The sequence below is a fragment of the Carya illinoinensis genome, chromosome 12 (genome assembly GCF_018687715.1).
Source record: "Carya illinoinensis cultivar Pawnee chromosome 12, C.illinoinensisPawnee_v1, whole genome shotgun sequence".
Lineage (NCBI taxonomy): Eukaryota > Viridiplantae > Streptophyta > Magnoliopsida > Fagales > Juglandaceae > Carya > Carya illinoinensis.
The window spans coordinates 14331992-14404080 of NC_056763.1; the positions used below are offsets into that span (position 1 = coordinate 14331992).

The window sequence follows — 72089 nt, forward strand, 5'->3', positions numbered from 1 at the left end:
GAGGATATCATTCATGAGCACGAGTTTATTCATGTTCGATGTTGTGCAAATATCATCAACCTCATAGTTGCTTAGGAGTTTGAGGAGGTTGGTGATTCCATTACCAAAGTCCACAACTTGGTGAGATATGTGAGGGCTTTCAGTCAAAGGCTTGGCAAGTTTAAGGCGATAGTTGAATAACTTCATATCTCATGTTCTAATATGTTGTGCTTGGACATTCTAACTCGATGGAACTTGGATGTGGCACAAAAGTTCTGAAGAGCGGTCAAGCAGATGGAGGCTTTTTAAGGCCCATAAAGTTGTAAGTACCTAGCTCCACGCCACAAAACTTCACGATTGCTAGATCTCTTGCTCGATCTACCTGCAAGATGTTCTTTGGCCTCCATTCATTCTTCCAACACAATCATAGCATATTTGGTATGTGATTATATTATTCTCTAGCTGTAACTTCTTCTACATGTAATTCTTTTCAGAAACAATTTATTTGATCTCAGTAATTTTATCTAAATTCTTTTTCTATTCCTTTTGTGAAGACTATTAGAGTTCTATTTAGAGTGACCCTCTTGCCTATCAAGTTTTGATAAGATTTTATCTATTAAGAATATAAGATTTTATCTGTTAAGTAGTTTAAATTTAAATTTAAACTAGGGGATTAAGCGTTTCATTTTGAATAACTAGTAATAGATAAGCCCTATCCTATTCCTTGATGGGAGCAATAGTTCAAGTCTAACTCTGTTAGAAGGTTCCTAACCTAGCCTATAAATAGAGGGCATGTGTACACCATCAGTACGGCAATCAAAAGGCATAGGCCAGAATATTCTCTTCCTACTCAAATAGTTTTTTTTTTTTTTTGGTATCAGAGTCAGGTTCATTCCTATTGATTTAGATTTTGGACATATATGTATTTTCTCATTTCAGCATGAAAATCTAATATTATTGTGTTTTCTTTGTAAAATCAAATTTGGTTTGATATGAGAAATTTTATGGCATTTTGCTGTGGAACTGTGGATATGTACAATCTAAGGCAGTTCTGTCTAGGAGATTGGGACCTAAGTGGGACCATTGTGACCTTCCAATTTTTCTTGGAAACGTTGAAGTTCTGTCTAGGAAAGAAGAATCTTTTATGGAAATTTACTAAGTAGTACTATTCATTTCTATGGCAAAATTCATCAAGGCATTGATCAGCACTATTTATTAAAAAAAATAAAAAATCTGAACCTCAGCTATGGAATTACTTTTGGTTTGTTTTGGTCTTCTATCAATTTTAGCCTTATTGGGCCTTTAACGACTCATTAGGCCTTTCGGCTTTTTAAACTTTCTTCACCTTATTAGGCCTTTGGCTTTTAAGAAAGATTTGTCCTTATTAGAAGGTACCCTATAAAGGCCAGCTTTTGGAATTGGCTATATGTTCAGTAAGTATTGATCCATACAAAACAATTTTGACCAGCCCAATTTAAAAGAATAAAATATTATTTTTTAATTAAATATTTTATTATTTTTTTTAAACAAAGGGTTTTATTCCTGGCTTGTTTTTGGGTTGTTTTTTCTTTGTATTAACTTTTGGTGGATCAATAGATATTGTTTTTCCTATGGTAAGATGCTAGAGGTTATGATTATTTGAAATATTTTGGGTGTAGCCAAAGCGTCCTTTTCTATTGAAAAATAATCATATAAGGCCGATTATCGAAGTATTTTGGGAGTAGCCAAAGCATCCTAATTTATAACGATAATCATATAAAGTTTTAACTTCATAAAGATATATTAGCATTTGTGTTGTGATTTAATCATTATTTTAGTAGCCCAGACTCAAATGTAGGTTATTATTGGTGGTAGATTGATGGTTTAATTATAGTAAGATAGATGGTTTTGTATTGGTGGTAGATTTTCCTATGCCCAAAGGTATGGAGAATTTATTCATTAACATTGAATTATTCTAGTCTTATTATTTGGATATTTAGTAAATTTTTATGTGATGCAACGATTATTTATAGTTGGTTAAAATTTACTATTGGCTAAATTGACATTGGTTGATTTAAATAAAGTTAAAATTCATAGCATTAAAGTATTTCTTAATTATTGCAGCTTTAACATTTCCCACTTCACCTTTTGATGATATTATTCGTATTCTGATGCTAAATGGTGATAATTTCTATGACTGGAAAGAAAATATTCTTCTAAAATTGGGGTGCTTAAAGCTTGATATGGTGCTCCGTGTGGACAAACCACTCGCCCTCACAGAATCAAGTATGCCAGCACAGATTTTAAAAAATGAACAGTGGGAGCAATCTAATCGTTTTTGTTTGTTGTTTATGAAATCTCACATCAACAAGAGCATTCAGGGTTCCATCCCTGAAACTGATAAGGTTAAAGCATTCCTGAAGGTAGTTGCGAAACAATTTGTTTGCTCTGATAAGGCTTTAGCTAGCACTCTAATTAAGAAACTATCAAGTAAGACTTTTGATAGTACTAAAGGTGTGCGTGAGCACATTATGCAAATGAGGGACATGGCAGCTCAACTTAAGTCCCTAAAGTTGGAGATCTTCGAGTCATTCTTGATACATTTCATTCTGAATTCTCTCCCTTTTGAATATAGTCCTTTCAAAATCTCTTACAATACACATAAGGATGAGTGGTCAGTTAATGAATTATTGACCATGTGTGTTCAAGAAGAGAAGAGATTAAAAAATGAGAGGCCTAAAAGTGTTCATATAGCCAATCATACTAATGGAAAGACCAAGAAAGGCAAGGATACCCAACTGCATAAGCACAAGGTGTCATTTTTCTAAATGACTAAGGTCTTGTTTCTCTTGCAGACAGAAAGGGCGTATGAAGAAAGATTGCCAAAAGTTTAAGAGATGGCTCGAAAATAAATATAATCTCCTATTTCTAGTGTGTCATGAATCATTTTTTGTAGAAGCTCCCCGAAACACATGGTGGATTGATTCTGGTTCTACAATGCATATTGTTAATACCATACAGAGATTTCTCAAAACAAGGAAGCCGCAACCAAGTGAACAATATGTCTATTCAGGAAACAAGATGCGTTCACAAGTGGTGGCTGTTGGGATCTTTAGATAATTTTTAAAAACTATTCTTGTTTTAGACCTTGAAAATGTATTTTTTATTCCTAATTTTTCTAGAAATTTGGTTTTAGTTTCAAAGTTGACTGAGGTTAACTTTGAGTTTAGATTTGTTAATTCTACTTTTAGCATTTTTAAGAATAATGTTTACCTTGGTGGTGGAATAAAAGTTAATGGTTTATTTAAATTTGAGTTAGATCCCAATTTTGAGAATAATTATTTATCCTTGGATATTGATGTTGGTATTAAATGGAGCATCATAAATGAGGACTCATCCATGTTGTGGCATAGGAGATTGAGACATATCTCCATAAAGAGAATTAAAAGGTTGGTGAATGATGGAGTCTTATAAACTCTTGATTTTAGTGACTTTAGGACTTGTGTGGACTATATGAAAGGAAAGCAGAGCAACAACACAACTAAAAGTTGCAACAAGACCACTTCGAGTATTTTAGAAATCATACACACTGATATCTGTGGACCTTTTCTTACTCCTTGCCTAAATGGTCAGAGATATTTTATCTCATTCATAGATAACCATACAAGGTATATGTATCTCTACCTTCTAAATGAAAAGGCAGAAGCACTAGATGCTTTCAAAATCTATAACGTTGAAGTAGAGAAACAAAAGGAAAATATAATCAAGATTGTAAGATCTGATAGGTAAGTTGAGTATTATCGTAGGTACACAGAAAGTGGACAAATGATAGGTCAATTTGCAAAATTCCTAGAAGAAAATGACATTATTGCACAATACACAATGCCCGGCACATCACAACAAAATGGTGTGTCTGAAAGGAGGAATTGCACGCTTATGGACGTGGTAAGAAGCATAATTAGTAATTCTGAACTGCCAATATTCTTACGGAGTGAAGCCCTGAAAACCATTGTGTATATCTTGGACAGAGTTCCATTAAAGGCTGCCTCTAAGACACCTTTTAAGTTATGGACTGGATGAAAACCAAGTTTTAGTCATTTACACGTATGGGATTGTCCTATTGAAGTGAGGATTTATAATCCTCACATAAAGAAGTTGGACCCAAGAACAATAAGTGATTTTTTCATTGGCTATCCAGTAAACTCCAAAGGTTTCAACTTTTATTGTCCTTCAAATAGTCCTAGAATAGTTAAGAGAAGAAAGGCCAAATTCCTTGAGGATGCTAAACCTAGTGGGAGTGTTTATCCTCGTAAGTTACAATTTGAGAAAGCACAAGAGCAGACTAAAACTCCTTCATATGAAGGACGCATGATTATGCTAAGAGAAGATCAAATTGATTACTCTGAACAACAATCATTTCAAGAACAGTCTACTCATGAAGAACAGGTTCAAGTAGAACCTCCTCCTAGTTTACAAACTACAGAGGAAGTAGTATTAAGGAGATTCTTAAGAGTAGGAAGACCAGCAATTTCTAATGACTATATGATTACCTTTAAGAATCTGACTTTGATGTTGGACCTAAGGAAGATCCAAGCTCGTTTTCAGAGGCCATGAGTGGAGATAATTCCACATCTTGGTATGATGCCATGAAAGATGAGATGGAATCCATGGCTAAAAATCAGTCTGGGATCTCGTTGACTTACCTAATAGAGCAGCAGCCATTGACTAAAATAGGTTTATAAAACCAAAATGGATACTTTTGGTAATGTTGAACAACGTTAAGCCAGACTTGTAGCTAAAGGATTTACTCTAAAAGAAGGCATTGACTACCATGAAACTTTCTCTCCAGTTTCTAAGAAGGATTCATTCAAAATAGTTTTGGCATTAGTAGCTCATTTTGATCTAGAGTTACATTAGATGGATGTTAACACAACATTCTTAAATGGGGATCGTGAAGAGGAGGTATATATGTTATAACCTAAGGGTTTTAAAGAAAACAGTCAGAGAGTTTGCAAATTAAAGAAATCCATATATAGACTTAAACAGGCCTCCCGCCAGTGGTATTTAAAGTTTCACAAGGTTATTAACTCATTTGGATTTATTGAGAACCTTGTTGATCAATGCATATACCTTAAGGTCAGTGGGAGTAAATTCATTTTCCTAGTCCTATATATAGATAATATTTTGCTTGCAAACAGTGATTTAGGCTTGCTTTATGACACAAAGTAGTTTCTTTCTCAAAACTTTGAAATGAAGTATTTAGGTGAAGCCTCTTATGTCATTGGCATAGAGAGACATAGAGACAAAGAACAAAGAATTCTGAGACTGTCTCGAAGGGCCTGCATTAAAAGAGTTTTGGAGAGATTCAACATGAAGAGCTGTAATGCTTCGGTGGCACCTATTGTCAAAAGGGATGAATTTAGTAAAATTGAATACCCTCATTTTGAACAACTAGTAATGGATAGACCTATCCTATTCCTTAATGGGAGAAATGGTTTAAGTTTGACTTTGTTAGAGGGTCCCTAACCTAGTGATGAGTGTGCGAAAGTGCACTCTATATACCCTATTATTGGACTAAAATGCTAAAATGTGATTAGAAATCATAGGAATTAATGTGTATTCTTAAATTGAATTTCTATTTACGTTGCGATAGTCCTAAGCAGTTTTTTTTATGTCTAATTTCAAAGTTTATAAAAGAGCAAGTAAAGCCCAGTAAAATTCAAAGGAGGACATTCATGGGGTTTGAGAGCAATTTGGAAGAAAAGAAAAAGAAAAAAATCACAAAATGAAACCACAAGAAGTCCAAGTCTGAAATTCGCTAGGAGACAGTCTGGACATACTTTAGTCTTTTGATAATATCTTTTTACTCATATATTGGATCGATGCAATTCTTGATGCACTGGAAAGCTATCTTAAAGGGCTATAACTTTGTCTCTAATAAGGATTTCCAAATTCGAACTCCTGAAGGCTGTACGTGGCTGTCAAGATAAGTCCTAAAATTTAGGCGATTTTTTTATGCGGAAATCAAGAGGACATTAGGGTTTCTTTCTTACCCTATATAAGCATATCATTAGCACGAAATGGAGGGAAGGAAGAGGCACAAGAGGCAGATCTAAAGAGAGGAGAAAATCACTTCCATGGCCACCGTTCGCTTCAGTTTTCTCTGGAGATTTTTGTTGTCCATTATATTTATGGGTAACTAAATTCTCAAGTAGGGTTAGGGATGAACTTGCACATTAGATGGTATTTCTAATTTATTGTTAATTCATGTATTTGATTTTCAATTGCTAAAACTCTTTTGTTTTATCATTCTCAATTCATCGTTGATGTTTTCTTCTCCGAATAATCATAAAATTTATTGTATTTATGGATTCAGTCATGTTTTTTCTATTGAATGGATTAGTTTTTTTGATTATGTTTGGATCAATTATTTATCTATATTGATTTAATTTTTTTGCTGCAATATCACTTCCTGAGTATATTATCATCATTGGATTTTATCAATAGGGATAGTAATTCAAGTTTTTTAAAAGTGGTGAATGTTTTTTCAAAGGGTTACATTTGATTTAAGTCTGGTTTATAAATCTATACCTTCCGATTGGGAATTGCGAGAATTGAGTTCCTAATTGAGTTATCCAATGAATTAAGAATAATTAAAATACCAGATTTGTGCAAGGGATTCCCGACGCTCTACTGTTTATCAAATTTGAGTATTTTTTCTGTTAATCACTTTGCTTCATTTGAATTTACATTTAAAATTAATCTTTATTCTCTATTACTTATTTAATATTTTTTCTTTAGTTTCTTTATTCCTCTTGCTATTCTTTTAATTTGTCTCCCTGTGGAATCGACACCCCAAAGCTGTGCTACAACTACCGCGTTATTCTTTGGGCGTAATCACCTAGCCTATAAATATAGGGCTTGCGTACACCATCAATACGAGAATCAAAAGGAACAGGCCAGAAGATTCACTTCCTACTGAATTTTTTTTTTTTTTTATTTAAGTTGGGTTTTTTTGGCTCTTGCTCGTTCTTGAATCACCATGTTAGGAACTATGCAATTTATTATTTTCGCTGCTGTTTATTCTGAATTTTATTATTCTTAGAAAGACTTCTTTGGTATGAAGCAAACCTAAATACTGTTTTTCATTGCTATTAATATTTGTGTTGTCTAGTCTTATGAACCCACTATGAATTTAGTCTCCCTTTTGTTAAGAGCAAATCAGTGCTATATTTTGAATAACAGTGCCAACCACTCTGGATGTGATCTACTCATAAGTGCACTAGTTTTTGTCGAGTGATGAGTTTGTATGTAGTTAAGGCATTAAAAAATACAGATTCTCCTCTCGATCTGCTCTGGTTGTGCAAATACAGTACTGGTATAGATAAACCCATCTCGGTCATGTTCTCTTTCAATTATGCTGCTGGGAATTAGGTGAAACACGATTTGTACAGTTGTACTGTCGCAAATAACTGTTATATTATAGAGCTGTGCTTCATGTGGTTTGAAAGTTAGCTTTATCAATTCGCCAATTATTGTACGTAGAGTTGTACTGTAGAAAATAATTGTCATATTATAGACTTGTGTTTCACATGGTTTGGAAGTAATTACTATTAGCTTTATCAATACGCCAATTATTGTACGTATAGTTGTACTGTAGCAAATAATTGTCATATTTTAGAGTTGTGTTTCACCTGGTTTGTGCTATTATAAAAAGGATTCTGTGGTCAGAGTGCATTATTTGCTAATTAGAAGGTACACCCACTGAAAGTTCGCGAAATATTGGTCATCATCTTTTAGCAGAGACGCCTGCTGCTACATCAATCGTATAATCTTCTCGATATATTACAATGGCGGAATCCACGTTGTATAAGAAGAAATTAGAAGGCAAAGTGGCCATAGTCACAGGCGGTGCTAGTGGCATCGGGGAGGCGACCGCACATGTTTTTGCCAAGCATGGTGCACGCATGGTGGTGATTGCTGATGTCCAAAAAGAAGTAGGCCAGCAGGTGGCCAAATCCATTGGCTTGAACCATTCGGCATACATCCATTGTGATGTTACTGATGAAGAGCAGGTCAAAGCCATGGTAGAATGGACGGTCAAGAACTATGGGCAGCTTGACATCATGTTTAGTAACGCGGGGATTTTTAGTAGGTCGGATCAGACCGTACTTGACCTGGACTTATCGGCCCTTGACCATCTATTTGCGATCAATGTGCGCGGCACGGCCGCATGTGTAAAGCATTCAGCACGTGCTATGGTTGAAAGGGGTGTGAGGGGGACCATCGTGTGCACCGCAAGTATAGCAGCAAGCCGAGGTGCATTCCAAAAAACCGATTACTTTATGTCAAAGCACGCAGTGCTTGGGCTTGTTCGATCCGCAAGCAGGCAGCTAGGGGAGCATGGCGTTCGGGTGAACTGTGTATCACCCGCTGTAGTTGCAACTCCAATGTCATACAGTGCATTTGGAATGGATGCAGAGAAGTTGCATGAGGCATTTGAGCCGCATTCAAGCTTAAAAGGTGTTGCACTGAAAGCGGAACATGTGGCGGATGCTGTACTCTTTCTTGCGTCTGATGATTCTGGATTTGTCAATGGGCATGACCTATTGGTTGATGGGGGCTGGCTTGACACTAATACTACCGTCTGGAGATGAAAACAAATGCTTTAAAAATACTTGTACGAGAAAAATAATGCTAATTAAAAGGGTGTGTATCTAATATATATCAAACTTGGTTTTCTGCAATAAAAGCTTCTTGTGTTTGTTGAGCAAATAAAGTTACCATGTGATAAGTTGCAAACGAGAATATCATGTATCGATCGTCCAATAAAATATAATGTCTCATGGTTTGATTTCAGACTTGCAAATAGAATCTCACTACAACATATTTGAGTTTTTGTGTAGGTTTAGAATTTGTGAAGGTCACTAAACTTGTTATAACTTATGTACGTGTTTTACCGCCACTGACGTACAATCACCGGCCTGCAATCCAAAAAGGAGATGGCTAGGGAGTTCGTGGGAATGCCTCCGATGCCTAAGTCAATAATCACCGTGAATAAAATTTCAATTAACAGCGTTTATTTATCAACGCAACCAAACGCTGGTAGTGGGTGGTCGGTATTTACATGTTCCGGCATCATTACCGGCTTTTGCCCAAACGCTAGGACTTGAAAAACTCATTATCGAAGTTTTTGTACAAATTAACAGCGTTTATCTAAACGCTACCACTTTGCCTAAATTAACGGCATTTATCTAAATGCCACCACTAGTACGTTACCATCACATTACATAAAATAGCGACATTAAATCAAATTCCGTCACTAGTATGTTCCCGGCGCATTATATAAATTGCTGGCATTTATCTAGACGCCGCCATTAGTACATTGCATATTGTATAAATTAACGGCATTTATGTAAACCCCGTCACTAGTATACGTTGCCACTACATTGCATAAATTAATAGTATTTATCTAAATGCCACCACAAGTATGTTGCCGGTGCATTATATAAATTAATGGCATTTATTTAAATGCCACCACAATACATTGCCGATGTATTGCATAAATTAACGGCATTTATCCAAACGCTGGCACTAGTATGTTGCTGATGCATTATATAAATGCCACTTGCTATATTTTCTTGACGTTTCATAAGTGCCACCAAACAATAGTAATTGACATTTGCAAGCATATTCTGAATTTTAAATAAACCTTGAAATATTTAAGTTATCGGCATTTTTGAAACACAAACGAATTTAGATAGAAACACATAGCAGTTTACTTATGTCTACATTTACCAATAATATGATATCCCACAATAAAAAAAATATATAATACACAAGTTAATAATAAATATAATATAATGAGTTATTGATGTAATAGAGAAAAAAATTACAAATCAAATCACAAGAAAGTGATTTAACAACTACTATATATAATATTAGTACATGTGAAGAGAGACTATTTCTATTGATTTCTAGAATCCCTTGATTTTTCACTGGCAACTTCAATATCTTCAAATCGTAATCTTAAAAAGTGGCTGAACATTGATATAACCTACATACATAAAGTCAAATCATTAAATAGTTAACTCAATGGATTATTCCGGTAGTGAAAGAAGTTTCTTACCTTGAATTTTTCATCTCGAATAAATGACTTTTTTTTTTTTGAAACTGAGGTTGTCATTAGATTAAACCAAAGATTGAATACAAGAGGGGATAACATCCACAGTCATGATGCTATTACTAATGCTTAGAGTATCTTTACATAACATGTGAGCTAAGTTATTACAAGTTCTTCTAGTGTGCTTGGCAGACCAGTTGGTGAAGGAATTCAGAGTGATCTTGGTGTCTCTGATTAGAATTCCTATGTATGAGTCTGTTTTAGATGGGGACATCAGGCCATTAACCACTTGTAGAGAGTCTCCTTCTATTATCACTTCTTGCCACCCAAGTGTTTTGATGAACATGGAAGCTTGATATGCTGCAAAGGCTTCAGCTAGAAGAGGTTATGGGAAAAGACTATGATTCATTCTTAATGTAGCACGCACCTTCCCTTCCCAATCACGTATTACTGCCCCTACTCCCACCTTGTAGTTGAGTTTGTCAATTCCAGCATCCCAATTAAGCTTCATTTTTCCTTGTGGAGAGGCTTCCCATTGCGCCTTAGCATTTGAATGAGTGGAATCTGCCTGAGCTGGCTGTTGAGATTGGTGAAGTTCTGCAATGAGTAACTTGACAGCTTGGATGATAGAGTTGGGATTTGAGAACTGATTATTGAAGACCAAGTCATTCCATCTTTTCCAAATAAGCCATGCAATAAGAGCAAATTCTAGCATCTCTTCTTCTTCAAGGGACTCGAGTAGAGATTCCAATAGGGCTTTGAAAGACTGGAATAAGTTGGTTTTTTGTATCTTTTTCCCACATTGACTCCAAACATCTTGGGTAGTGGGGCATTCCCATAAAGCGTGCTCAATTGTTTCAGGTTGGAGCTTGCATATGGGGCAGACATCTTCCTTAGTGGCCTTCCTTTGGTAGAGTTTGGCTTTGGTAGGGATGGCATTTAAGCATGCTCTCCACAGGAAGGTCTTATTTGTAGGTGGAGTCTTAAGATGCCAAATCTTTGTCCAGGGCGACTATTCACTTGATTCTTTTAAGGATTGTCCCTTCCTTTGGTTCTCAATCTCTATTTTTAGGTGGTATGCTGACTTGACTGTAAAGGAACATGTGGTGGTGCATCTCCAGATCATCCTATCTGGTGTAGGGTAAGGGCTGAGAGGAATTCTTTTACGGATGTCAGCTTCTACCCTGTTGAAAATGGCTTATACTAATGGGAGATTCCATTGGTGGGAGGTCTTGTCGATGAGCATGGCAACCTTTGAGTCAGTTGGGAGGAACCTAATGGTGCTCTGAGGTTGGTAGGATGTCTTATGTGGAAACCATTTATCATTCCATATTTCCACTGACTGTCCATCTCCTACACGCCAGAATAATCCTTCCTTCAGTAAGGGTCTTGCTGAGGTGAAGCTTTGCCATAGAAATGAGGAGTTGTGTCCAGTTTTTGCAGAGAGAAAAGAGTTATGTGTGAAGTACTTCTCTTTTAGAACCTTGGCAGCGAGGGAATTGGGGGTAGTTATGACTCTCCAACCTTGTTTTGCTAGGAGGGCATAATTGAAGTTCTCAAAGTCCCTAAGGCCCAGCCCTCCTAAGGTCTTTGATTTTAACATTTGGCTCCATGGTACCCAGTGTATCTTGTGTTCTTGTGCTTTTTGTCCCCACCAGAAGGACCTTACTAGCTTGTTTAATTCCTTAAGAAGCTATTTGGGCAACTTGAAGATCCCCATGCTGTATGTTGGGATTGCTTGGATGACTGCCTCGATGAGTGTTTCCTTGCCTGCCTGAGAAAGCAACTTTGTTTTCCAGCTAACCAGTTTTGCTTGAACTCTATCCAGTATGCCCTTGAAAGACTGAGATCTGGATCTTCCTACAAGGGCTGGCAAGCCCAAGTATTTCTCATATGAGTCCTGCAATGCTTGTTACTATTTCTCGGGTGTGTTCTCTGGTGTTAAAGCTGAAGAAAATTGAGATCTTGTCCTTGTTCAGTCTCTGTCCTAATGCTTTTTCATAGGAGTCGAGTAGAGAGTAGAGTTGACTCCATTCAATGGAGTTTGCTTTACAAAATAGAAGGGAGTCATCTGCAAAGAAAAGATGGTTAATGTGTAGGTGATGTTTCCTGATGGGTAGACCTGTGATCAGCTTGTTGTGTTCAGCTTGGTTCAGGAGACGACTGAGAGCTTCAGTGCATAAAATGAAAAGGTAGGGGGAGAGGGGGTCCCCTTGCCTTATGCCTCGAAAGGGGTAGAAGAAAGGTTGTGACTCTCCATTGATGATGAGGGAGTAGGACACTGATGATACACATTTCATGATGAGTCCAATCCAAGTTGTAGAAAACCCCATCTTCTCCATGACAGCTTCCATGAAGACCCATTCTATCCTATCATAGGCCTTGCTCATGTCCAGTTTTAAAGTCATGAAGCCCTCCCTACCTTTCAATCTTGCTTTCATGGTGTGTAGAGATTCATAAGCCATAATGATGTTATCCGTGATGAGTCTTCTAGGCACAAAGGCAGTCTGAGTAGGGGAAATGATGCTTGGTAAAACTGTCAAAGTCTTTGCAATTATCTTGTAAAAGACATTGCATAGGCTAATTGGTCTAAAATCTATGACTGTAGATGGGTTCGGCTTCTTTGGGATGAGAGCTATGAAGGTTTCATTGATTTTTTTGTCCCAAACTCCTCCATTTAAGACCTCTAGAGTTGCCTTACAGACACTAGTGCTCACTGTCTCCCAGTATTTTTTGAAAAATAAGGTAGGGAACCCATCAGGCCCAGGGGATCCGAGAGGATTCATGCTAAAGATGGTTTCTTTGATTTCCATTTCAGTGAATTCAGTGGAGAGTTTTAAGTTCATGTCTTCTGTAACTAAGTGCTTCATGTGGGAAATGCAGTTCTCAATGCCTACAGGATGTGAGGTTGAGAAGTGGTTTGTGAAGAAGCTCTGAAGTACATTACATATTTCTTGAGGGTCCTGGGTAATAAGTCCTGATTCTGATTGGATCCTACTGATTGTGTTGGTTTTTTTCCTCTAGCTTGAACACTTGTGGAAGAAATTAGTATTTCGATCACCATCTTTTAACCATGTCTGTTTAGCTCTTTGCTTCCATTTTAGATTTTCTTCATCCATGATAACATTTATCTCTTGTTGAACCTTCTTGATTTCCTCATACAAATGTTTGTTGAACCTTCTTGATTTCCTCATACAAATGATAACATTTAAGCACAACCATGGGATGTTTGCTGCAGGTTTTAACCCCATAAGAAGGTCCCAGCTTCCTTGCCTTTTGGATGTGTTAGGATGGCCATAGAATCCTGTGACTTTTCATTTGAAAGAGTCGGATGGGTGATTTACCAGTGTTGAGATGTGCCAGTTGGTGTAATTAAGCACCTCTACCATTCCACTATCATTCCACAATAAAGCTATACCCCCACTTCTACCTCTATTGTCTACACTGAAGCAACTATCAAAACCCAGACTTATCTTAATTCTGTCCATTTTGCCTCGTGAGCATTTGGTTTCTGTGAGAAAAACCAAATGGGGCTGCTTTGTTTTCACCAAAAGGTGTAGTTCCTGGATTGTACAAGGGTTCCCAAGCCCTTTACAGTTCCAGCTTAGGCAGTTCATTTGGGAAGATGGGGCTGCATTGCAGCCTCCACCAATGTAGCTTGAGTTGAACTCATGTCTAGTTGGAGCTGAGTTTTCTGTTTCTTATGAGCCATGTTTGCACGGGTGTTAACCCTTCCATTAAAAGTCCTCTTTGTTTTGGTGACCAGAGAGGGATCATTGGTTGTGTTTGTAACTTTAGAGAGGGGGGATGAGATGGATCGAGCTTTCCTCTTCCATGATTTGCCTGTGACAGGCTAGCAGGAGGAGTTTTCTTTATTCTCAGGGGTATTCTTGGGAGTGTTGGCCCCTTTGTTTGACTTTTGTAGACCATTTAAAGGAGTAGTCTCAGAGTTAAACATTACTACATCATCAACAGGAGGGGCTATAGGGTGTAAGGGTATGGACTGATCACGAAGTGTGGGTGGATCCTTTGAAATTCTAACCTGAGCTAGAGTATGGGATTCATGTAAGGAGTATATCACGTGATCTCTAAGACCAGGAGGGTTACCTGTTGCTGACATCTTCAGGCCTTCCTTGGTATGGGTCGCACCTTCATGGTCCTAGTTGACTACCTTAATTCCTGCTGCCACTGTCAAGGTAGGTGCCTCAGCTGCTGACTTTGACATAGCCTCACCATGATGGGGCTGCAGTCTCCTTCCTCCTCTGTGCTTCTTCTCCAATATGAGCTACTATGCTCTTGGTCCATTGATCCACCGTACTTCTTAAGGAATGCTCCTTTAGCTGAAAACAGACTGGCTCGAAGCCATTGCCCATATTGCTCCTTTGCTTGATGCTCTGATGGCCTTTCTGTGCAACTCCCTTTTGCATGTAGTAGGCACCCACATTTGAAGTAGAACATGGGAAGCCTTTCATATTTGAAAGAGAGCCAATACTGTTTGCTGACAATCTTCAAGAAACGGCCTCTTGGAAGAGGCTTAGTGATGTTGATTTCAGACTTAATCCTTAAGAAACAACCCCATCCATAACCCTCTGTATCGACTTCCACTTCAAGGACTTTGCCTAGACTAGTCCCCACTATTATGATGACTTCTTTGTTCATACCAACGAAAGGGAGGTTATGAACTTGAACCTAGAAAGGTTCAGAGTGGAACTGTAGTTCAACAAGGGATAGAGTTCCCTCAAATTCTTTCATGCAGACGAGATGTCGGTCAAAAGACCATGGCCTTCCCAGCAGAACCTTTTGCTTGTCTGAGTATAGTTGGAACTCAATGAGGAACTGGTTTGCTCCCAGTTCTTTGAAGGTGATCTATCCCTCAGTGTTCCAAAGCTTGGACATAGTTGTTTTGAAAGATTCTCTATTTGCAATTCTGTCGTTGCAGATCATACCAAGGAGACAAAGTTCTCCCTTAATGTTTGAGGATAAAACTGCTTCTTCTGGAAGAATAATTTCTTCTTGTTCTTCTTATGTAAGCTTTAGAGATTCCCAACGTCTTGTAAGATCTTCTGCCATTGTCCCAAATTCTCTATAGACTCACGCCTTAGAGACTAAAACTAGCACTTCCCAAAACGGAAAGAGTTGAAGCAAACCTCAACCTATCGAGAGGAGAGGACTCAAATTAATGACTTAAGCTCTAGAAAAAAGAGAAAAACATAGGCATATCAAGTTAAAGAAATAAGAAATATGAAAAATATAACAGAAATATATTAGAGATTGATGAGTGCATGAAAGTGCACTCCAAATTCCCTATATTGGACTAAAATGCTAAAAGGTGAATAGAAATTATAGAAATTAATGTGTATTCTTGAATTAAGTTTCTAACTATTTTGGGATACTCCTAACCAGACTTTTATATTTAATTTTAGAGTCTCCAAAAGAGCAAGTCAAAGTCCAGTAAAATTCAAAAGAGGACTTTCATGTGAGTTTGAGAGCAATTTGGATCAAGAAAAAAAAGAAAACAAATTATAAAAAGAAACTGCAAGAAGTCCAAATCTAAAATTCACTAGGAGAAAGCATGGGCATACTTTAGTATTTTGATCACAACCTTCTACTCATATATCATATTGATGTGATTCTTAATGCGTTCGAAAGCTATCATTAAGGGCTATGACTTTATGTATAATAAAGATTTTTAAATTCGGAATCCTGAAGCATGTACAAGGCTGCCAAGCTGAGTCCTAAAAGTTAAATGCTTTTTCAGTTGAGGATCAGAAAAACATTAGGGAGTCTTTTCAATCCTATATAAGCCTAGCATTGACACGAAATTGAGGGGAGGAGATGTACAAGAGGCAGATCTAAATAGAAAAATATTTTATTTTTGTACTTTTTAAGTTCTCCCATGGAGAACTAAATCTTGGGTAAATCATAGGGCAGAAATTGATTGGTGAAAATACTTTTACCAATCTCTATTTGTTTTGGATATTATAAGTTTGAGACAATTATATTAAATCTTTCTATGGTTTAATTTGGTTGAGCTATAGGATTATGAATATATATTTGTGACTTAAACATGTTTTTTATGCCTTCGATGTGATCTTCTGCTGCACTATTGTTTGTGAGCATAGGATGGTCTTTATATATGATATTTCTTTTTATACATGAAAACTATGGTTTGTCAAGGGAGTATAGATTCTAGAATTAAATTTGATAAAGTACATGAACATAGCGTCATATCTTCTGATTAGGAATTTGGTACTATAATTCTTAATTCTGTATTTAATTAGTTTGGATTGAAAAAGTTAGAGTATTGGATCTGATTGATAGAAACCTGAAGCTTTACTTACCTTTTTATCCATGCCTTAATCTCATTTTAATTGCGTGCTTTAGGTAGAATTTTTATATTCTTGTCATAATGTCATTTAATCTTTTCCATCAAGTTTGCATCTTTGTAGCGTTTCTTTCGACTCTCTGTGGATCGACACCTTTAACTATACCATACCGACCGTGTAATAGTTTGGGCATAATCAAATTTTGGTGCCGTTATCGAGGAGAACGATGCAAGAATCTCTATGGTTTAATTTCAGCTGCCGCTCACTCTTATGGATGTAGACACACTATTGAACCACGTTAAATCTCTATATTGTTTTTGATTTCTCTCTTTCTTTGTTTTTCTGTACTATTCATCATAATTGTTGCATGTTTCACAACAAGTCTCCTATGCAGTCTCAGTTATTGCCAATCCGATATTAAATGAACAAGTAGATCACGTTTTTAAATTCGAACTCTATTTTTGAATAACCTCGACCGAGTCCAACTCTAACTCGTTGGCACCTCTCCTAAATCTCTCTATAAATATCTTCATTTCTATGTATTATTTCGAAAAAGTATAAACCTCAGTAAGTGCAATGGCCAAACCCAAGATACCCAGTCCAACACCGTGCGTGTTCAACGTTCACCACACCAATAGCTGTCTACCTCATTCCTATCACAACATCCATCACATTTTCTCTCTCATGTTTCTTTTCTCTCAAGCTATCGATTAATCTATTTCTCTCTCTAGCCAATGCCGAGCCCATGAAAGGAAATCAGTTGTGTCTCGAAAACATCGAATTAATGCTCTAAGGTAATTAATTTGATCATAAATTAGGATTCACATACATGAGCTAGTTATATATATATTATTTTTAAAGCCAATTCTTTAGAAGCTAATATTTATGTATCGCGCATGTCATGATATCTGCAAGTAGGGCTATGCAAACCCTCTGCCAACTCCAACTCCATTCGACCTCAGCTCCAATTCTGACTCTGATGAAGTTGGAGTATTCGGAATTCAGAGTTGGAATTGGAGTCCCTCCGAGAATGAATGTCGGAGTTGGAGTCGAAGTTCGGAGGCATGTAGAGCTCCGAACTCTAACTTTTTTTCAAAAAAAAAAAAATTAGATGTAAAATGACATTGTTTTGCATATGATTTCTTTGTTAAAAAAAGAAAAAAAAAAACTAAACAATGTTGTTCCATTTCATGTAGAATGACGCTTCACACGGGGGTCCAAAATGTAGGACCCCCTTCTTCCCCTCACTCTCTTTCCCTTCTTCTTTGTTCTCTCTCTATTGCCCTCTTCTTGTATGCCACCTAGTGCCATTTGTCATTGTCACGAGCCCAAGCCTATCGTAGAATACTTCCCTTAAGCGGAGTTGAGCTTTTGTGATGCTGTAAGTGTATTTTACCTAGCCTTAATTAATTTTCGCAATTGTTGACCAATTTTATGTTTTCGAATTTTAGGGTTGGGAATTTTGGGGATTTTTTTTGCCATGATTTCATTGTAAAGTTTGGAAGCATTAATATATTTGATGCTTTACATTAAACCACAAAATTTGCAATTCTAGTGGTATATATATTCATATAGCTTGAAAACTTGTTTTGAAAATTCCATGGAAGCATAGAAATGGCTCAACTTATTTTGATTCGCAATTGGTTTCCAAATTTCTTTACTATCTATTTTTTTACTATTTAATCTTCACTGGTTGCATATTGCCTTAGCCTGCTAATATTCCCTCTTAATTCTAAATCATCTCTCTCCGGTTATAGCTTTACCAAATTACCATTCATTATCACTGTACGTAGACTGATGAACTAGTGCCACATTGCCAACAAACAGATTCACTTTGGGACCTTCTAATTTCTGTAACATGCTTAATTAACTCCGTTGTAATATATATCAAATGGAAAGGTATATATGGCATATCTTTCTGATATGGTATATATTACCTTTTTTCTATTAAGTTTAGTTCATCAAATTCAAACACTAGGCTTTATTTATTTATTTTTTCTTTCTGAACTATAAGAACCAGCCACAGTAATATTTTCAAGAAAAACTTGTGGCTTTTTCTTCTCTTCAATGGTTCTATTGGGTGCAAGACAAAACACTTCTCTAAAGTTGTAAACAAATAGACGTGCCTAACATTGTAAAATGTAAATGCACATCCGACATATGTATGTCCATGCATGGGTGATGACTAGAATTTTAGTTGCTATGTAGATTGCCCTAACTATGTTAGACGTTAAATATTTTATCAACTATTTTTTCAAGCCTCCATGACTAGCAATGTAAAATATTATGCTGAGCTCGAGAGGTGAGAAAACTCATTTCACAAAAGAATCATCATGTGAAAATCATTGTTTATTTTATCTCAGAGCCGTGCTACTTCCACGAGACAGGTCCAGCTGACAACAGCAAAAATGTTTTTTTTTTATTTTTCTTCATTTATTTTTTTTATATTGTTTAACATTTTTTTAAAAAATAAATTCACAACATTACTAAAAAATACTTTTTTCATCACTAAGTCAAAAAAAGAAAAAGAAAAAAAAAAATTGTCGGAACCAACTCTCGGTGACAATAGTATTTCTCTTTATCTTAACGTAAATGAAACAATAAATCTATTGAATACGAACGCATATATACATTTTTCCTTCAGTAGAAGATCAGAAGCATTATTTATAACTAGTTGTTTGAGGACCGGTGGTTTTAAGGTTAGAGCTAGCTAGGCAAAAGAAGTAGCGATTAAGAAAGTGGCATGACAGATATAGTATACTTATAGCAAGGATAAGGTTAAAGGTCACTTGGTCAAAGACGGAACAATATTGAAAGGATAGTAATCCATGTGTGAAAGGGTTTTCATTCAATCAAAATACAGGAAAGAGAAAAGCGACAATAAACATTAAAAAAATGTGAAATACATGAAATATCTGAGAAAAAAGCATGAAAATTAAGAATGTCTCCATTTTCATGGGAGAGAGAGAAAGAGGAAGATCAGGTATTTACGCAAAGTAGGATACATTGAACTTGACTGAATGTAAATCTATTAAAAGATAAAAAAATGAAGAGATTTTTCTTCTTTACAATCTTTTTGTCCCATATGTATGATCTGGTTGGGCTGTCATATACTGAACAGAAATAATAATTGGCGTTATTCTTAAGGTTGAGTCAGAGAAATTATAGTTCAATAGTACATGTTTTTCTACTGGAACCTTGGCTGGCTTTATACAGTAATCTCATTACATCGACATTACATTCATCATTTCAAACATAATTTTCAGTATTTCTACTAGAACCTTGGCTAGCTTTATAATTGTGTTGGTTATATATATGCCGTACATGTTATTTTGGCTGGCTTTCTTGATGATATGTGGTATTGCCACACTTTGTTTCCAATCCTTTACATATATATATATATATATATATATGTATCACTACAACAAAAATAAGTTTTAGTGACAGATGAAACTGTCACAAGAAATGGAAAAAACGTCACGAAATATATTTGGTGACGGTTTCTGACCGTCACCACCACTGTCACGTAATGTGCGTCACGGATTACATTTGGTGACAGTTTACTGTACAAGCGTCACTAAAAATATTTTTAGTGACGGTTGGGCAAGTGCAGTTTGAAATAACGTCCGAACGTATCATTTTCTGTGACGGTTAGAATCTATCACAGAAAATTACGTTCGAACGTAAAATATTACGTTCGAACGTAAAAAAGACGAGCATCCAAACGAGAAAAGGTAACGTTTGTTGATTATAGTTCGGACGTATAATGTAAACATTCGAACGTTTGTACGTGCGAACATAACGTTCGAATCTCGAATCCAATGAAAACGAAATAATGTCCGAACGTTTGTATCATAACGTTCGGACGTTAATTCGAATGTTAAGAGAGTAGAGTTCGAACGTAAAGTGTACGTTCGGATGTTTGGAACGTTATACTTTTTTGACATTCGAACGTATTTTTAACTTGGGTTTAAACGTTCGAACGTTTTGTTACTATTTCGGGTTACGTTCGAACGTATTTTTGAACGTGTAATATTGTTGAACCGTATTTTATTTACATTCGAACGTACATATCAGAAATGCTAAACTCATCCACTTAATAAACAAACCAATTGTTTCATATTACAGTACATATTTCACAACCAACATTGCTTGAAACTGTTTTCAAATTAGATGTTAAAAATGTAATACACAAATAAAATTCATTTCTTTTTCTTTCCTCGCCCAGCACGATTCTGTTGCAATGACATAACACGCTTCATTTGCAGCATCATCTCCCGCTACACTTGCTCTTGGACCTTGTCTCAAATTCTTTCCTCCTGGTCTCTTTGTTGGTCCTGCAAACACGTCTCTAAATGAGACTGTCGCTCTAAGAGGGACTCCAACTCTTGCTGTCTCAAATTTCTTGAAATGGTCGTGACATCGTTCCTTGTGACGTCGGAATAGTGTAGCCATTAACTCATTCATAGTTCTCAAATCCTCGCTACGACCAAAGTCGAGGTCAAATTCATCCTAATTATAAATTAATTACGTTAAAAATATGATAAACTAATGTAGGTGAAAAAAATGATATAATAAGTAAACTCACCAGCACACGACTTCGAATGTGTTCCTTAATCTCATTCGGCACATCTCTCCAGGAGCGCACATAAAATGGAGCGTAAGCTCGAACTACTGTGCCAATATAGGAGGAAAGCGCTGCTGCACTATCATTCACTCCTCCAGTGGAATTATCAGGAATTGTGATTTTCAGTTTACCATGCCTTCGATTTTTCTCAAGTGAGATGCCGCGTGTATAGCCACGACCGCGACGAGCAGATGCATCAACTAATAGATGATAGTATAATTTTGAAGGTTATATATATTATTTATTGAAACAAACCTCTTGATTATATATAGTATTAATGTAAACATTCCTTACCGATAGAGGTCGACTGTGCATCGTTTTCTGTAATGTTAACTTCATCTTCGGGAATGGACTCCTCAGGTGGGGAGTCCTCAATGGGTTCAGGACTTGGACTCGATGGAGGAGACACATTTCTCCTTTGTCTTTTTGGCGGCATACTTGGAAATGATTATATATAACAAAAAAATATTATTAGAATAAATTTATATTTATAATAAAATTCTATAATGGCTGTATATGAATAAACTTTTTAGTACTTTTAGTCTTCATCTTCAGATGTATTTTCCATGTTTGTTTCAGAATCTCTCTGTATAACATCTTCGTCATCATCATCAAGCTCTTCTTCGTCATCCTTATCCACTTCCCCCTCGGATTCTTGTTCGTCTTCTTCTTCTGACTCTTCTTCTGTACTTTTCTCACTTTCTTCAATTGAATGATAATTTAATGAAGACGGGTCGAGATGGATGAGTGAGACGTCATCTTTACATAAGGGGAGCAACTCGAGTGCACCGAGGTCAACAAATAAGTTAATACCCCCTCCTCCATCTTCCTGGTAGGCCTCTACATTTGGAGTGTCATCTTCATCTCCACTATTATCGTAATCTGCACTCGTTCCTACTTCATATATATTTCGAGGGACAAATTTTTGTACAACTCGCCAAGTTTTCTCTCCACTATCTTCATCAGCACTTTTCATTGGATCAATCAAGTAATAGATTTGAGTAGCTTGACAAGCCAGTACGAATGGATCATCTTCGTACCATTTAGATGCAGTATTGACACTCGTAAAATGATTATCCCTATATATCGAATCCCGACCACCGCCTAGATCCCACCAATCACATTTAAAGACATATGTTATAGACCCACCCAGATATTTCAATCCATCTGGTACTCATGTTTCCAAACGGATTAAATCCATCTGTTGCCAACCCAAGTCGCATATTACGCGGTTCTTCAGCAAACCATGGGTGTTCCTTATCAAATTCCTTCCACACTTGGGAGTCAGCAGGATGTGATAAAATATCATTGTTCCTAACTCTAGCTGATGAGTGCCATATCATGTCTACAGCTGTTGCACATGACAAATATAATCGTTGTAATCTAGGTTTCAATGGAAAGTTGCGTACTACCTTTTGTGGCACATTTTGTTTGTCAGTTGTCCATCTTGATTCGTGGCATATGGGACATTGGTTCAACTGCTCATTCTCTTGCCAAAATAATATGCAGTCATTCTTACATGCATGTATTATGTTATAATCAAATCCAAGTCCTCGTTTCAATTTATTTGCTTCATAGAAGTTACGTGGTAAAGTATTATCTGATGGCAGTGCCTCCTTAAACAGCTCGAGTAATATATTCACAGCCTGAATTGATAATCAACACATTGATTTTATGTGAAGCAGCCTTACGATAAATGACAAATTATTGTGTCTTCTGCATCCTGGATATAGCTCACGTTGTGAATCATTCCACAATCGTGCAAAAGTGTTATGACCCCCATCATTTGAACTTGATGTGTCCGTTCCACCTTCATTCATAAACATTCCCGCACTGATGTCACCTAACATTTCCTTCATATCCTCATCATATTCATCTCCAACAACATCTAGTTGTACATCTTCATAGATCTCTTCTTCTTCATGTAGAACCTCGAATGAAGTTGGATATGGTTCGCTGTGTAAGACCCAATCAGTATAAACCTTGTTAATACCTTTCACAAACAGATGCTCTCTCACCAAGCCTATCTTATGAGAGCGCAAATTCATGCATTCTTTACATGGGCATCTAATACGCCCATCACTATCACATGTACCCAATGCAAACTCTAAGAACTTTTTAACACCTTCAGCATATACGTTGTAATTCTGACCCAATCGATCGCTAACTCACATCCAACTCTTATCTGTGACGCCCCCAAATCCCCATGCACGGACACGGGAAAATCGAGACGTCCGGATGATGACATCACGGGTCACCACCCTAACGACGTGCCGAGTGTGTGTAAAAGCAACGAATGTGCACGAGAAACACGCAGCGGATAAGCAAAGTCAAATAACTAAGTACCAGAATTTTTTTCTTGTTTAATACAAAACTGTTTAAAACATATAGAATAGAATATTACAAACATAAATATAATTTTAAATCAAATACAAAACATAAACTTCAGCACCTCGGCGAAGCCGCATCCTCGGGCTCAGCCTTCTCCTCCTCTTCCTCGATCTCTGCACAAAAATCTACGGTACCAAAAATGGTGCCGCAGGTAAATAAAATCCAAATACCACCAGATAAAAACATATAAAACTCACACAATATGCATGAAATGATGCCAATGCACAAAACCCATAAAATCATATTTTTTCCACACATGCCAAAAATACCATTTGGCCCAAATACATAACCTTACCAAAGATCACGCCAAAAGTCACATTTGGTCCATATCAAACTCAAACCATTAACCCATTAATCTGTATGCACCATGACCTCCCCTAGGGGTCATCCGTACACCCTAGCTCCAGTGCCACACCGCAGGTAACGACCACGCATGTGACACCTAAATGAGCGATGCCCAGTTCTGCGCCCCGCGCATTCGTAGCCAAGCATCCTCTAGCCCTCGCCAGCAAAAGGCCACGGAGTCGGTGCGTAGAGCGATGCTCGGTTCCGCGCCCGGCGCATTTGTAGCCAAGCCTCCTCTAGCCCCTGCTCCCGTTGTCGCCCCGCGACAACCCAGGGGACGTCACTCAGTATATTATGCTCCCAAGTGACCAGAGGAGCTCCACCGAGATAATAACCCATCCCGACTTGGGCTCGTGAGACACATGCACCCGAAAATCCACTTACGCCAATAAAACATGATTTTCTCAATTTAAATAAAGCGCACGCGCATGCACCATGTAAATGCGATTTCAATGCACAAAACAATCAACCAACCATAAATCAATAAAATAAGCAACTCCGTCCTCCATCCATCCGACCCCCAATCTCCTCGGACTCAGTTTGGAATCAGCCAACCAAAAACAAATAATTATTGAATGAGCAAAATATATTTAAATCTAAAAGTAGGGTTTGGAAAATACTTACAGTGCTATATGGTATTTTTAGAAAGCTCGCGGCGTTGCAAACGACGGAAGGAAAGCAACGTAACAATGAAATTTCACTGTGGTCGTGGGTTGTAAAATACCCACTTTTGAACGGGGACAAACCAAGGCTCAGGATTGATAGGGAATAGCCTAAGGATGTTTATGAAGCTAGTGGAAGTGGAGTTTGGCCGTGGGTGGCGGTGGAAACGGCGGAGGAAGGGCCGGAATGCCCAAAACGGAAACTAGCTCATGGGAGCTGTTCCGGTGACTGTTAGAGGCCGGAAATGGGTGGGTTAGGATGGCAAGGAGTCGGTGATGAGGTGGTGAAGAGGTGGTGGCCAGAGGTGGAGCGACGGCGGTAGATCGGAGCAAAAACTGTGTAGCTTGATGGGTTTTTTCTGGATAAACGGCAGCTCTGTTGGTGGTGGAATTTTGTGGGGTGATTCACCAGAGGGAGGGGAAGATTTTGGTGGGGGTGGTGTGCCGCACGGTGGCCGGCGGCGGCGGGTCTGGGCAAATGAAGCTTTCAGCGTGAAGGAGAGGAAGGAGAGAGAGAGAGAGAGAGAGAGAGAGAGAGAGAGAGAGAGAGAGAGAGAGAGAGAGACGGACGGGTGAAAATAAATATATAAATAAAATTAAAAACAACCCTGCAGTGAAAATACACGTAAAAGCGGGTCGTCACATCCTCCCCCCCTTAAAAACAAATTTCGTCCTCGAAATTTGCAAGATCAACCACCAACTTAAAACAAGCCACAAAAACTCACATAAACCATCTGTGACCAAGATTAAGAAACGTACCGTCTTTACTCAAACAAGTATGGGTATTGTTCCCTCATGTCCGCTACTCGCTCCCAAGAGAAGTCTTGAGCTAACGGATCTCCCCATGCCACCTTAACCAAAGGTATCGTCTTGGACCTCAACTGTTGCTCCTTCCAATCCATGATCTGCGACGGAACAACCTCATAAGTGAAATTTAGTTGCAACTAAATACTCTTTGGGTTGACAAAGCGTGGCTCTTGTTGTCCAAAGCTCTTCTTTAAGGACGATACGTGGAAGACATCATGAATATCCCCAAAATACTCTGGCAAAGCAACTCTATAGGCGACGGACCCTACCTTCTCTAGAATCTGAAAAGGGCCGACATACCTTGGATCCAGTTTCCTCTTCTTACCAAAATGCTTAACTCCTCTCACGGGAGAGACTTTGAGATAAACCCAATCACCTTTTTCAAAAGATAACTCTCTCCTCCTGGTATCAGCGTAGCTTTTCTGGTGACTCTGAGCTGTCGCCATTTTATCGTTGATGATCTGAACTTGGCTTTGCATCTCTTGAATTATTTCGGGTCCAATTATCCTACTCTCCCCGACTTCATCCCAACACAAGGGCGATCTGCACTTCCTCCCATAAAGAGCTTCATAGGAAGCCATCTGAATGGTCACATGGAAGCTGTTATTATATGCAAACTCTATGAGCGGCAAATGGTTTTCCCAACTCCTTTGAAATTCCATGACACATGCTCGCAACATGTCTTCAAGGGTCTAAATGGTGCGCTCTGATTGGCCGTCTGACTGTGGGTGGTAAGCAGTACTGAACTTCAACTTAGTACCCAAAGCTACCTGCAAACTCTTCCAGAACTGCGACGTGAGCCTTGGGTCTCGATCCGACACTATACTCTTTGGTATGCCGTGCAGCCGCACTATCTCTTTCACGTACAAGCGTGTCAACTTACCCAAGGAATCGGTGTTATTAACAGGTAAGAAATGAGCAGTCTACCCAAACAGATCTAACTTTTTTTGATTTCGTTCCAAAATCTAACTTTTTGGGATGATTTTCATTTCGTCCCAAAATCTCTTTTTTGTTGTAGTAGATTTTCATGGGCGATGAATAGAATTTTAGTTGGGCGATGAATAGAATTTTAGTTGGTATGTAGATTGTCCTAACTACGTTAGACGTTTAATATTTTATCAATTATTTTTTTCAAGCCTCCATGACTAGCAATGTATAAATTATGCTGAGCTGAGAGGTGGGAAAACTCATTTCACAAAAGAATCATGTGAAAATCATTGTTTATTTTATCTTAGAGACGTGCTACATCCACGAGACAGGTCCAGCTGACAACAGCAAAAATGTTTTTCTATTCTTCTTCATTCATTTTTTTTTACATTGTTAAATATTTTTTTTAAAATTTTTTTTACAATATTACTAAAAAAACACTTCCTTAATCATTAAGTCAAAAAAAGAAAAAGGAAAAAAAATTGTTGGGACCCAACCGGGACCCAACTCTCAGTGACAATAGTATTTCTCTTTTATCTTAACCTAAATGAAACAATAAATCTATTGAATACAAATGCATACATTTTTCCTTCAGTAGAAGATCAGAAGCATATTTATAGCTAGTTGTTTGAGGATCGGTGGTTTTAAGGTTAGAGCTAGCTAGGCAAAGGTAGTAGTGATTAAGAAAATGCTGACAAATATAGTATAATTATAGCAAGGATATAGTTAAAGGTCACTTGGTCAAAGACAGAACAATATTGGAAGGATAGTAATCCATGTGTGAAAGGGTTTTCATTCAATCAAAATAAAGGAAAGAGAAAAGTGACAATAAACATTAAAAAAATGTGAAATACATGAAAAATCTGAGAAAGAAGCATGAAAATTAAGAATGTCTCCATTTCCATGGGAGAGGGAGAAAGAGGAAGATCAGATATTTACGCAAAGTAGGATACACTGAATGTAAGTCTATAAAAAGAAAAAAAAAATGAAGAGTTATAGTTCCATATGTATGATCTGGTTGGGCTGTCATATACTGAACATAAATAGTACTTGGCGTTATTCTTAAGGTTGAGTCAGAGAAATTATAGTTCAACAGTACATGTTTTTCTACTGGAACCTTGGCTGGCTTTATACAGTAATCTCATTTCATCATCACATCATTACATTCATCATTTCAAACATAATTTTCAGTATTTCTACTGGAACCTTGGCTAGCTTTATAATTGTGTTGGTTATATATATGCCGCACATGTTATTTTGGCTGGCTTTCTTGGTGGTCTATCGTATTGCCACACTTTGTTTCTAGTCCCTTCCATATATATATATATATATGTATGTATGCAGTACATGTTTTTCTTTCTAATTTATCTTTTTAGCACAATTGATTATGATATGGATGCTACACCAAGTGAAGACGATCATCTGCAAAGGGATGCGGTAAATGCCAGAGTTCCTAAACCAATAGGGACTTCCACCCCTAGAGCCACATCTATAGCAGCTACTTCATATGCAAGTAGTTGACCCTCTGTAGATATAGAAGATGAGGATATGTTTAATGAGGAGAGGAAGAAATGCCCATTGAGCACGGTATACCACCAGGGCATCCTAAAAAAGGGTTGATCGTGTAAACCTGCAAGCAAGATCCTACCACTGTGTACAACTTTGTGGTTGTCATTCAAAAAAGTATGGCACCAGTGTATTAAAAGCACATCTTAATGGTTGCCAGCAGTATTAGATCACCACTGATGGTATGCATATTAAGAAGCTGTCAATCCCCTTGACAAAAAAGGCTTGTCATTTTTTACTGATGGTATGCATATTAATACAGTAAGAAGATGTAGCATGAATTGCTTGTCGAAATGATCATTTGTGATGAGATGCCTTTTACCACAATTGACAAAAAAGGCTTTCATAAATTTGTTCACACTCTCGAGTCACGATTTTTGATGCCTTCATAGTATAAAGTGATACGAGATTGTTCGCAGAGGCATGCGAAAGAGAAGGTAGAAATGAAAGAGATGTTTATTACCATTGGTTAGAGATTGTCATTTTTTACTGATACATGAATATTCATATAGAATGTCAACTACATGTGTATCACAGCCCACTTTGTAGACAATGAGTGGACACTGCACAAGCATATATTATTGGTTTTAAACAAATTGTTGATCACAAGGGTTCATCAATTAGGACTACGATGGACGATTGTATAAAGGATTGAAAAATTAGAAAAGTCATTTGTATAACAGTTGACAATGCCAGTGCCAATGACACTACAATTGAGTGGTTCAAGCAGAATCTAACAGAAAAGAGGATATCATTCATGAGCACGAGTTTATTCATGTTCGATGTTGTGCAAATATCATCAACCTCATAGTTGCTTAGGAGTTTGAGGAGGTTGGTGATTCCATTACCAAAGTCCACAACTTGGTGAGATATGTGAGGGCTTTCAGTCAAAGGCTTGGCAAGTTTAAGGCGATAGTCGAATAACTTCATATCTCATGTTCTAATATGTTGCGCTTGGACATTCTAACTCGATGGAACTTGGATGTGGCACAAAAGTACTGAAGAGCGGTCAAGCGGATGGAGGCTTTTTAAGGCCCATAAAGTTGTAAGTACCTAGCTCCACGCCACAAAACTTCACGATTGCTAGATCTCTTGCTCGATCTACCTGCAAGATGTTCTTCGGCCTCCATTAATTCTTCCAACACAATCATAGCATATTTGGTATGTGATTATATTATTCTCTAGCTGTAACTTCTTCTACATGTAATTCTTTTCAGAAACAATTTATTTGATCTCAGTAATTTGATCTAAATTCTTTTTCTATTCCTTTTGTGAAGACTATTAGAGTTCTATTTAGAGTGACCCTCTTGCCTATCAAGTTTTGATAAGATTTTATCTGTTAAGTAGTTTAAATTTAAATTTAAACTAGGGGATTAAGCGTTTCATTTTGAATAACTAGTAATAGATAAGCCCTATCCTATTCCTTGATGCGAGCAATAGTTCAAGTCTAACTCTGTTAGAAGGTTCCTAACCTAGCCTATAAATAGAGGGCATGTGTACACCATCAGTACGGCAATCAAAAGGCATAGGCCAGAATATTCTCTTCCTACTCAAATAGTTTTTTTTTTTTTTTTCTCTTCAAGTGGGTTTTCTTTAGGCTCTTGCTCATTCTTGAATCACCATGGCAGCAGGTATGCAATTTATTATTTTCGCTGCTGTCTATTTTGTATTTTATTATTCTTACATGTGGTATCAGAGTTAGGTTCATTCCTATTGATTTAGATTTTGGACATATATGTATTTTCTCATTTCAGCATGAAAATCTAATATTATTGTGTTTTCTTTGTAAAATCAAATTTGGTTTGATATGAGAAATTTTATGGCATTTTGCTGTGGAACTGTGGATATGTACAATCTAAGGCAGTTCTGTCTAGGAGATTGGGACTTAAGTGGGACCATTGTGACCTTCCAATTTTTTTTGGAAACGTTGAAGTTCTGTCTAGGAAAGAAGAATCTTTTCTGGAAATTTACTAAGTAGTACTATTCATTTCTATGGCAAAATTCATCAAGGCATTGATCAGCACTGTTTATTAAAAAAAATAAAAAATCTGAACCTCAACTATGGATTTACTTTTGGTTTGTTTTGGTCTTCTATAAATTTTAGCCTTATTGGGCCTTTAACGACTCATTAGGCCTTTCGGCTTTTTAAACTTTCTTGGCCTTATTAGGCCTTTGGCTTTTAAGAAAGATTTGTCCTTATTAAAAGGTACCCTATAAAGGCCAGCTTTTGGAATTGGCTATATGTTCAATAAGTATTGATCCATACAAAACAATTTTGACCAGCCCAATTTAAAAGAATAAAATATTATTTTTTAATTAAATATTTTATTATTTTTTTTCAACAAAGGGTTTTATTCCTGGCTTGTTTTTGGGTTGTTTTTTCTTTGTATTAACTTTTGGTGGATCAATAGATATTGTTTTTCCTATGGTAAGATGCTAGAGGTTATGATTATTTGAAATATTTTGGGTGTAGCCAAAGCGTCCTTTTCTATTGAAAAATAATCATATAAGGCCGATTATCGAAGTATTTTGGGAGTAGCCAAAGCATCCTAATTTATAACGATAATCATATAAAGTTTTAACTTCATAAAGATATATTAGCATTTATGTTGTGATTTAATCATTATTTTAGTAGCCTGGACTCAAATGTAGGTTATTATTGGTGGTAGATTGATGGTTTAATTATAGTAAGATAGATGGTTTTGTATTGGTGGTAGATTTTCCTATGCCCAAAGGTATGGAGAATTTATTCATTAACATTGAATTATTCTAGTCTTATTATTTAGATATTTAGTAAATTTTTATGTGATGCAACGACTATTTATAGTTGGTTAAAATTTACTATTGGTTAAATTGACATTGGTTGATTTAAATAAAGTTAAAATTCATAGCATTAAAGTATTTCTTAATTATTAGCTTTAACATTTCCCACTTCACCTTTTGATGATATTATTCGTATTCTGATACTAAATGGTGATAATTTCTATGACTGGAAAGAAAATATTCTTCTAAAATTGGGGTGCTTAGAGCTTGATATGGTGCTCCGTGTGGACAAACCACTCGCCCTCACAGAATCAAGTATGCCAGCACAGATTTTAAAAAATGAATAGTGGGAGCAATCTAATTGTTTTTGTTTGTTGTTTATGAAATCTCACATCAACAAGAGCATTCAGGGTTCTATCCCTGAAACTGATAAGGTTAAAGCATTCCTGAAGGTTGTTGCGAAACAATTTGTTTGCTCTAATACGGCTTTAGCTAGCACTCTAATTAAGAAACTATCAAGTAAGACTTTTGATAGTACTAAAGGTGTGCGTGAGCACATTATGCAAATGAGGGACATGGCAGCTCAACTTAAGTCCCTAAAGTTGGAGATCTTTGAGCCATTCTTGATACATTTCATTCTGAATTCTCTCCCTTCTGAATATAGTCCTTTCAAAATCTCTTACAATATACATAAGGATGAGTGGTCAGTTAATGAATTATTGACCATGTGTGTTCAAGAAGAGAAGAGATTAAAAAATGAGAGGCCTAAAAGTGTTCATATAGCCAATCATACTAATGGAAAGACCAAGAAAGGCAAGGATGCCCAACTGCATAAGCACAAGGTGTCATTTAAGAAAAATGACTAAGGTCTTGTTTCTCTTGCAGACAGAAAGGGCGTATGAAGAAAGATTGCCAAAAGTTTAAGAGATGGCTCGAAAAGAAATATAATCTCCTATTTCTAGTGTGTCATGAATCATTTTTTGTAGAAGCTCCCCGAAACACATGGTGGATTGATTCTGGTTCTACAATGCATATTGTTAATACCATACAGAGATTTCTCAAAACAAGGAAGCCGCAACCAAGTGAACAATATGTCTATTCAGGAAACAAGATGCGTTCACAAGTGGTGGCTCTTGGGATCTTTACATAATTTTTAAAAACTATTCTTGTTTTAGACCTTGAAAATGTATTTTTTATTCCTAATTTTTCTAGAAATTTAGTTTTAGTTTCAAAGTTGACTGAGGTTAACTTTGAGTTTAGATTTGTTAATTCTACTTTTAGCATTTTTAAGAATAATGTTTACCTTGGTGGTGGAATAAAAGTTAATGGTTTATTTAAATTTGAGTTAGATCCCAATTTTGAGAATAATTATTTATCCTTGGATATTGATGTTGGTATTAAATGGAGCATCATAAATGAGGACTCATCCATGTTGTGGCATAGGAGATTGGGACATATCTCCATAGAGAGAATTAAAAGGTTGGTGAATGATGGAGTCTTATAAACTCTTGATTTTAGTGACTTTAGGACTTGTGTGGACTATATAAAAGGAAAGCAGAGCAACAAGACAACTAAAAGTTGCAACAAGACCACTTTGAATATTTTAGAAATCATACACACTGATATCTGTGGACCTTTTCTTACTCCTTGCCTAAATGGTCAGAGATATTTTATCTCATTCATAGATAACCATACAAGGTATATGTATCTCTACCTTCTAAATGAAAAGGCAGAAGCACTAGATGCTTTCAAAATCTATAACGTTGAAGTAGAGAAACAAAAGGAAAATATAATCAAGATTGTAAGATCTGATAGGGAAGTTGAGTATTATGGTAGGTACACAGAAAGTGGACAAATGATAGGTCAATTTACAAAATTCCTCGAAGAAAATGACATTATTGCACAATACACAATGCCCGGCACATCACAACAAAATGGTGTATCTGAAAGGAGGAATTGCACGCTTATGGACGTGGTAAGAAGCATAATTAGTAATTCTGAACTGCCATTATTCTTACGGAGTGAAGCCCTGAAAACCACTGTGTATATCTTGAACAGAGTTCCATTGAAGGCTGCCTCTAAGACACCTTTTAAGTTATGGACTGGATGAAAACCAAGTTTGAGTAATTTACACGTATGGGATTGTCCTATTGAAGTGAGGATTTATAATCCTCACATAAAGAAGTTGGACCCAAGAACAATAAGTGATTTTTTCATTGGCTATCCAGTAAACTCCAAAGGTTTCAAGTTTTATTGTCCTTCAAATAGTCCTAGAATAGTTAAGAGAAGAAAGGCCAAATTCCTTGAGGATGCTAAACCTAGTGGGAGTGTTTATCCTCGTAAGTTACAATTTGAGAAAGCACAAGAGCAGACTAAAACTCCTTCATATGAAGGACGTATGATTATGCTAAGAGAAGATCAAATTGATTACTCTGAACAACAATCATTTCAAGAACAGTATACTCATGAAGAACAGGTTCAAGCAGAACCTCCTCCTAGTTTACTAACTACAGAGGAAGTAGTATTAAGGAGATTCTTAAGAGTAGGAAGACCAGCAATTTCTAATGACTATATGATTACCTTCAAGAATCCGACTTTGATGTTGGACCTAAGGAAGATCCAAGCTCGTTTTCAGAGGCCATGAGTGGAGATAATTCCACATCTTGGTATGATGCCATGAAAGATGAGATGGAATCCATGGCTAAAAATCAGTCTGGGATCTCGTTGACTTACCTAATAAAGCAGCAGCCATTGACTGAAATAGGTTTATAAAACCAAAATGGATACTTTTGGTAATGTTGAATAACGTTAAGCCAGACTTGTAGCTTAAGGATTTACTCTAAAAGAAGGCATTGACTACCATGAAACTTTCTCTCCAGTTTCTAAGAAGGATTCATTCAAAATAGTTTTGGCATTAGTAGCTCATTTTGATCTAGAGTTACATTAGATGGATGTTAACACAACATTCTTAAATGGGGATCGTGAAGAGGAGGTATATATGTTATAACCTAAGGGTTTTAAAGAAAACAGCCAGAGAGTTTGCAAATTAAAGAAATCCATATATAGACTTAAACAGGCCTCCCGCCAGTGGTATTTAAAGTTTCACAAGGTTATTAACTCATTTGGATTTATTAAGAACCTTGTTGATCAATGCATATACCTTAAGGTCAGTGGGAGTAAATTCATTTTCTTAGTCCTATATATAGATAATATTTTGCTTGCAAACAGTGATTTAGGCTTGCTTTACGACACAAAGTAGTTTCTTTCTCAAAACTTTGAAATGAAGTATTTAGGTGAAGCCTCTTATGTCATTGGCATAGAGAGACATAGAGACAAAGAACAAAGAATTCTGAGACTGTCTCGAAGGGCCTGCATTAAAAGAGTTTTGGAGAGATTCAACATGAAGAGCTGTAAGGCTTCGGTGGCACCTATTGTCAAAAGGGATGAATTTAGTAAAATTGAATACCCTCATTTTGAACAACTAGTAATGGATATACCTATCCTATTCCTTAATGGGAGAAATAGTTTAAGTCTGACTTTGCTAGAGGGTCCCTAGCCTAGTGATGAGTGTGCGAAAGTGCACTCTATATACCCTATTATTGGACTAAAATGCTAAAATGTGATTAGAAATCATAGGAATTAATGTGTATTCTTAAATTGAATTTCTATTTACGTTGGGATACTCCTAAGCAGTTTTTTTTATGTCTAATTTCAGAGTTTATAAAAGAGCAAGTCAAGCCCAGTCAAATTCAAAGGAGGACATTCATGGGGTTTGAGAGCAATTTGGAAGAAAAGAAAAAGAAAAAAATCACAAAATGAAACCACAAGAAGTCCAAGTCCGAAATTCGCTAGAGACAGTCTGGACATACTTTAATCTTTTCACTGTATCTTTTTACTCATATATCGGATTGATGTGATTATTGATGCATTGGAAAGCTATCTTAAAGGGCTATAACTTTGTCTCTAATAAGGATTTCCAAATTCGAAATCCTGAAGGCTGTACGTGGCTGCCAAGATAAGTCCTAAAATTTAGGCGATTTTTTTATGCAGAAATCAAGAGGACATTAGGGTTTCTTTCTTACCCTATATAAGCATATCATTAGCACGAAATGGAGGGAAGGAAGAGGCACAAGAGGCAGATCTGAAGAGAGGAGAAAATCACTTCTATGGCCACCGTTCGCTTCAGTTTTCTCTGGAGATTTTTGTTGTCCATTATATTTATGGATAACTAAATTCTCAAGTAGGGCTAGAGATGAACTTGCACATTAGATGGTATTTCTAATTTATTGTTAATTCATGTATTTGATTTTCAATTGTTAAAACTCTTTTGTTTTATCATTCTCAATTCATCGTTGATGTTTTCTTCTCCGAATAATCATAGAATTTATTGTGTTTATGGATTCAGTCATGCTTTTTCTATTGAATGGATTAGTTCTTTGATTATGTTTGGATCAATTATTTATCTATATTGATTTAGTTTTTTTGCTGCAATATCGTTTCCTGAGTATATTGTCGTCATTGGATTTTATCAATAGGGGTAGTAATTCAAGTTTTTTAAAAGTGGTGAGTGTTTTTTCAAAGGGTTACATTTGATTTAAGTCTGGTTTATAAATCTATACCTTCCGATTGGGAATTGCGGGAATTGAGTTCCTAATTGAGTTATCCAATGAATTAAGAATAATTAAAATATCAGATTTGTGCAAGGGATTCCCGACGCTCTACTGTTTGTCAAATTTGAGTACTTTTTCTGTTAATCACTTTGCTTCACTTGAATTTATATTTAAAATTAATCTTTGTTCTCTATTACTTATTTAATATTTTTTCTTTAGTTTCTTTGTTCCTCTTGTTATTCTTTTAATTTGTCTCCCTGTGGAATCGACACCCCAAAGCTGTGCTACAACTACCGTGTTATTCTTTGGGTGTAATCAAATTTTGGCGCCGTTGCCGGGGAGACGGTAGAAGAATTGTGAAATAGTTTTTCTTTTCAACAGTTTGTAAAGGTGGTAACTTCGTTCCCTCTTTTAGCTTGCTGCATCTTTTTTTTATTTTCTTTTTCTTTTTATAGTTTCTTTTAGTGTTGGGTTTTTCTCTACCTTGCATGCATAGGTATAGAGATGCCTTGGGTCGGTTTGCTTGTAGACCTGTGTTAAAGTCAGAGTTTAATTTTTCTGATCATTTGTTTGATAATTCTTCTAATTCTGAGAAAATGAGTGAACACGAAGATCAACCCACTAGGACCCTTCAGGATTACCTCCACCCTACACGCACAGCCACACCATCATGCATCATGTTTCTAGCTAATATTCGCCAATTGGATTTTAAAACAGGGATGATACAGTTACTCCCTACTTTTCATGGCTTGGAAAATGAAAATCCATATGTGCACATTAGGGAGTTTGAGGAAGTAGTTGCGACTTTTCATAGTCAAAATGCAACTGATGACATTGTGAGACTTAAGTTCTTTCCTTTCTCTTTGAAGGATAGAGCTAAGAGTTGGCTATATTCATTGAGATCACGATCTATTGGGTCATGGAATGAGATGACTTAGGTCTTCTTTAATGAATACTTTCCCCAACATAAGACCAATGTTTTAAAAGGCAAATCTCCACCTTTGTACAAAAGGACAGTGAGACTTTGTATCAGTCTTGGGAGAGATTTAAGGAGCTATTGAGTATGTGTCCTCACCATGGGTATGAGAATTGGCGCTTAGTGAGCTATTTTTATGAGGGACTTACACCTAGAGAGCGTCAATTTGTGGAGATGATGTGTAATGGTGAGTTCTTGAAGAAAGATCCTGATGAGGCCATAGAATACCTCAATGAGCTTGCTGAAAAAGCTCACACTTGGACTGGACCTAGTGCTACTGAGCGCACAAATAGATCACGACCTACAGGAAACCTAAATGGTGGTGGAATTTACCATCTCAGGGAAGAAGATAACCTAAAGGCTAAGGTTGAGATACTCACTAGGGAGCTAGAGGTGTTGAAGAATAAAGACCTAAAGCCAACACACGTGGCTAATCATGCAGAGTCTTTTGGACGATGTTTTGTGTGTGGTGGGATAGATCACCTTACCCAAGAGTGTCCCACATTTGCTGAGATGAGAGAGATGTATGAGGAACAATGTAATGCCTTAGGTATGTACATGAAGCCTGTTGCACCTTTCTCTGATACCTACAATCTTGGGTGGCTTAATCACCCCAATTTTAGCTGGAAGTCTGAAAACCAGCCACCTGCACAACCCCCTAGATCATATCCTGCACCATATCATGCACCTTCATCTTCTAGGAGTCCTTTAGAAGACACTTTGCATGCTTTTATTAAGGCACAGAGTAAAACTAATCAAAAGTTTGAATCCTTGATTATGCAGGTTGTTGAAGAAAACAAAGAGATAAAGAGTCATATATCCAAGATAATGAGCTCCTTGAGTGTGAATGAGCGTGGCAAGTTTCCTTCTCAAGCTCAATCTGCACCCCAAGGTCAACATATGGCACAAAAAAATTTAAAAGAAATCAATGCCATTATGACAAGAAGTGGTAAGTCCTTACACATTCCAACAACTAATAAGCAAGAGGATGTTGAAGAGGAACAAAGCAATGATAGCACCGAGTTCCCCAAGGATGCCGAGGTAATTAAGAGTCCAGTTAAGGTACCATTTCCACAAGCTTTAAAATCTGGTATGAGAACTTTGGATCCTAGTAATGAAATCTTGGAGAACCTCAAGCAGGTAAAGATTAACCTTCCTCTTTTGCATGTTATTAAACAAGTTCCCACTTATGCAAAAGTTCTTAAAGATTTATGTACAGTTAAGAGGAAGCACCATGTTAAGAAGACAGCATTTCTGACAGAGCAAGTTAATGCTCTAATTGAGCAGGGAATTCCTCCTAAGTACAAGGATCCTGGTTGTCCAACCATTGCATGTAATATTGGAAATCATGAGTTTGGGCAAGCCTTGCTAGATCTAGGAGCTAGTGTTAATTTGATGCCTTATTCCATTTATTTGCAGCTTGGTTTGGGTGAAATTAAGCCTACTTCTGTCGTACTTCAGTTGGCTGATCGTTCAGTTAAGAAACCGAGAGGGATAGTTGAGGATGTTTTGATCCAAATTGATAAGTTTTATTATCCTGTTGATTTCTTAATTTTGGACACTCAATCAGTTGTTGAGTCTAACTCTAAAGTTCCTCTCATATTAGGTAGACCTTTCCTTGCTACGGTTAATGCACTTATAAATTGCAGGAATGGGTTGATGAAGTTATCTTTTGTAAACATGACCATGGAGGTCAACATTTTCCATATTGAGAAGCAGCCAACAAATGACGAGTGCCACCAAACGTATATGATTGATGCACTCATAGACAAGGGAGTTCACACAACTCATGATTTTGATCCCCTTGAATATTCCCTTGTGAATTCTGAGTTTAATACATCTGTTAGTGATTCATCTGATGTTATTGATATTTGTGCTATTTTTTATGAAACTTAGGATTATGGCACACAGGTTTGGCAACAGAAATTTGAGGAGTTGCCTAAGAAATGTGGAAAACAGATTCTTGTAAGTATGAAAGCACCAAGAGTTAAATTGAAATCTTTGCCTAAGTCTAAAGTCTATAAGGTTAAAATGAAAACGTTTCATGATAAAAATATTCTTAGGAAGAGGTTTAAACCTAATGACCGAATATACTTATATGATTTTGGATCTCACAAGCACAAAGGAAAACTTCGGTTTAGGTGGACTGACCCATTTTTAGTGAAAAATGTTTTTGTAAATGGGGTGGTAGAAATAGAGGATCCTAAGAATGGTCGGATCTTTAAAGTAAATGGTCAACGCCTTAAAATATTAATTGATAGGCAAGTTCCGGAAGTGGAAGACATTCCACTTATGGATCCAGTCTTTCAACCTTGATCACACTACCAAGGTATGTGTTTCTTTATTTATTTTGTTTTGCTTTGTTTTGTTTTTGTTTCTTCCTATTTTGTTTCTTTTCCTTTTTGTTTGCTGTTGTTTTCTTTGTTTTTGATTGCAGGATAGTTTCATTTTATCATTTCAGATTACCATCTTTGGTGTTTAGGGAGCTACCCACGTCACTCATCAGGTGTATTCTACCATTTTCAGTTACTCCCCATTCAATTTTGATTCTTAAACATTGAGGACAATGTTTCATTTAAGTTGGGGGGTGGTGGTGCAAATTCAGTATTTAAAATGCTTGTTGGAACACTGTGGCATATTTTCATGTGTCAATTTTTTTTAATTTGCATCACACGTGCATTATTTTCACATGTGTACTCATTCTCATTCATAGTCATCTTCGTGAATTCACCAAACCCACCAAATCATTTTTTACTGAAACATTCACAGAATTCTTAATGCACTTATCCAAGTTTTGTGGTAAGATGGTGGTTTGACACATGTAGCTAGAGAACTCTTTTGCTTAAGTATTCATGTGAGTTTGGAGAGGATTGAGAGCATACAAATGCAGTAAATTGTGATAAGCGTTCATTGATCTGTTGAATTGGGCACTTCTTTTGAGAATATCATTACATGGTTTGCGGTACAATGGTGGATATACTTGGGATATGACGAAGGTCAACTTAGGATTAACGTTTGAGCCTTTCAAGCTATCATTTCCATCATAGACCCCTAGTAGCCAACTTTGAGCCAATAAAACACTTGTAGCTTTTTCTTTTCATATGCCTATATCATCCATGCCTCTCCACATTGGAGTATAACCTATACACAGATTTTTTTACCCTTTTTACTTCCAAGTGTATACCAGGTGTGGAATTTGTATTTTCTTTCTTTAATTTTATCATTTTCAATTAAAAAAAAAGAGAAGAATAAGACGACGAAAAAAAAGAGAAGAGTACAAGTTGCAAAGTGTTCAATTGAGTGAGCTCCAAAAAAAAAAAAAAAAAGAAGTTGGTATAGATGGAAAGAATACAAAAGTGGCATGTGTTTGTCCATCAAATTGTTGAAAAAAAAAAAGGAAGAAGAAGGAAAAGCATTATTATTTGATGATCTGAAAAGTTGAAGAGTATATTAAATGAGAAGTGTGGTCTATTGAGATATTTAATAAAATTTCATTTGTATGTACTTGGAAGTTTTTGAATCCCTTTCATCCTTTTTTTTCATATAACCCCAAAACCAAGCCACATTACAACCTTTTGTGTTGACCATTCTGATCCTAAATAAGCTGTTGGAAAGATTGATGGAAGTCTCATTTGTTAGTGTTCCTATCATAAGATCAATGTTTGCTTGTTGCTTGTACATAATTGCCTAATTTTCCATGAGAGTGTATATACACCCATTGTCAACTCCATAGAGAGAGCCCTTACATGAAACACTATTATACCCGTGAGTTATGGAGTTGAACCTTTTGCTTAAGATGTTCTTGATGTTGCATGTGTCAAAGTTAGTGGTACGATGGTTATGGCTTGGAGAACACACACACACTCTGTGGATTGCTATAGGTGGATTGATCTTGATGGGTTATTGGATTCCTTAGATTGTTTTGATATGTGAATCTGGAAAGTGTGACTTAATGGCCTTTATGTGTCATTTTCTTTGGTCTCTTTCGTTGTTTTGACATGAAAATTGCTAGGGACTAGCAAGGAGTAAGTTGGGGGGTGTGATGAGTGTGCGAAAGTGCACTCTATATACCCTATTATTGGACTAAAATGCTAAAATGTGAATAGAAATCATAGGAATTAATGTGTATTCTTAAATTGAATTTCTATTTACGTTGGGATACTCCTAAGCAGCTTTTTTTATGTCTAATTTCAGAGTTTATAAAAGAGCAAGTCAAGCCCAGTCAAATTCAAAGGAGGAAATTCATGGAGTTTGAGATCAATTTGGAAGAAAAGAAAAAGAAAAAAAATCATAAAATGAAACCACAAGAAGTCCAAGTCTGAAATTCGCTAGGAGACAGTCTGGACATACTTTAGTCTTTTGACTATATCCTTTTACTCATATATTGGATTGATGCGATTCTTGATGCATTGGAAGCTATCTTAAAGGGCTATAACTTTGTCTCTAATAAGGATTTCCAAATTCGAACTCCTGAAGGCTGTACGTGGCTGCCAAGATAAGTCCTAAAATTTAGGCGATTTTTTTATGCGGAAATCAAGAGGACATTAGGGTTTCTTTCTTACCCTATATAAGGATATCATTAGCACGAAATGGAGGGTAGGAAGAGGCACAAGGGGCAGATCTGAAGAGAGGAGAAAATCACTTCCATGGCCACCGTTCGCTTCAGTTTTCTCTGGAGATTTTTGTTGTCCATTATATTTATGGGTAACTAAATTCTCAAGTAAGGTTAGGGATGAACTTGCACATTAGATGGTATTTCTAATTTATTGTTAATTCATGTATTTGATTTTCAATTGCTAAAACTCTTTTGTTTTATCATTCTCAATTCATCGTTGATGTTTTCTTCTCCGAATAATCATAGAATTTATTGTGTTTATGGATTCAGTCATGCTTTTTCTATTGAATGGATTAGTTCTTTGATTATGTTTGGATCAATTATTTATCTATATTGATTTAGTTTTTTTGCTGCAATATCGCTTCTTGAGTATATTGTCGTCATTGGATTTTATCAATAGGGGTAGTAATTCAAGTTTTTTAAAAGTGGTGAATGTTTTTTCAAAGGGTTACATTTGATTTAAGTCTGGTTTATAAATCTATACCTTCCTATTGAGAATTGCGGGAATTGAGTTCCTAATTGAGTTATCCAATGAATTAAGAATAATTAAAATACCAGATTTGTGCAAGGGACTCCCGACGCTCTACTGTTTGTCAAATTTGAGTATTTTTTCTGTTAATTACTTTGCTTCACTTGAATTTACATTTAAAATTAATCTTTGTTCTCTATTACTTATTTAATATTTTTTCTTTAGTTTCTTTGTTCCTCTTGTTATTCTTTTAATTTGTCTCCCTGTGGAATCGACACCCCAAAGCTGTGCTACAACTACCGCGTTATACTTTGGGCGTAATCACGTAGCCTATAAATATAGGACTTGCGTACACCATCAATACGAGAATCAAAAGGAACAGGCCAGGAGATTCTCTTCGTACTGAAATTTTTTTTTGCTTTAAGTTGGTTTTTTTTTGGCTCTTGCTCGTTCTTGAATCACCATATTAGGAACTATGCAATTTATTATTTTCGCTACTGTTTATTCTGAATTTTATTATTCTTAGAAAGACTTCTTTGGTATGAAGCAAACCTAAATACTGTTTTTCATTGCTATTAATATTTGTGTTGTCTAGTCTTATGAACCCACTATGAATTTAGTCTCCCTTTTGTTAAGAGCAAATCAGTGCTATATTTTGAATAACAGTGCCAACCACTCTGGATGTGATCTACTCATAAGTGCACTAGTTTTTGTCGAGTGATGAGTTTGTATGTAGTTAAGGCATTAAAAAATACAGATTCTCCTCTCGATCTGCTCTGGTTGTGCAAATACAGTACTGGTATAGATAAACCCATCTGGGTCATGTTCTCTTTCAATTATGCTGCTGGGAATTAGGTGCAACACGATTTGTACAGTTGTACTGTCGCAAATAACTGTTATATTATAGAGCTGTGCTTCATGTGGTTTGAAAGTTAGCTTTATCAATACGCCAATTATTGTACGTAGAGTTGTACTGTAGAAAATAATTGTCATATTATAGACTTGTGTTTCACATGGTTTGGAAGTAATTACTATTAGCTTTATCAATACGCCAATTATTGTACGTATAGTTGTACTGTAGCAATTAATAATTGTCATGTTTTAGAGTTGTGTTTCACCTGGTTTGTGCTATTATAAAAAGGATTCTGTGGTCAGAGTGCATTATTTGCTAATTAGAAGGTACACCCACTGAAAGTTCGCGAAATATTGGTCATCATCTTTTAGCAGAGACGCCTGCTGCTACATCAATCGTATAATCTTCTCGATATATTACAATGGCGGAATCCACGTTGTATAAGAAGAAATTAGAAGGCAAAGTGGCCATAGTCACAGGCGGTGCTAGTGGCATCGGGGAGGCGACCGCACAAGTTTTTGCCAAGCATGGTGCACGTATGGTGGTGATTGCTGATGTCCAAAAAGAAGTAGGCCAGCAGGTGGCCAAATCCATTGGCTTGAACCATTCGGCATACATCCATTGTGATGTTACTGATGAAGAGCAGGTCAAAGCCATGGTAGAATGGACGGTCAAGAACTATGGGCAGCTTGACATCATGTTTAGTAATGCGGGGATTTTTAGTAGGTCGGATCAGACCGTACTTGACCTGGACTTATCGGCCCTTGACCATCTATTTGCGATCAATGTGCGCGGCACGGCCGCATGTGTAAAGCATTCAGCACGTGCTATGGTTGAAAGGGGTGTGAGGGGGACCATCGTGTGCACCGCAAGTATAGCAGCAAGCCGAGGTGCATTCCAAAAAACCGATTACTTTATGTCAAAGCACGCAGTGCTTGGGCTTGTTCGATCCGCAAGCAGGCAGCTAGGGGAGCATGGCGTTCGGGTGAACTGTGTATCACCCGCTGTAGTTGCAACTCCAATGTCATACAGTGCATTTGGAATGGATGCAGAGAAGTTGCATGAGGCATTTGAGCCGCATTCAAGCTTAAAAGGTGTTGCACTGAAAGCGGAACATGTGGCGGATGCTGTACTCTTTCTTGCGTCTGATGATTCTGGATTTGTCAATGGGCATGACCTATTGGTTGATGGGGGCTGGCTTGACACTAATACTACCGTCTGGAGATGAAAACAAATGCTTTAAAAATACTTGTACGAGAAAAATAATGCTAATTAAAAGGGTGTGTATCTAATATATATCGAACTTGGTTTTCTGCAATAAAAGCTTCTTGTGTTTGTTGAGCAAATAAAGTTACCATGTGATAAGTTGCAAACGAGAATGTCATGTATCGATCGTCCAATAAAATATAATGTCTCATGGTTTGATTTCAGACTTGCAAATAGAATCTCACTACAACATATTTGAGTTTTTGTGTAGGTTTAGAATTTGTGAAGGTCACTAAACTTGTTATAACTTATGTACGTGTTTTACCGCCACTGACGTACAATCACCGGCCTGCAATCCAAAAAGGAGATGGCTAGGGAGTTCGTGGGAATGCCTCCGAAGCCTAAGTCAATAATCACCGTGAATAAAATTTCAATTAACAGCATTTATTTATCGACGAAACCAAACGCCGGTAGTGGGTGGTCGGTATTTACGTGTTCCGGCATCATTACCGGCTTTTGCCCAAACGCTAGGACTTGAAAAACTCATTATCGAAGTCTTTGTACAAATTAACAGCGTTCATCTAAATGCTGCCACTTTGCCTAAATTAACGGCATTTATCTAAATGCCACCACTAGTACGTTACCATCACATTACATAAAATAGCGACATTAAATCAAATTCCGTCACTAGTATGTTCCCGGTGCATTATATAAATTGCTGGCATTTATCTAGACGCCGCCATTAGTACATTGCATATTGTATAAATTAACGGCATTTATGTAAACCCCGTCACTAGTATACGTTGCCACTACATTGCATAAATTAATAGTGTTTATCTAAATGCCACCACAAGTATGTTGCCGGTGCATTATATAAATTAATGGCATTTATTTAAATGCCACCGCAATACATTGTCGATGCATTGCATAAATTAACGGCATTTATCCAAACGCTGGCACTAGTATGTTGCTGATGCATTATATAAATGCCACTAGCTATATTTTCTTGACGTTTCATAAGTGCCACCAAACAATAGTAATTGACATTTGCAAGCGTATTCTGAATTTTAAATAAACCTTGAAGTATTTAAGTTATCGGCATTTTTGAAACACAAACGAATTTAGATAGAAACACATAGCAGTTTACTTATGTCTACATTTACCAATAATATGATATCCCACAATAAAAAATATATATAATACACAAGTTAATAATAAATATAATATAATGAGTCATTGATGTAATAGAGAAAAAAATTACAAATCAAATCACAAGAAAGTGAATTAACAACTACTATATATAATATTAGTACATGTGAAGAGAGACTATTTCTATTGATTTCTAGAATCCCTTGATTTTTCACTGGCAACTTCAATATCTTCAAATCGTAATCTTAAAAAGTGGCTGAACATTGATATAACCTACATACATAAAGTCAAATCATTAAATAGTTAACTCAATGGATTATTCCGGTAGTGAAAGAAGTTTCTTACCTTGAATTTTTCATCTTGAATAAATGACTTTTTTTTTTTTTTTTGAAACTGAGGTTGTCATTAGATTAAACCAGAGATTGAATACAAGAGGGGATAGCATCCACAGTCATGATGCTATTACTAATGCTTAGAGTATCTTTACATAACATGTGAGCTAAGTTATTACAAGTTCTTCTAGTGTGCCTGGCAGACCAGTTGGTGAAGGAATTCAGAGTGATCTTGGTGTCTCTGATTAGAATTCCTATGTATGAGTCTGTTTTAGATGGGGACATCAGGCCATTAACCACTTGTAGAGAGTCTCCTTCTATTATCACTTCTTGCCACCCGAGTGTTTTGATGAACATGGAAGCTTGATATGCTGCAAAGGCTTTAGCTAGAAGAGGTTATGGGAAAAGACTATGATTCATTCTTAATGTAGCATGCACCTTCCCTTCCCAATCACGTATTACTGCCCCTACTCTCACCTTGCAGTTGAGTTTGTCAATTCCAGCATCCCAATTAAGCTTCATTTTTCCTTGTGGAGAGGCTTCCCATTGCGCCTTAGCATTTGAATGAGTGGAATCTGCCTGAGCTGGCTGTTGAGATTGGTGAAGTTCTGCAATGAGTAACTTGACAGCTTGGATGATAGAGTTGGGATTTGAGAACTGATTATTGAAGACCAAGTCATTCCTTCTTTTCCAAATAAGCCATGCAATAAGAGCAAATTCTAGCATCTCTTCTTCTTCAAAGGACTCGAGTAGAGATTCCAATAGGGCTTTGAAAGACTGGAAAAAGTTGGTTTTTTGTATCTTTTTCCCACATTGACTCCAAACATCTTGCGTAGTGGGGCATTCCCATAAAGCGTGCTCAATTGTTTCAGGTTGGAGCTTGCATATGGGGCAGACATCTTCTTTAGTGGCCTTCCTTTGGTAGAGTTTGGCTTTGGTAGGGATGGCATTTAAGCATGCTCTCCACAGGAAGGTCTTATTTGTAGGTGGAGTCTTAAGATGCCAAATCTTTGTCCAGGGCAGCTATTCACTTGATTCTTTTGAGGATTGTCCCTTCCTTTGGTTCTCAATCTCTATTTTTAGGTGGTATGCTGACTTGACTGTAAAGGAACATGTGGTGGTGCATCTCCAGATCATCCTATCTGGTGTAGGGTAAGGGCTGAGAGGAATTCTTTTAAGGATGCCAGCTTCTACCCTGTTGAAAATGGCTTATACTAATGGGAGATTCCATTGGTGGGAGGTCTTGTCGATGAGCATGGCAACCTTTGAGTCAGTTGGGAGGAACCTAATGGTGCTCTGAGGTTGGTAGGATGTCTTATGTGGAAACCATTTATCATTCCATATTTCCACTGACTGTCCATCTCCCACACGCCAGAATAATCCTTCCTTCAGTAAGGGTCTTGCTGAGGTGAAGCTTTGCCATAAAAATGAGGAGTTGTTTCCAGTTTTTGCAGAGAGAAAGGAGTTATGTTTGAAGTACTTCTCTTTTAGAACCTTGGCAGCGAGGGAATTGGGGGTAGTTATGACTCTCCAACCTTGTTTTGCTAGGAGGGCATAATTGAAGTTCTCAATGTCCCTAAGGCCCAGCCCTCCTAAGGTCTTTGATTTTGACATTTGGCTCCATGGTACCCAGAGTATCTTGTGTTCTTGTGCTTTTTGTCCCCACCAGAAGGACCTTACTAGCTTGTTTAGTTCCTTAAGAAGCTATTTGGGCAACTTGAAGATCCCCATGCTGTATGTTGGGATTGCTTGGATGACTGGCTTGATGAGTGTTTCCTTGCCTGCCTAAGAAAGCAACTTTGTTTTCCAGCTACTCAGTTTTGCTTGAACTCTATCCAGTATGCCCTTGAAAGACTGAGATCTGGATCTTCCTACAAGGGCTGGCAAGCCCAAGTATTTCTCATATGAGTCCTGCAATGCTTGTTACTATTTCTCGGGTGTGTTCTCTAATGTTAAAGCTGAAGAAAATTGAGATCTTGTCCTTGTTCAGTCTCTGTCCTGATGCTTTTTCATAGGAGTCCAGTAGAGAGTAGAGTTTACTCCATTCAATGGAGTTTGCTTTACAAAATAGAAGGGAGTCATCTGCAAAGAAAAGATGGTTAATGTGTAGGTGATGTTTCCTGATGGGTAGACCTGTGATCAGCTTGTTGTGTTCAGCTTGGTTCAGGAGACGACTGAGAGCTTCAGTGCATAAAATGAAAAGGTAGGGGGAGAGGGGGTCCCCTTGCCTTATGCCTCGAAAGGGGCAGAAGAAAGGTTGTCTCTCCATTGATGATGAGGGAGTAGGACACTGATGATACACATTTCATGATGAGTCCAATCCAAGTTGTAGAAAACCCCATCTTCTCCATGACAGCTTCCATGAAGACCCATTATATCCTATCATAGGCCTTGCTCATGTCCAGTTTTAAAGTCATGAAGCCCTCTCTACCTTTCAATCTTGCTTTCATGGTGTGTAGAGATTCATAAGCCATAATGATGTTATCCATGATGAGTCTTCTAGGCACAAAGGCAGTCTGAGTAGGGGAAATGATGCTTGGTAAAACTGTCAAAGTCTTTGCAATTATCTTGTAAAAGACATTGCATAGGCTAATTGGTCTAAAATCTATGACTGTAGATGGGTTCAGCTCCTTTGGGATGAGAGCTATGAAGGTTTCATTGATTTTTTTGTCCCAAACTCCTCCATTTAAGACCTCTAGAGTTGCCTTACAGACACTAGTGCTCACTGTCTCCTAGTATTTTTTGAAAAATAAGGCAGGGAACCCATCAGACCCAGGGGATCCAAGAGGATCATGCTAAAGATGGTCTCTTTGATTTCCATTTCAGTGAATTCAGTGGAGAGTTTTAAGTTCATGTCTTCTATAACTGAGTGCTTCATGTGGGAAATACAGTTCTCAATGCCTACAGGATGTGAGGTTGAGAAGTGGTTTGTGAAGAAGCTCTGAAGTACATTACATATTTCTTGAGGGTCCTGGGTAATAAGTCCTGATTCTGATTGGATCCTACTGATTGTGTTGGTTTTTTTCCTCTGGCTTGAACACTTGTGGAAGAAATTAGTATTTCGATCACCATCTTTTAACCATGCCTGTTTAGCTCTTTGCTTCCATTTTAGATTTTCTTCATCCATGATAACATTTATCTCTTGTTGAACCTTCTTGATTTCCTCATACAAATTGCTCTGGTTTGACTCTTGCAGGTGTTTTAGGAGTTCTGATTTCTCTATTAACCTTTTCCCTTGGTCTCTTTTTCTGGTTTTACTGCATGACTTTAGTCTATCCTTGCAGAGGTTGAGTCCTTGTAAGGTCCTGTGTAATCTGTTTGGATGGTTTGTAGGGGAGTCCCATGCTTTTTTGATGAGGCTAGTGTAGTCATCATGTATTGTCCAGGCTGCTTCAAATCTAAAAATTCTCTTCTTTTTCCCTCTGTGTGATTGGCCTTTGGTCTGGACAAGGATAGGCTTGTGGTCTGATTGGGTGCAATCTAGGTGGTTCACTGAGTTATTGGCAAAATGATTGATCCAGAGGGTATTCCCACATGTCCTATCAAGTCTTTCCTTAGTGAATGAATTGCCCTCTCTATTATTAGACCATGTGAATCTGTCTCCACTGAAGCCCAGGTCATACAGGTTGTAATGGGAGAGTGCATTTCTGAATTGCACCATTTGTCTATAAGGTCTGAAAGAGGCACCGAATTTCTTTCTTTGGTGTGTGATTTCATTGAAGTCACCTAAGCACAACCATGGGATGTTTGCTGCAGGTTTTAACCCCATAAGAAGGTCCCAGCTTCCTTGCCTTTTGGCTGTGTTAGGATGGCCATAGAATCCTGTGACTTTTCATTTGAAAGAGTCGGATGGGTGATTTACTAGTGTTGAGATGTGCCAGTTGGTGTAATTAAGCACCTCTACCATTCCATTATCATTCCACAATAAAGCTATACCCCCACTTCTACCTCTATTGTCTACACTGAAGCAACTATCAAAACCCAGACTTATCTTAATTCTGTCCATTTTGCCTCGTGAGCATTTGGTTTCTGTGAGAAAAACCAAATGGGGCTGCTTTGTTTTCACCAAAAAGGTGTAGTTCCTGGATTGTACAAGGGTTCCCAAGCCCTTTACAGTTCCAGCTCAGGCAGTTCATTTGGGAAGATAGGGCTGCAATACAATGTAGTTTGAGTTGAACTCATGTCTAGTTGGAGCTGAGTTTTCTGTTTCTTATGAGCCATGTTTGCACGGGTGTTAACCCTTCCATTAAAAGTCCTCTTTGTTTTGGTGACCAGAGAGGGATCATTGGTTGTGTTTGTAACTTCAGAGAGGGGGGATGAGATGGATCGAGCTTTCCTCTTCCATGATTTGCCTATGATAGGCTGGCGGGAGGAGTTTTCTTTATTCTCAGGGGTATTCTTGGGAGTGTTGGCCCCTTTGTTTGACTTTTGTAGACCATTTAAAGGAGTAGTCTCAAAGTTAAACATTACTACATCATCAACAGGAGGGCCTATAGGGTGTAAGGGTATGGACTGATCATGAAGTGTGGGTGGATCCTTTGAAATTCTAACCTGAGCTAGAGTATGGGATTCATGTAAGGAGTATATCACGTGATCTCTAAGACCAGGAGGGTTACCTGTTGCTGACATCTTCAGGCCTTCCTTGGTATGGGTCGCACCTTCATGGTCCTGGTTGACTACCTTAATTCCTGCTGCCACTGTCAAGGTAGTTGCCTCAGCTGCTGACTTTGACATAGCCTCACCATGATGGGGCTGCAGTCTCCTTCCTCCTCTGTGCTTCTTCTCCAATATGAGCTACTATGCTCTTGGTCCATTGATCCACCGTATTTCGTAAGGAATGCTCCTTTAGCTAAAAACAGACTGGCTCGAAGTCATTGCCCATATTGCTCCTTTGCTTGATGCTTTGATGGCCTTTCTGTGCAACTCCCTTTTGCATGTAGTAGGCACCCACATTTGAAGCAGAACATGGGAAGCCTTTCATATTTGAAAGAGAGCCAATACTGTTTGCTGACAATCTTCAAGAAACGGCCTCTTGGAAGAGGCTTAGTGATGTTGATTTCAGACTTAATCCTTAAGAAACAACCCCATCCATAACCCTCTGTATCGACTTCCCACTTCAAGGACTTTGCCTAAACTAGTCCCCACTATTATGCTGACTTCTTTGTTCATACCAACGAAAGGGAGGTTATGAACTTGAACCCAGAAAGGTTCAGAGTGGAACTGTAGTTCAACAAGGGATAGAGTTCCCTCAAATTCTTTCATGCAGACGAGATGTCGGTCAAAAGACCATGGCCTTCCCAGTATAACCTTTTGATTGTCTGAGTATAGTTGGAGCTCAATGAGGAACTGGTTTAATCCCAGTTCTTTGAAGGTGATCTATCCCTCAGTGTTCCAAAGCTTGGACATAGTTGTTTTGAAAGCTTCTCTGTTTGCAATTCTGTCATTGCAGATCATACCAAGGAGACAAAGTTCTCCCTTAATGTTTGAGGATAAAACTGCTTCTTCTGGAAGAATAATTTCTTCTTGTTCTTCTTATGTAAGCTTTAGAGATTCCCAACGTCTTGTAAGATCTTCTGCCATTGTCCCAAATTCTCTATAGACTCACGCCTTAGAGACTAAAACCAGCACTTCCCAAAACGGAAAGAGTTGAAGCAAACCTCAACCTATCGAGAGGAGAGGACTCGAATAAATGACTTAAGCTCTAGACAAAAGAGAAAAACATAGGCATATCAAGTTAAAGAAATAAGAAATATGCAAAATATAACAGAAATATATTAGAGATTGATGAGTGCATGAAAGTGCACTCCAAATTCCCTATATTGGACTAAAATGCTAAAAGGTGAATAGAAATTATAGAAATTAATATGTATTCTTGAATTAAGTTTCTAACTATTTTGGGATACTCCTAATCAAACTTTTATATTTAATTTTAGAGTCTCTAAAAGAGCAAGTCAAAGTCCAGTAAAATTCAAAAGAGGACTTTCATGTGAGTTTGAGAGCAATTTGGATCAAGAAAAAAAAGAAAAAAAATTATAAAAAGAAACTGCAAGAAGTCCAAATCTAAAATTCACTAGGAGAAAGCGTGGGCATACTTTAGTATTTTGATCACAACCTTCTACTCATATATCATATTGATGTGATTCTTAATGCGTTCGAAAGCTATCATTAAGGGCTATGACTTTATGTATAATAAAGATTTTTAAATTCGGAATCTTGAAGCATGTACAAGGCTGCCAAGCTGAGTCCTAAAAGTTAAACGCTTTTTCAGTCGAGGATCAGAAAAACATTAGGGATTCTTTTCAATCCTATATAAGCCTAGCATTGACACGAAATTGAGGGGAGGAGATGAACAAGATGCAGATCTAAATAGAAAAATATTTTATTTTTGTACTTTTTAAGTTCTCCCATGGAGAACTAAATCTTGGGTAAATCATAGGGCGGAAATTGATTGGTGAAAATACTTTTACCAATCTCTATTTGTTTTGGATATTATAAGTTTGAGACAATTATATTAAATCTTTCTATGGTTTAATTTGGTTGAGCTATAGGATTATGAATATATATTTGTGACTTAAACATGTTTTTTATGCCTTCGATGTGATCTTCTGCTGCACTATTGTTTGTGAGCATAGGATGGTCTTTATATGTGATATTTCTTTTTATACATGAAAACTATGGTTTGTCAAGGGAGTATAGATTCTAGAATTAAATTTGATAAAGTACATGAACATAGCGTCATATCTTCTGATTAGGAATTTGGTACTATAATTCTTAATTGTGTATTTAATTAGTTTGGATTGAAAAAGTCAGAGTATTGGATCTGATTGATAGAAACCTAAAGCTTTACTTACCTTTTTATCCATGCCTTAATCTCATTTTAATTGTGTGCTTTAGGTCAAATTTTTATATTGTTGTCATAATGTCATTTAATCTTTTCCATCAAGTTTGCATCTTTGTAGCATTTCTTTCGACTCTCTGTGGATCGACACCTTGAACTATACCATACCGACCGTGTAATAGTTTGGGCATAATCAAATTTTGGTACCGTTACCGAGCAGAACGGTGCAAGAATCTCTATGGTTTAATTTCAGCTGCCGCTCACTATTATGGATGTAGACACACTATTGAACCACGTTAAATCTCTATATTGTTTTTTATTTCTCTCTTTCTTTGCTTTTCTATGCTATTCGGCAAAATTGTTGCATGTTTCACAACAAGTCTCCTATGCAGTCTCAGTTATTGCCAATCCGATATTAAATGAACAAGTAGATCACGTTTTTAAATTCGAACTCTATTTTTGAATAACCTCGACCGAGTCCAACTCTAACTCGTTGGCACCTCTCCTAAATCTCTCTATAAATATCTTCATTTCTGTGTATTATTTCGAAAAAGTATAAACCTCAGTAAGTGCAATGGCCAAACCCAAGATACCCAGTCTGACACCGTGCGTGTTCAACGTTCACCACACCAATAGCTGTCTACCTCATTCCTATCACAACATCCATCGCATTTTCTCTCTCATGTTTCTTTTCTCTCAAGCTATCGATTAATCTATTTCTCTCTGTAGCCAATGCCGAGCCCATGAAAGGAAATCAGTTGTGTCTCGAAAACATCGAATTAATGCTCTAAGGTAATTAATTTGATCATAAATTAGGATTCGCATACATGAGCTAATTATATATATTATTTTTAAAGCCAATTCTTTAGAAGCTAATATTTATGTATCACACATGTCATGATATCTGCAAGTAGGGCTGTGCAAACCCTCTGCCAACTCCAACTCCATTCGACCTCAGCTCCAATTCTGACTCTGATGAAGTTGGAGTATTCGGAATTCAAAGTTGGAATTGGAGTCCCTCCGAGAATGAATGTCGGAGTTGGAGTCGAAGTTCGGAGGCATGTAGAGCTCCGAACTCTGACCTTTTTTCAAAAAAAAAAAAAAAAAAAATTAGATGTAAAATGACATTGTTTTGCATATGATTTCTTTGTTAAAAAAAAAAAAAAAACTAAACAATGTTGTTCCATTTCATGTAGAATGACGCTTCACACGGGGGTCCAAAACGTAGGACCCCCCCTTCTTCCCCTCACTCTCTTTCCTTTCTTCTTTGTTCTCTCTCTATTGCCCTCTTCTTGTATGCCACCCAGTGCCATTTGTCATTGTCACGAGCCCAAGCCTATCGTAGAATATTTCCCTTAAGCGGAGTTGAGCTTTTGTGATGCTGTAAGTGTATTTTACCTAGCCTTAATTAATTTTCGCAATTGTTGACCAATTTTATGTTTTTGAATTTTAGGGTTGGGAATTTTGGGGATTTTTTTTGCCATGATTTCATTGTAAAGTTTGGAAGCATTAATATATTTGATGCTTTACATTAAACCACAAAATTTGCAATTCTAGTGGTATATATATTCATATAGCTTGAAAACTTGTTTTGAAAATTCCATGGAAGCATAGAAATGGCTCGACTTATTTTGATTCGCAATTGGTTTTCAAATTTCTTTACTATCTATTTTTTTACTATTTAATCTTCACTGGTTGCATATTGCCTTAGCCTGCTAATATTCCCTCTTAATTCTAAATCATCTCTCTCCGGTTATAGCTTTACCAAATTACCATTCATTATCACTGTACGTAGACTGATGAACTAGTGCCACATTGCCAACAAACAGATTCACTTTGGGACCTTCTAATTTCTGTAACATGCTTAATTAACTCCATTGTAATATATATCAAATGGAAAGGTATATATGGCATATATTTCTGATATGGTATATATTACCTTTTTTCTATTAAGTTTAGTTCATCAAATTCAAACACTAGGCTTTATTTATTTATTTTTTCTTTCTGAACTATAAGAACCAGCCACAGTAATATTTTCAAGAAAAACTTGTGGCTTTTTCTTCTCTTCAATGGTTCTATTAGGTGTAAGACAAAACACTTCTCTAAAGTTGTAAACAAATAGACGTGCCTAACATTGTAAAATGTAAATGCACATCCGACATATGTATGTCCATGCATGGGTGATGACTAGAATTTTAGTTGCTATGTAGATTGCCCTAACTATGTTAGACGTTAAATATTTTATTAACTATTTTTTCAAGCCTCCATGACTAGCAATGTAAAATATTATGCTGAGCTCGAGAGGTGAGAAAACTCATTTCACAAAAGAATCATCATGTGAAAATCATTGTTTATTTTATCTCAGAGCCGTGCTACTTCCACGAGACAGGTCCAGCTGACAACAGCAAAAATGTTTTTTTTATTTTTCTTCATTTATTTTTTTTATATTGTTTAACATTTTTTTTAAAAATAAATTCACAACATTACTAAAAAATACTTTTTTCATCTCTAAGTCAAAAAAAGAAAAAGGAAAAAAAAAAAAAATTGTCGGAACCCAACTCTCGGTGACAATAGTATTTCTCTTTATCTTAACGTAAATGAAACAATAAATCTATTGAATACGAACGCATATATACATTTTTCCTTCAGTAGAAGATCAGAAGCATTATTTATAACTAGTTGTTTGAGGACCGGTGGTTTTAAGGTTAGAGCTAGCTAGGCAAAAGAAGTAGCGATTAAGAAAGTGGCATGACAGATATAGTATACTTATAGCAAGGATAAGGTTAAAGGTCACTTGGTCAAAGACGGAACAATATTGAAAGGATAGTAATCCATGTGTGAAAGGGTTTTCATTCAATCAAAATACAGGAAAGAGAAAAGCGACAATAAACATTAAAAAAATGTGAAATACATGAAATATCTGAGAAAAAAGCATGAAAATTAAGAATGTCTCCATTTTCATGGGAGAGAGAGAAAGAGGAAGATCGGGTATTTACGCAAAGTAGGATACATTGAACTTGACTGAATGTAAATCTATTAAAAGATAAAAAAATGAAGAGATTTTTCTTCTTTACAATCTTTTTGTCCCATATGTATGATCTGGTTGGGCTGTCATATACTGAACAGAAATAATAATTGGCGTTATTCTTAAGGTTGAGTCAGAGAAATTATAGTTCAATAGTACATGTTTTTCTACTGGAACCTTGGCTGGCTTTATACAGTAATCTCATTACATCGACATTACATTCATCATTTCAAACATAATTTTCAGTATTTCTACTAGAACCTTGGCTAGCTTTATAATTGTGTTGGTTATATATATGCCGTACATGTTATTTTGGCTGGCTTTCTTGATGATATGTGGTATTGCCACACTTTGTTTCCAGTCCTTTACATATATATATATATATATGTATCACTACAACAAAAATAGGTTTTAGTGACAGATAAAACTGTCACAAGAAATGGAAAAAACGTCACGAAATATATTTGGTGACGGTTTCTGACCGTCACCACCACTGTCACGTAATGTGCGTCCCGGATTACATTTGGTGACAGTTTACTGTACAAGCGTCACTAAAAATATTTTTAGTGACGGTTGGGGAAGTGCAGTTTGAAATAACGTTCGAACGTATCATTTTCTGTGACGGTTAGAATCTGTCACAGAAAATTACGTTCGAACGTAAAATATTACGTTCGAATGTAAAAAAGACGAGCTGACATCCGAACGAGAAAAGGTAACGTTTGTTGATTATAGTTCGGACGTATAATGTAAACATTCGAACGTTTGTACGTGCGAATGTAACGTTCGAATCTCGAATCCAATGAAAACGAAATAATGTCCGAACGTTTGTATCATAACGTTCGGACGTTAATTCGAATGTTAAGAGAGTAGAGTTCGAACTTAAAGTGTACGTTCGGATGTTTCGAACGTTATACTTTTTTGACATTCGAACGTATTTTTAACTTGGGTTTAAACGTTCGAACGTTTTGTTACTATTTCGGGTTACGTTCGAACGTATTTTTGAACGTGTAATACTGTTGAACCGTATTTTATTTACATTCGAACGTACATATCAGAAATGCTAAACTCATCCACTTAATAAACAAACCAATTGTTTCATATTACAGTACATATTTCACAACCAACATTGCTTGAAACTGTTTTCAAATTAGATGTTAAAAACGTAATACACAAATAAAATTCATTTCTTTTTCTTTCCTCGCCCAGCACGATTCTGTTGCAATGACATAACATGCTCCATTTGCAGCATCATCTCCCGCTACACTTGCTCTTGGACCTCACTACAAATTCTTTCCTCCTGGTCTCTTTGTTGGTCCTGCAAACACGTCTCTAAATTAGACTGTCGCTCTAAGAGGGACTCCAACTCTTGCTGTCTAGACCTCATATACTTATTCTCGCGTCGTGCAGCTTCTAAATCTTTGGTAAGATTATTAATTTGTGATGTCGATGAGGTTGAGGAAGATGAACTGGAATGCTTGAAAGATCGTCCCAAACCTCTTGCCATACTAGAGTTGGGCCCAAGCACCTGTGAAAAAATGTCCAAGTCACTAGGAGATGATTCCCCAGAAGCTGACTGCATCTCCATCATTTTTCCCTGCAATTTGAAAGATCAAAACACACAATAAGTAACATATTAAAAGAAATACAAATAAAAAATAATTTAATCACATGTTACATAATTTATTTAATAAAAGGAACACCGCTTACATAATTAATTGCAGCTGTAGGATCCATTCACTCACTATGCTCATTAGTGTGAGCATCAGCATAGACATGAATGAGGGAAAAGTTTTCAGGATCATCACGTTTCTAAGAAAACGACATTAGCAATTTGAAAAAGACAGTGTTAGTACTTATATAAAAGAATAATAAGAAAAAATATGAATTATTGCGTTTATTAATTACCATTTTTTCAGTAAGACGATGGAATGATCTTGAACCAGCACGATGGTGAATAGTCAGAACAGATCTATTATTTGCATTTCTAGAACTTAAGTGCTACAAAAATAATTCTCATCGTTAATTGTAATATATGTACATACATATAATATAAACAACAACTATAAACGTAAATAATTATAGAAAATAAATCTAGAATATCTGATATTCTGGAGAGGCAAAAAGATCACAACACTTTATCCAGTTGTCTAATTTTATCTGCTGGAAAGGGCACTGTGCAGCCTCTTCAAGCGTCTCAAATTTCTTGAAATGGTCGTGACATCGTTCCTTGTGACGTCGGAATAGTGTAGCCATTAACTCATTCACAGTTCTCAAATCCTCGCTACGACCAAAGTCGAGGTCAAATTCATCCTAATTATAAATTAATTACGTTAAAAATATGATAAACTAATGTAGGTGAAAAAAATGATATAATAAGTAAACTCACCAGCACACGACTCCGAATGTGTTCCTTAATCTCATTCGGCACATCTCTCCAAGAGCGCATATAAAATGGAGCGTAAGCTCGAACTACTGTGCCAATATAGGAGGAAAGCGCTGCTACACTATCATTCACTCCTCCAGTGGAATTATCAGGAATTGTGATTTTCAGTTTACCATGCCTTCGATTTTTCTCAAGTGAGATGCCGCGTGTATAGCCACAACCACGACGAGCAGATGCATCAACTAATAGATGATAGTATAATTTTGAAGGTTATATATATTATTTATTGAAACAAACCTCTTGATTATATATAGTATTAATGTAAACATTCCTTACCGGTAGAGGTCGACTATGCATCGTTCTCTGTAATGTTAACTTCATCTTCGGGAATGGACTCCTCAGGTGGGGAGTCCTCAATGGGTTCAGGACTTGGACTCGATGGAGGAGGCACATTTCTCCTTTGTCTTTTTGGCGGCATACTTGGAAATGATTATATATAACAAAAAAATATTATTAGAATAAATTTATATTTATTATAAAATTCTATAATGGCTGTATATGAATAAACTTTTTAGTACTTTTAGTCTTCATCTTCAGATGTATTTTCCATGTTTGTTTCAGAATCTCTCTGTATAACATCTTCGTCATCATCATCAAGCTCTTCTTCGTCATCCTTATCTACTTCCCCCTCGGATTCTTGTTCATCTTCTTCTTCTGACTCTTCTTCTGTACTTTTCTCACTTTCTTCAATTGAATGATAATTTAATGAAGATGGGTCGAGATGGATGAGTGGGACGTCATCTCTACATAAGGGGAGCAACTCGAGTGCACCGAGGTCAACAAATAAGTTAATACCCCCTCCTCCATCTTCCTGGTAGGCCTCTACATTTGGAGTGTCATCTTCATCTCCACTATTATCGTAATCTGCACTCGTTCCTACTTCATATATATTTCGAGGGACAAATTTTTGTACAACTCGCCAAGTTTCTCTCCATTATCTTCATCAGCACTTTTCATTGGATCAATTAAGTAATAGATTTGAGTAGCTTGACAAGCCAGTACGAATGGATCATCTTCGTACCATTTAGATGCAGTATTGACACTCGTAAAATGATTATCCCTATATATCGAATCCCAACCACCGCCTAGATCCCACCAATCACATTTAAAGACATATGTTATAGACCCACCCAGATATTTCAATCCGATAATATCACGAATGACACCATAATAATCAATATCATCTGTTCCATGACTTCCCTCGACCAAGACACCACAGTTTTGAGTTTTTCAATTACGTTCATGGTCCAGAGTATGGAATCTATAACCTCGAACTGTGCATGCAGTGTATCGAAGTGCTCTGTTTGATGGAGCACGGGCCAATGCATACAATTCAAAAGAGACTGATCTGGGATCACGAGCACGTTGTTCCAATATCTAACAATTTAAATAATGTCATTTATTAAATATTAGCTAGAGTTAAAACTTTCATCATGCAACATATATTATAGAGTTTAGTTCATACACGTTGTTCAAACCATCCAGAAAATTCTGACTCGTGTCTTGCCACTATATCCTCGACGCCTTCCATCTTAAGTTTGTCCATGTGCTCACTGTATAGTATAATTTATCATATTATTTTACATAACAATAGTTAAAGAAATTCCTCATTATCTTTAGAATTATTTAAATCTTGTACAACGACATACCTGAGATAGTGATCAATCTCCTGACAATTATTTAGCACGTACCACCGAACTTTACCCAACTCTGTATCAAGTAAATCGTAACCCGTTTGTACACCCAAAGGTCGTACATTCTGAGAAAAACACTGATAGCTCACAAGGAGGCGGAGCAGCAAGATCAGCATTTCGTTCTTGACGAATAAATCGTGTCTCAACACCACGAAGATATAAAGAGCAAAATGTTAACCATTCATCGTGTATATAGGCCTATGCTATTGAACCCTCAGCTCTGGTTTTATTCCCAACAGTGCGCTTCAATCGACCTAAATATCTTTCAACTGGATACATCCAACGGAACTATACCGGTCCACCCAACATGATCTCCCCGGGTAAATGTATTGCTAAATGGACCATGACATCAAAAAATGACGGTGGAAACATTTGCTCAAATTTACATAGTATAGTAGCAATGTCTTCTTCTAGTTTCTGCAACATATCTCGATTCACTATCCGAGCACACAAATCCTTAAAAAACATACACAGTTCAGTTATGGCAACACGTACAGTAGATGTTAGCTTCCCACGAATTCCCACCAGTAATAACTTCTGCAAAAATACGTGACAGTCATGACTTTTCAATTCACCAATTTTCTAGTCATCATGGCTTACGCATCTACTAATACTTGAAGCATAACCATCTAGCAACTTCACACCTTGCAACCATTTGCAGAAGTCCATCCTCTCCTCCCTTGTCATTGTAAAACATGCATGTGGCATGACCACCCTCTCACCTTCCACTCGTAAATGCAAATTATGTTTAATTCTCATTCTCTCAAGATCTTTCCTTGTCTTAATCGTATCTTTCATCTTTTTATTGATGCTCATCAATGTACCGAGTATATTATCACAAATATTCTTCTCAATATACATTAAATCCAAACTATGTCGCAACATGCAAGACGACCAATATGGCAACTCAAAAAAAAAATACTACGCTTTGTCCAATTCAATTCTGCTACACCTCGTTTTCTCTTGTTCTTTCCCCGACCTTTGCCAAAATTGTTCGCTGCCACATGTACCAATTGTTCCAGGATCTCTTCCCCAGACAATTCATTTGGCGCAATTCTATCTTCTACTCGTCCATGAAACTTAGCGGATTCTGTTCTCCATGCATGATTTGTTAGTAGATAACGTCGATGACCCATGAAACACAACTTTTGAGTATATTTTAACCACTCACTAGTAGTTTCTTTATTACACGTCGGACACGCTAACTTTCCTTTAGTACTCCAGCCGAAAAGATTCCCATATGCTGGAAAGTCATTTATCGTCCACATTACCGCAGCATGCATCTGAAAAGTTGTTGATGTGGATGCATCATAAGTTCTGACGCCTGCTTCCCATAACTCTTTCAACTATTCAATCAACGGCTACAAATATAGGTCAATGTCATTCCCAGGTGATCTCTGGCCGGGGATAAGCAAAGTTAACAAAAAGTTGGGCGCCTTCATGCACCTCCATGGTGGAAGATTGTACGGAATCAACACTACAGGCCAAGTGCTATAACTTGTACTCATATTTCCAAAAGGGTTGAATCCATCAGTTGTGAGTCCGAGGCGCACGTTCCTTGCTTCTATCCCAAACACTGGATACTGATTATCAAAATATTGCCACGCAAGTGAGTCAGCAGGGTGCCTTATAAATCCATCATTTTGAACTCTTTTCTCTTTATGCCAGTTCATATCGTGAGCTATTTTCTTACACATGTATAATCTTTGCAACCGGGGTTTCAATGGGAAATATCGCAATACTTTAACCGGCACGCTTTTCTTATCCTTCCACCTCAACTCTCCGCATACAGGACATGCTTGTTTCTCCTCGTTCACATTCCAAAATAAAACACAATCATTCTTGCACGCATGTATGGACTTATACTCAAACCCTAATCCCTTTCTCAACTGTTTCGCTTCATAAAAGCTCTTCGGTAATGCAGATCCTTTAGGAAGCACTTCGTTAAATAAGTCTAATACCATGTTAATTGTGACGCCCCCAAATCCCCACGCACGAACACGGGGAAATCTAGACGTCCGGATGATGACATCACGGGTCATCATCCTATCGACGTGTGCCAAGTGTGTGTAGAAGCAACGAATGTGCACGAGAATTACGCAGCAAAAGCAAGTCAATAACTAAGTACCAGAATTTTTCTTGTTTAATACAAAGCTGTTCAACACATACTTAAAAAAATATTACAAAACACAAACATAAATTTAAACCAAATACAAAGCATAAACTTCAGCATCCTGGTGGAGCCGCATCCTCGGGCTCAGCCTCCTCCTCCTCATCCTCGATCTCTGCACCAAAATCTATGGTACCAAAAATAGTACCGCGGGTAAGTAAACTCCAAACACCACTAGATAAAAACATATAAAACTCAACAATATGCATGAAAGACAAACCAATGCACATGCGCCATAAAACCATAATTTTTTCCACGCACGCCAAAAACCCATTTGGCCCACAAAAACATATCCGTAAAACCAAGCCTCGCCATTATCCCAGATAATGGCCCACACCACCATTTTCTTAGAAAATGGATCAAAAGCCTCGAAAACCAAACATCGCCATTTTCCCAGAAAATGGCCCACATCCGAAAACCATAAAAACAATCCGGTTATGCAAGCACCATGATCTCCCCTAGGGATCATCCCCACACCCTGGCTCTATGCCACACCGCAGGTAACGACTATGCATGTGACACCTAAACGAGCGATGCCCATACTCGCGCCCCGCGCGTACCTGGCCAGGCCATCCTCTAGTCCCCGCCACTCTAGGGACCACGGAGTCGTCACGACAGCGTTACCGTATCGTGCGATCCGGTCGTCACCCTGCGACAACCCAGGGGATGTCACTCAGTATTATCCACTCCCGAGTGACCAGAGGAGCTCCACCGAGATATTAACCCATCCCAGCTTGGGCTCGTGAGACACACGCACCCAAGACCATTTACGCCAATAAAACAGGATTTTCTCGATTAAAACAATATGCACATAAACACAATATGCAACTCACGCCTCATGGCTCAAATAATCAAGCAAACACAAACAAGCAAAACTAAGCACTCCGTCCTCAATCCATTCGACCCCCGAACTCCTCGGACTCAGTCCTGAATCAGCCAACCAACAACAATTAATTATTGAAAGAGTAAAATATATTTAAATCTAAAAGTAGGGTTTGGAAAATACTTACAGCGCTATATGGTATGTTTAGAAAACATGCGGCGTTGCAAATGGCGGAAGGAAAGCAACGTAACAATGCCAATTCACTGTGGCCGTGGGTTGTAAAATACTCACTTTTGAATGGGGACAAACCAAGGCTCGGGATTGATAGGGAAGGGTCTTAGAATGTATATGAAACTAGTGGAAGTGGAGTTTGGCTGTGGATGGCGGCGAAAACGGCAGAGGAAGGCCGGATTTCCCAAAACGGAAACTAGCTCGTGGGAGCTGTTCCGGTGGCTGTTAGAGGCCGGAAATGGGTGGGTTAGGACGGCAAGGAGTCGGTGATGAAGTGGTGAAGAGGTGGTGGCCGGAGGTGGAGCAACGGCGGCTGATCGGAGCAAAATTAGTGAGGCTTGCTGGGCTTTTTCCAGCCAAACAGCGGCTCCGTTGGCAGTGAAAATTGGTGGGGTGGTTCACCGGAGGGAGTGGAAGATTTTGGTAGGGGTGGTGTGCCGCACGGTGGGCACGGTGGCCGGCGGCGGTGGGTCTGGGCTGAAGAAGTTTTCGGTCGTGAGAAAGAGGAGAGAGAGAGAGAGAGAGAGAGAGAGAGAGAGAGAGAGAGAGAGAGAGAGACGAACGGGGGGGTTACGTGCGGGAGAGAGGAGGAAAAAGGAAGAAGAAAAAGAAAAAGAAAAAAAGAAAAAGGAAAGAAAAGAGAAAAAGAGAAAAAGGAAAAAGGAAAAAAAAAGATGTAAGAAAGAAATGAGGTCTAATCCTCACTCCGGAAAATAAAACAAATCCGCCGATAACGAGATTAAAAAATGTAAAACGATTAAATAAATAAAACACATCATCAAATAAATAAAAACCAATATTAAAACGCACTCATTTAAAATAAAAAACCAATATATTAATTAAATTAAAAACAACCCTTCAGTGAAAATATACGTAAAAGCGGGTCATCACATCCTCCCCCCCTTAAAAACAAATTTCGTCCTCGAAATTTGCAAGATCAACCACCAACTTAAAACAAGCCACATGAAATCACATAAACCAACTGTGACCAAGATTAAGAAACGCACCGTCTTTATTCAAACAAGTATGGGTATTGTTCCCTCATGTCCGCTACTCGCTCCCAAGAGAAGTCTTGAGCTAACAGATCTCCCCATGCCACCTTAACCAAATGTATCGTCTTGGACCTCAACTGTTGTTCCTTCCAATCCATGATCTGCGACGGAACAACCTCATAAGTAAGATCTGGTTGCAACTGAATACTCTCTAGGTCGACAAAGCGTGGCTGTTGTAGTCCAAAGCTCTTCTTCAAGGACGTTACGTGGAAGACAGCATGAATATCCCCAAAATACTCTGGCAAAGCAACTCTATAGGCGACGGGCCCTACCTTCTCCAGAATCTGAAAAGGGCCGACATACCTCGGATCCAGTTTCCTCTTCTTACCAAAATGCTTAACACCTCTCATGGGAGAGACTTTGAGGTAAACCCAATCACCTTCTTCAAAAGATAACTCTCTCCTCCTAGTATCAGCGTAGCTTTTTTGGCGACTTTGAGCTGCCGCCATTTTATCTCTGATGATCCGAACTTGGCTTTGCATCTCTTGAATTATTTCGGGTCCAATTATCCTACTCTCCCCGACTTCATCCCAACACAAGGGCGATCTGCACTTCCTCCCGTAAAGAGCTTCATAGGGAGCCATCTGAATGGTTGCATGGAAGCTGTTATTATATGCAAACTCTATGAATGGTGCGCTCTGATTGGCCGTCTATCTGTGGGTGATATGCAGTACTGAACTTTAACTTAGTACCCAAAGCTGCCTGTACACTCTTCCAGAACTGCGACGTGAACCTTAGGTCTCGATCTGACACTATACTCTTTGGTATGCCGTGCAGCCGCACTATTTCTTTCACGTACAAGCGTGTCAACTTACCCAAGGAATCGGTGTTATTAACAGGCAAGAAACGAGCACTCTTCGTTAACCGGTCAACAATCACCCAAACAGAATTTTTCCCGCTAGGCTTTCGCAGCAAACCCACTACAAAGTCCATCGTGATGTCATCCCATTTCCACTCAGGAATAGGGAGGTCTTGGAGCATACCTGCGGGTCTTTGATGCTCGGCCTTCACTTGACGGCATGTGTGGCATTTCTCAACATACAAGGCAATATCCCTCTTCATTCCAACCCACCAATAATTTTTCTTCAAGCCCCGGTACACCTTCGTACTGCCGGGATGAACTGAATAAGGGGCCGCATGAGCTTCTACCATGATCCGCTCCTTGAATTCTGAATCTTTGGGGACCACTCTGCGATCTCGGAACCGAAGTATTCCATCTTTATCCATATTATAGTGTGCAACGGCCCTCGAGATTTTCTGACTCTTTTTCTGATATTCAGCAGCTTCGGATCCTTCCTTTGAAGAGTCTTCAATTCCTCAAAATCAGTTACCCGAACATCAAGAACTGAAGATAGAATCTCTTCTTGCTGTGAACTTTCAATAAGGAGCCTTCTCATCCCACAAAGCAAAGAATCCAATTCCGACGGCTCGGCTTCATCTTCCAAGTGCGATTTTCGGCTCAAAGCATCAGCAACTATATTAGCCTTCCCCGGATGATACTCGATCTCACACTAGTAGTCACTGATTAGCTCTAGTCATCGCCTCTACCTCATATTCAGATTTTTCTGGGAAAACAAGTGCTTCAGGCTCTTGTGATCGGTGTATACTTCACAAGCTTCCCCGTACAAAAAGTGCCGCCAGATCTTGAGAGCAAAAACAATCGCAGCCAATTCCAAATCGTGCGTTGGATAATTCTTCTCATGGTCCTTTAGCTGACGAGATGCATAGGCAACAACCCATCCTTCCTGCATAAGGACACAACCCAAACCGAACTTAGACGCATCACTGAAGACTACGAATGGCTTATGCGGTTCTGGAAGCGCTAATATTGGTGCCGTCGTCAACCTGTTCTTCAATTCTTGGAAGCTTCTCTCACACTTATCTAACCAAACAAATTATGCATTCTTCCGAGTCAAAGCTGTGAGAGGTCCGGATAGGCGAGCAAATCCCTCCACAAATCTTCGGTAATATCCGGCAAGTCCCAAGAAACTCCGGATCTCGCGCACTGTAGTCGGACAAGGCCATGACAAAATGGCTTCCACCTTACTAGGATCAACAGCCACTCCGTCTTGGGAAATCACATGCCCAAGAAATTTGACTTCCTCCAGCCAGAATTCACACTTGCTGAGCTTGGCATATAACTGGTGTTCTCTCAATTTCCCAAGTACCAGACAAAGATGATACACATGCTCTTCAACATCTCGGGAATAAATCAGAATATCATCAATGAATACCACCACAAAGGAATCTAGATAAGGTCGAAATACTCGATTCATTAAATCCATAATAGTAGCAGGGGCGTTAGCTAACCCAAACGGCATCACCTTAAACTCATAATGCCCATATCTCGACCTGAAAGCAGTTTTGGGCACATCCCTGTCTCTGATCCTCAGCTGGTAGTATCCTGACCTCAAATCAATCTTCGAGAACATGGCTGCTCCTTGAAGCTGATCAAATAAATCATCTATCCGTGGGAGAGGATATTTATTTTTGATGGTCACCTTATTTAATTCCCGATAATTGATGCACATACGGAGGGTTCCATCTTTCTTTTTAACGAACAACACTGGCGTACCCCACGGCGAAGTACTAGGCTAAATAAATCCCTTATCTACCAGCTCTTGCAACTGAGTCTTCAACTCTTTTAATTTAGCCGGTGCCATGCGATAAGGAGCTTTATGTACATGAGCCGCTCCAGGTTCTAAGTCTATAACAAACTCCATTTCTCGAATAGGGGGTAGTCCAGGCAAGTCATCCACAAACACATCGGGAAATTCTTCCACAACTGGAATGTCTGCCAAAGACTTCTTCTCAGATGGCGTAGACAGCATTTGAACTAAGAATGTATCCGCTCCCCATGCAATCTCTCTTCTTGCTTGAATTGCCGATATAATTACCGGCTTTTTTTTTAACTTACTCCCCGCAAATTCTAGACAATCACCATCTGGAAGCTGAAAGGTAATTACCCGACTTTTGCAATTAATACTTGCAGAATATCGGTATAGCCAATCCATCCCGAGGATGATATCAGAACCCAACAGCTTAAACACCACCAAATCAGCATCCAAGAACCTTCCATCAAAATTTAACGGGCATCCCAACGCAACCTTGGAGCACCACACCATTTCACCATCAGGTAAAGCCACTACCAATGACTTTGACAAAGGTTCCGTGACCAAATTACACATCCGAGCAAACGTGGAAAATACAAATGACTGTGAAGCACCGAAATCAAACAAAGTGCAAGCCTAAAACTCATACAAACGGACTCTCCCTGAACCAAACACATAACCCATGAAATCCAAAAAAAACAAAGGAGAAACCAAATACACCAAAAATTAAATCCAACATAAAATTAAATTAAATTAATCCATACCTGTAATTACTCCAGTATCATGGGTCGCTGGTGCCTCATCATCCACATCTCCGGGTGTGACAGCATAAACCCGGGCTTGCACTGCTTGCCTTGGATTTGTTCTTCCACCGCGTCTACCTCCACGGCTTCCTTGAACTGGTCTTGGACACTCTGGGGCAAAGTGACCCTGCTGGCCATAATTATAACATCGAGCCCCACCAGAAGGGCACTCACCCACATGGGCTCTATTACAAACTCCGCAAATAGGCACACGTCCTCCCATGCGAACACCTGAGGATGCTTGCAGTCGAGTTCCGGTCCGCTGAACAAATTTCTGAGGCGAACCCGAGCTGCTTCCTTCACCAAAAAAACTTTGCCTCTTATGACTCGGAGGGGAGCCCATACTCAGATTATTCTCTCACTCCACAAGGGTGGCCACATCCACTAAGTCCTGAAAAGTGGATATCCGGTGGCTGACCACCATACGGCGTATATCAGGGCATAGTCCCTCCTGAAAACGCTCAGCTCGCATCTCCTCTGTGGCGATGAGGTGGGGAGCAAACCGCCCAAGTTCTATAAATCTTCGGGCGTACTGTTCCACTGTCGTGCTCCCTTGAACCAAATTTGAGAACTCTCTTGCCTTTTGTTTCCTTACAGATGCGAGAAAGAAGTGGTCGTTAAATTCTTTCTTGAAGCGCTGCCAGGTCACAGTGGCGAAAGATCCCAATTCTGATTCCAGCATCACTCTCTTGGTATCCCACCAATCAGAAGTGGTGCCTTGCAACAGATAGCTGGCGTAGAGTACTTGTTGCGCCTCGGTGCAACCACACATCTCAAAAGTTCTTTCCAAGTCCTTGATCCACTTTCCAGCTTGAAGCGGATCCTCTTCTCCAGTGAAGTGTGGAGTCCTATGCGCCAGAAAGCGCTCATAGGTGCATCCGGCTTGCACCATACTACTAGATCCTCCCGGGTAAAGCCAAGGCCCTCCTGATTGCGGCCAAAGTCCTCCTTGTTGCTGACAGGGCCCTCCTTGTGGCGGCCAGGGACCCCCTTGTTGTGGTCAAGGTCCTCCTGGTTATGGCCAAGGCCCTGTTTGCTGTGGCCTAAAATTCTGCTGCATAAACTCCGTCATCTGCCGCATTGCTTAAGCTATGGAGTCATCTCTTGATACATTGTCCCGTGGCTCCAGAGTGGATTTCCTTGGTCTCACCATTTTCCTGCCACCACAACTTTTGACCCCCTTTAAGAAAACAAAAACAAAACCAACGACCAACACCACATAACAAGAAACAAAAAGAAACCAGCTTGCAAAAACATAACTAAATAAATAAAAACAAGCAAAAAAACTTAAACAGATAAAACAAATAAAACAAATCAAATAACAACTTTACTTAACATAATTTTTTTTTTAAAACACAACCTTAAAAACATTCTGGTACTACCTACGGGACTTGTGGTTTCACCAGAGCCAAATCGCTCTGATACCACCTGTGACGCCCCCAAATCCCCACGCACGAACACGGGGAAATCGAGATGTCCGGATGATGACATCACGGGTCATCATCCTATCGACGTGTGCCAAGTGTGTGTAGAAGCGACGAATGTGCACGAGAATTATGCAGCGAAAAGCAAGTCAATAACTAAGTACCAGAATTTTTCTTGTTTAATACAAAGCTGTTCAACACATACTTAAATAAATATTACAAAACACATATATAAGTTTAAACCAAATACAAAGCATAAACTTCAGCATCCCGGCGGAGCCGCATCCTCGAGCTCAGCCTCCTCCTCCTCATCCTCGATCTCTGCACCAAAATCTACGGTACCAAAAATGGTGCCGCAGGTAAGTAAACTCCAAACACCACTAGATAAAAACATATAAAACTCAACAATATGCATGAAAGACAAACCAATGCACATGCGCCATAAAACCATAATTTTTCCCACACACGCCAAAAACCCATTTGGCCCACAAAAACATATCCGTAAAACCAAGCCTCGCCATTATCCCAGATAATGACCCACACCACCATTTTCTCATAAAATAGATCAAAAGCCTCAAAAACCAAACATCGCCATTTTCCCATAAAATGGGCCACATCCGAAAACCATAAAAACAATCCGGTTATGCATGCACCATGATCTCCCCTAGGGATCACCCGCACACCCTGGTTCTGTGCCACACCGTAGGTAACGACTACGCATGTGACACCTAAACGAGCGATGCCCATACTCGCGCCCCACGTGTACCTGGCCAAGCCATCCTCTAGTCCCCGCCACTCTAGGGACCACGGAGTCGTCACGACAGCGTTACCGTATCGTGCGAACCGGTCGTCGCCCTGCGACAACCCAGGGGATGTCACTCAGTAGTATCCACTCCCGAGTGACCAGATGAGCTCCACCGAGATATTAACCCATCCCGGCTTGGGCTCGTGAGACACACGCACCCAAGACCATTTATGCCAATAAAACGGGATTTTCTCGATTAAAACAATATGCACATAAACACAATATGCAACTCACGCCTCATGGCTCAAATAATCAAGCAAACACAAACAAGCAAAATCAAGCACTCCTTCCTCAATCCATCCGACCCCCGAACTCCTCGGACTCAGTCCGGAATCAGCCAACCAACAACAATTAATTATTGAAAGAGTAAAATATATTTAAATCTAAAAGTAGAGTTTGGAAAATACTTACAGCGCTATATGGTATTTTTAGAAAACATGCGGCGTTGCAAACGGCGGAAGGAAAGCAATGTAACAGTGCAAATTCACTGTGGCCGTGGGTTGTAAAATACCCACTTTTGAACGGGGATAAACCAAGGCTCGGGATTGATAGGGAAGGGTCTAAGGATGTATATAAAGCTAGTGGAAGTGGAGTTTGGCCGTGGGTGGCGGCGAAAACGGCGGAGGAAGGCTGGATTTCCCAAAACGGAAACTAGCTTGTGGGAGCTGTTCCGGTGGCTGTTAGAGGCCGGAAATGGGTGGGTTAGGACGGCAAGGAGTCGGTGATGAAGTGGTGAAGAGGTGGTGGCCGGAGGTGGAGCGAAGGCAGTGGATTGGAGCAAAATCCTTGAGGCTTGCTGGGCTTTTTCCGGCCAAACGGCGGCTCCGTTGGCGGTGAAAATTGGTGGGGTGGTTCACCGGAGGGAGGGGAAGATTTTGGTAGGGGTGGTGTGCCACACGGTGGCCGGCGGCGGTGGGTCTGGGCTGAAGAAGTTTCCAGCCGTGAGAAAGAGGAGAGAGATAGAGAGAGACGAACGGGGGGGTTACGCGCGGGTGAGGGGAGGAAAAAGGAAGAAGAAAAAGAAAAAGAAAAAAAGAAAAAGGAAAGCAAAGAGGAAAAGAGAAAAAGGAAAAAGGGAAAAGAAAAGATGTAGGAAAGAAATGAGGTCCAATTCTCACTCCGGAAAACAAAACAAATCTGCCGAAAACGGGATTAAAAACCGTAAAACGACTAAATAAATAAAACACATCTTCAAATATATAAAAACCAATATTAAAACGCACTAATTTAAAATAAGTAAACCAATATATTAATTAAATTAAAAACAACCCTTCAGTGAAAATACACGTAAAAGGGGGTCATCACATTAATTGCTTTGGTTGACATTCCACACAATGACTTTATGTGAAGCAACTGCACAATAAACGACATTTTATAATGTTTTGTACACCCTGGATAAAGCTCGTGCTTTGCATCTTCCCACATTTCTGAAAAATTATCTGAATCATTCCGTCGCCCACTTGAGCCATTGTCGTCAACCTCATCCATAAACATCCCAGCTCCAATGTCACTCATCATCTCCTCCATCTCATCTCGCTTATAATCATCATCCACGTGCCGTAAATTTTCCCGCTGTTGAATAAGTCATCCGCTGATTCTACATACGGCTCACCATGTAGTACCCATCGAGTATACTCCAAATCTATACCGTTCACAAATATATGACTTTCAGCTTCATCCAATCCTATCGCACACAAATTTTTACAACCTCGACATGGACACTTAATGTAACCACGACTATCGGCAGAGGCCTTTGCAAAATCAATGAAGGCCCTTACTCCACGCGCATAGGGTATGTAATCTTTTTCAAGTCTATCGCGTAGACGCATCCAACTTTTATCTATTTCTAAAAACATATAATTTTTTAGTAACACGTATAAGAGTTAAATACACATGCATGTCATGATAAATCATGTTCAAAGTACTCTTTCTCAAAGTAGTTGGTCCTATCCCATTCGAGATTATATTCTCCATATTGCACAATTCCCGTCACTCTACTACTTTGAACGTCAGTAGAAATTTCGGCAGCACTTCCCCATAGTTCTCCAAGTATACATGTTCACATATAGGGATTATGACCCTAAGAACAGTATACCCGAAGAACAAATGAGGAAGACACCAAAACTTCATACTAAACGTTTAAAGTAGGAATAACGTTTATGTGCAATACATATAATATAATCTCAAATTGTCCACACTGGACAATTTAGGAATTAATGTACATCTAAATGTACACTAATTCCCAAACAGGTCTAAGGTTATTTATGCAATGTTATACAATATCTAACAAAAAAGTCTACAAATAAATTAGTACACATTGTTTGAATTAACATTATGTACTAATAACATTTATATTATTAATGATTGATAACACTTAGAAATTATTATTAGACTTATATAATTCCTAATAACATATTATACTTATTATCAGCTATATAATATATAACACTACTATAAAATAATTTATAATTACTATTATAAATTCTTGATAATACTTAGAAATTTTATATGTTATTATATAGCATAAAATAACATATAAGAGACTTATTTATTTCCTATTTAATATAATATATAGTAAATTAGATTATAATTATTAGTTATACTATATATTGATAACACTTAATTGTTATCAGTTATTATATAATTATTACTATTATTGCCAAAATTCTTATAATTATTATTATAATAATAAGTAATTATTATTATAATTACTTATCTATTTCTTATTATTCCTTCTTTAATACTATTTATAATTACTTAGAAATTATTATTAGGGATTGATACTAATAACTCTATACAATATATTATTAGATAAAATATTTGTTATTATTGAGCTATTAGATTTTTAGGAATTATTATTTTATAATTACAATTTTTAATAATTGTTATATATATAATATAGATACTTATATGTTATTGATAATTTTACTAATACGAATTTTAATTCTTACTATATAATTATGCCTTATAATTGACACTTAGTAATATAAAATATTTATTATATTAGTTATTTAACTAATTATATAGATAATAGTTGTAAATAATATTATAACTTATAATTATGGTAACTATTCAAATATACTATATATATTGCATATAGTCCGCCAATTAGTAAATAATATCTACTATGCACAACAAATAATCACACTATTTATTTATTTTGAAATTGTTATATATATTCTTTAATTACAACATATTACTAACACTACAACTAAAACATACATTATAGTCACAAATAATTATTATTCAACACCATACAATATACGAAAACATTATCACATTAAGAATAAACATATAAAAAGTCTACAATTTTTCTTTTTAATTCATCCAGACAACACAATCCATATCACAAATTAAATCCACAATAAAAATGTAACTAAATAGAGTTTAGTATATACCTTGTGCTCAAAATAAATTCCTCTTCAAAAATCAAAAATTCTCAACAATTCACAACAAATGATCCT

The 72089-nt window shown here is 37.7% G+C and overlaps 3 protein-coding genes and 1 non-coding gene across 4 annotated transcripts in view; 3 read left to right on the forward strand and 1 right to left on the reverse strand.

Moving 5' to 3' along the window:
- The window catches only part of LOC122289270, a 3661-nt gene extending 875 nt beyond the window's left edge, over nucleotides 1-2786 (forward strand). Inside the window, exon 2 of the mRNA XM_043096254.1 lies at nucleotides 2083-2786. Within this exon, the coding sequence (XP_042952188.1) occupies nucleotides 2083-2786 (704 nt within the window). The remainder of the gene's footprint in view (nucleotides 1-2082) is intronic.
- Nucleotides 2787-7683: 4897 nt separating this feature from the next.
- On the forward strand, nucleotides 7684-8827 carry LOC122290028 ((+)-cis,trans-nepetalactol synthase NEPS1-like). Its single transcript, XM_043097540.1, has one exon. It carries the CDS (start codon nucleotides 7809-7811, stop codon nucleotides 8613-8615), a length of 807 nt encoding a protein of 268 aa, XP_042953474.1. The 5' UTR covers nucleotides 7684-7808; the 3' UTR covers nucleotides 8616-8827.
- Nucleotides 8828-36081: 27254 nt separating this feature from the next.
- LOC122290602 lies at nucleotides 36082-36188 on the reverse strand. Its single transcript, XR_006236464.1, has one exon. It is a non-coding gene; the product is annotated as a small nucleolar RNA R71 (small nucleolar RNA).
- A 6127-nt stretch (nucleotides 36189-42315) lies between these two features.
- LOC122290042 ((+)-cis,trans-nepetalactol synthase NEPS1-like) lies at nucleotides 42316-43458 on the forward strand. The gene has a single exon (XM_043097559.1). The coding sequence runs from the start codon at nucleotides 42440-42442 to the stop codon at nucleotides 43244-43246; it is 807 nt and encodes a 268-aa protein (XP_042953493.1). The 5' UTR covers nucleotides 42316-42439; the 3' UTR covers nucleotides 43247-43458.
- Nucleotides 43459-72089: the final 28631 nt, after the last annotated feature.

Bases quoted from the DNA above. Each gene is read 5' to 3' on its own strand.
- LOC122290042 (XM_043097559.1), top strand. From the start codon at position 42,440: ATGGCGGAATCCACGTTGTATAAGAAGAAATTAGAAGGCAAAGTGGCC.
- LOC122290028 (XM_043097540.1), top strand. From the start codon at position 7,809: ATGGCGGAATCCACGTTGTATAAGAAGAAATTAGAAGGCAAAGTGGCC.